The following is a 72,089-nucleotide window of genomic DNA, read 5'->3' on the forward strand; positions in this document are numbered from 1 at the left end:
AGGCCCCGCCAGACACCCTTGTTGCCTAATGATATATTTCCCTCTTTAATTTTAAAATATATAGAATGCGGAAGGGGAAAATAGTGAAGGAAAGTCGCGATTATAAGGCTAGTAAAGCAAGATGGTTTGAACCATTGTCCGGAAAAGCTGCTCTTAAATCCATTCATAGCCATGTATCAATCCCTGATCTGAGAGACGAATCGCCAGATGACGAGGAGGTCGGGGTGATGATGACCTGCGATGCAACGTGTCTGACTGGAGAGACTAGCGCGGATTCTACTTTGGACACCTGTGCATAAGCAATCAACTCGTTCGCTTTGTGACAACAATCAACAATAGACCAGTTCGTGATAAGGACAGTAATAAACACGCTCTGCCTCCCGATCGGGCTTCACGAGAGAGCATGCACAGTGTGAGCAAATAATAATCGACCATGCCAGCCGGTCGTTTGGCGAGCGTTGCCCTGGCAACGACTGAGTGTGTGATTTCCCCCTATTTTCCTCGTTCATCAGTGATCTGTCATTACCCTGTTCTAATGATTTAAAATGATTATAAGGTTGTTGTTCACATAATGTAAGAAATGTTTGATTCACATTTCAATCCTTGCGATCTGAGTTATGATTGAAAAGAAAACCGCGGAACATTAATTGTATTTATATAGCTAAGTATATGTCTATATGCTCCGCCACATGTACATGAAGGCCTATATAAATATATATATATATATACTCCCCACACACACACTTTTCATGACAGAAACAATATTTTTAGTCATCAAATATTCAATGCATGGATTCATATTTAAATGCAGTCAAAGGGGCCTTGTTTTGTTTCTCTCGCGCGGTCGCCCCAGCACCCACGCTCAGTTTATTCTTACAAGAATTTGGTCATGACAAAATTCTTACGTTTAGCATATTGCAAAGGTTATTATATCCGCTGTATTATGAGAGTATGGTTACAAGTCCATTAATGAATTGAATGATTTCATTGACTTTAAAATATGATATACTTTGACTTTGATCGTAAACCAATCAAAACGTTCTTTAAATACACTGGCCGGGGGGGGGGGGTCATATCCTGATCTTTGTGGAAGCGGGGAATAACTTGTACAAAAAAATATTGGCCCCACCGTGTACTTCAAGTTAAGTGTAGGATGAGTTACTGATGACATTGATCAAATAAAACAATACCGTTAATGAAACACTTAGGCATGTTTCCCATAGATCTTTTTATCTTTATTTATTTTTATATAGGATACTTTCAACCGCGACAAATTAATACATATTCCAAATATGAAACTTGTTCAAAATTATGAATGTTGCATCATTTCCCAATATAAAAAGTGATAAAGATTATTCAAAACCTTTCCTTCCTCCAATATTTCCTTTTCATTTACATCATGATTGTGTTATTTCCACTGTTTCTGAAGTTTATATTGTGGTATCTGATGGCCTTATATCGTATCATGATATGATCATCTCATACCCGATGCCAAAAAGAAGAAAAAACATCACGAACCATCAAAAAATTCAAATTAATGCATTTTATGTTACATGGGCAGCTGCTGGTATATGACGTCACAAATCAAAAACTTACAATTTTAATAACTTTCTTAATTTCTAATTGATTTTCCGCAAACCAACACGAATATTTTTTCATCTTTATTGCTGCTTTTTACGACAAAGTTTTCGCCAGGGTGAACTTCCCTTTTAATTGCACGCCCCTTGAAGTTAAAAGACATTTTCGTTTTTATTCTGCCTTCTTTTGAGAGCTTGCTCGCTCGATTCGCTCGCTCGTATTAGGATACGTCTCATTCTTGCTTTATCCTTTTCATTAATATACACCTGCATATTTACAATCATCCTTTATGATCTTGATTGGAATCAAACGTACAACTGGTTTAGATCGAGAGATGGCGCTGTTACTTTCTGAACAAAAATGCATTAATGCACTATTCGGCTTCAGTGATTGATATTCCAATGAAATTAGACGTCATAAAGAAAATTAAAACCCATCAGACAAAATAAAAATATAGAATATTTGTTCTGTAGGATTAAGATTTCAATTTGTCATTGTGAATCGTAGGCGTTCGTTTTGTATATTATTCATGGTGGTACACAGCGGGGGGGGGGGGGCATTTGCTCCCCAGAAATTTGAAAACCAACATTTTTTACGGAAAATTTTACTCAAAATTCACCCAAAGTGTGCACAAAATCAGGCGCGTATCCAAAAGTTTGCACCCGGAGGGGAGCACCTTATTTTGGCGCCCCTGTTAACTTTTCGGAAAATGCCCCCCCCCCGCCGCCAGCCAAACATAGGTGCCTGAAATGCATGCATCTTATTTCATATCACGTGGGAAAAAAAGCGATCGAAGACCACTTTTTTTTAAGTGGGTTTATGAAAAAAATATCCATGAACATGTTGCAATATTACTTTATGAAAAAATAAATGTGATTTAAAAATATAGAATTTTAAGCACTTTGGGGTTTCAATTTAGTTCAACTTCTAATCAGAGTAGGCCCTACTAGAATTATGTGAGCGAAAGATGTGATTTCTTTACTAGGGGTGGATCCAGCTTTCGCCAATGGAGGGGGGGGGCGAAAAAATATTTTCATCTATATTTATCGCGATCGGGAGTTCAATGCTGAATCAAAAATTTGGAAATTTCATAAATTTTATGCGCACTTTTGGGAATCATAAACAGGATGGGTATCTGAGTCAACATGTTATGTGAGTGCGAAGCGCGAGCTGAACATTTTTGATATTCCGACCCAAAACTGGACATTCTAAGCACTTTTGAAAACCATGAACAGGATGGATGTCTAAACAATTGATGCAAGCGCGAAGCGTGAGCAGAAATTTCTGATATTTTGAGGCAATACTGGATAAGCACTTGTCGTAAGCACTTGTCATAAGCACTTGTCGTAATCATAAGATAGATAAGTCGTAAGATAAGCACTTGTCGTAATCATGAACAGGATTTTCATCTAAGGCAATTTATGCGAGCGCGAAGAGCAAGCTGAAAAATGTTGATATTCTGACTAAAAATTTGGACACCCTTAGCACTTTTGATAATCATGAACAGGATGGGCATCTAATTAGTCGATGTGAGCGCGAAGCGCGAGCTGAAAATTTTTGATATTCCGACCAAAAACTGGACATTCTAAGCACTTTTTGGAACCATGAACAAGATCAATTTCTTTTTAAACAATCGATTCGAGCCCGAAGCGCGAGCTGAAAAAGTTGACATTTTGACTTAATATTTGGACATCCTTAACAGGATGGGCATCTAATTCATCGATGTGAGCGCGAAGCGCGACTGAACATATTTGATATTCCGACCCAAAACTGGACATTCTAAGCACTTTTTGGAACCGTAAACAGAATCAGTTTCTATCTAAACAATTGATGCAAGCCCGAAGTGCGAGTTGAAAATTTGTGATATTCTGATCAATAATTTTGACATTCTAAGCACTTTTGGTAATCATGAACAGGATGGATATCTAGCTTAGCATTTGATGCGGGCACCCCCCCCCCTGCCCTATGTGAAACATGAATTTCGCGTCCCCGGTCAAACATCAAATTGGCGCCCCAAAGTCAAACATCATTTTGGTACCCACTCCCCTCCCTCACGAGATTAAGGTCACTTTGGTGCCCTTTCATTTCAGGTCAATTTGGCGCCCCCAGAACAAATATCAATTTTGCACCCACTCCCCTCCCCCACGAGATTAATGTCAATTAGGTGCCCCTTCATTTCAGGTCAATTTGGCATCGACTAGGTCGAACATCAATTTGACGACCAGCTCAAACATCATATTGGCGCCCAGGTCAAATATCATATTGGCGCCCCTAAGTCGGATATGAATTTGGCGCCCCCCAGTTTGAACATCAATTTGGAACCCCCAGGTCAAACATCAAATTGGCGCCCCCAAGTCGAATGTGAATTTGGCTCCCTTCACCCCAGCTTGAACATCAATTCGGCGCCCCCCTCCCCCGTCCGCATGTGAAACATAAATTTGGCGAAGCGCGACTGAACATTTTTGATATTCCGACCCAAAAACTGAACATTCTAAGTACTTTTTGGAACCTTATTAAACAGGATCAGTTTCTATCTAAACAATATTGATGCGAGCCCGAAGCGAGAGTTGAAAATGTGTGATATCCTGATCTAAACTTTGGACATTCTAAGCACTTTTGGTAATCCTGAACAGGATGGGTATCTAATTCAGCATTTGATGCGGGCACCCCCTGCCCAATGTGAAACATGAAGTTGGCGTCCCCGGTCAACACATCGATTGACCCCCCCCCAAAAAAAAAAAAATGTTCAAAAGCAATTAAAATATAGTGAACGAAACTTGACAGTTTGAGGATTTGTTTTTTATTTTTTGCTTGTCAATTTTTTTTCAGAGATTTAAAAGGTTTGACTGATGACTTTTCTTTTTGCTTGTCAAATTTTTCAGCCAAGGAAGAGAACGAAACGAAGAAAGAACCCCCTAATTCAGTGGCGTAGTAGGCGGGGGCAGGGGGGCAAGCTGCCCCCCCCCCCCGGCGGAGTTCTCCGGCCGGGGAAAATAAAAAACGGGAAAAGTAAAAAAGGGAAGAAAGAAAGAAAGGGAAAGGGAAAGGAAGGAAAAAAGAGGAACAGGAGAAAAGGAAATGGAAAGGGAAAAGAAAACTGAGAAAAAACATAAAAAGGGAAAATGGAAAGAAAACGGGAAAAGAAGGAAAGAAGAACATGTGAGAAATAATGATTCTCCCCGATATACAAATACATTAGCATGATTAGTAAGACAGGGAAATAAATCAAAGATGACAAACAAGCAAACAAATGCGGGAAATGGAGGTAGAATGGAATGAGCCAAAATCTAAATTGGAAAATAAAGAAAACTAATGAGGGACAAGGTAAAACTACCGGGCTGCCGAGGATTGGGGATTGACGATATCATCATAAACTTGCTAAATTTCCAAAGCTACCGGGGGCTCTGTCCAAGACCCCGTGCAGTGGGGGCTCTTCATCTGTAACCTTTAACCTGGTACCTGGGGGGGGGTGGTTACACAGCCAAGGGGAAATAAAAGAAAATAAAGGAGGCAGCGAAATGAGATGAATGAAAAAAAATATATATGACATGAAATTTGCTATGATGTAAAAAGCTATCACATAATTAGAATTTCATGTCAAAAGGCCATTTTCGTTTCTGGCTCGCTTCGCTCGCTGGCGACTTTTTACAAATTATCCCATATTTGCTATGGTGTGCCCCCTCAAAATATTTGGATGATTAAGGTACAAATTACTGCATTGAATTTATGTGTTGTGTGAAAGCTATACATGCAATTTGATTAAAATTAGTGGCCATCTGTAAGATTTAAAAATGGCTTTAATATCAAGAAAATCCGAGGCTCCGCCCTGGACCCCACCCACATAGCACTGTTGTATGGATGAGTTTTGACCATGGCCCCCAAAAGTTCTACAATAAAAAAAAAAAAAATAGAGGAAAGACAGAAAAGCAAAGGAAAAGTGTATTATCATTGTTTGAATATCACATCAAAATCTATTTTCATGTTGATTCTCATGAAAAGGAGATTTTTTTTATGTCGCTCGCATCCCTCGCTTGGTACTTTTATTAAGCTACGTACTTCTTGCCACACGCGCCATACTGGGCCCCCTCGAGCATATAGAGCTTCGCCCTGATGCGCATAATCATAACAAAAATCCTATTCACCGTGGAATACAAAAAAAATAGAGAAGGGTGAAATATGATATCATCTTTTTTTAACATTATGTCAAATCTATCACAAAATTGGATTTTTGTAATAAAAATGTCAAAATTTTTGCTCGCTCGCATTTTTATTTTTTGCCCGATACACCATATCGCCCCCTCAAAATTTTTGCCTTTTGACGCCATTGCCTGTTTCATGATATGAACGGGAAATTCTTTGGCTCTTGCCCCCCCCCCCCCCCCTGGCCACCAACCCCTGTTACGCCCCTGCCCTAATTGAAAACCCAGCTACTTGGCTCTTTTCCCCCATATCAGCGTACATGCATCATGTACATATATTTTGCTTGCACACGATATGTGCAAATAAATTCGGGTCTCGATTGAAGACTAATTTCAAAGCGTCTCGGCCGCATGATTAACTGATGTTCGTCGTGAAAGAGCGGCAATTTCGCAGGTAATTTCTTCCTTTTCAACGTTTTTGAAGGAGTTTTGCCTTGTTATCATGGATCCATAACACATTGGAAATTCTGCTCAACAAACTTTCTATTCGATGCTGTTGAAATATAATTGGTTTTTTTTAGTCGCAACAGGTGTGTTGAGAATGAGATGGAGGATGATGCTGCCAAAACGAATCTGCGTGCTGTTTGTGTGTATGGATGTTGTGCGTGAAAAATGAGCCGGTTGAATTCAGTTTAGTCCCACATTGTATTAATTTTGTTTGTAAAAATTTGTCAATCTTTTCAAACTTTCTCACGTTAGAAATAGTATTCTGGCTACATTTTGTTTTTCAAATAGATTTAGCTCACTAAAACTTATCATCTACTTAACATTGGCCTGATTCTGCATGATTGGTGAAGAACGTGAATAAAGTGTCAATTTTTTCAGTTTTCATGACCGATGTCGATGACAATTGACATGCCAATGAATGATTGAATGATGACTTTACTTAGGAAGTTAGGTTCAGGCGTGGATCTAGGGGGGGGGGGGCTAAGGATGCGCACATCCCCAGTAGGATTTCCAAAAAAAGGAAAAGAGAGGAGGAAGACGAGTGAATATTAAAAGAAGGTGAGGGGAAGAATTTCATTTTCAAAACTAGACTGGACAAACACTGGTCCTCCAATCATGCACCAAATTCTTCTAAATGTCTGCCCCTCCACACACGTTAGTTGTTTTAAAGACCAGTTAAGTAATCTCGAAGGAATGATCGGAAGCACTACAGGATCGCTAGACAGCTGGCAGCCGTCTGTTTTGAGGAGTTTTTAACATTTTATTTTTTTAAATTTCTAGTACACAGACGGCTCGCTATCGTGCAGCCGTCATTTTTTTTTAACAATGCAAAATCCCCCCGACGGGGCTCATTGATTTTTGGCTTTATTTCATAAAAATATATAAAAAGAACTTAACCAAAATAAAGATTATTATTCTGTTTTGGCATGAAAAGCACCAAAACGGGAAAAAATAAAGCTTAAAGGGAAAAAAAACAGTGACTTACTTCAGCTGTCGCACAACTCCCACTCTCTGGTGTATCCGAACTTAATACATAAACATATGGCCATTGAGTCCCTGTAAAGATCAAGTTAGATTTTCGGTCTCTGTTGTTAGTCTCTGTAATTAGAGAGTGGAGCCAATGGAGTTTAGCGGAACAACCAATGTAACAGAGACCGAAGCTTTTGGTCTAGAGGATCACCTACTTCTTCCGTACAACGATGATGAAAAAAATCTTTCATGTCGCTACAATAATTTTTTGCTCGCGCTTGCATTGCATGTCTGATGAGATGTCCGATGAGAAGAATATAGCTAAACAGTGACTGTTAAGACTACCCCTTCAAAGGAACTAACATAAATAAACTTTGAATGGCCGATCTGGGAAAATATGGTTGAAATTTTTTGGGCCTCTCTATTGGTGAAAGGTGGATCCGCCCCTGTTTATTAAAAGGTGAAGATCTCAGATCTTCCTCCTTTTCTATAATTCTCATCACTCTTTATTTAAAACTTTGCCTAGTTTCAGTTTTCTTCTAGAGACGGCTTAGCTCAGATTTAAGAAATGGGGTCGTCGAAAAATGCTCTAAAAATTGAGAAATTTAGGATCGTAACTTCAAATTATCTAAATAAAAGAACACGACTGAAAAACTCTAACACATTGATTATGCACAGAAATCAAGTTGACGGCATGCTACAGTAGCTGCAGGCCTCCATTCGACATGGTGTCTAAGCGTAATGCAGGAGCAAATGGCCGCTTCAACTTGCAGGTTGCATATTGCATGCGGTGTAGCGCAATTTAGCGACTCTCCCATGCATTGACTTTTGAATGTGAGATTGCGCTATGTCGAATGTAGGGTGGGGGCTGTCGAATGCCGGGCGCAAAACAATGCTCCCCTGAATGTGACTGGTCACACTTGTTTCCAAGAAAATCACATCTTTCTCTCAAATTTTTATTAACCTATTGACACTTAAAATTATATGAGGAAATTCATCAACTGAAAATTTTGTGGAATTAAAAAAAATTTATGATTAATCTTCAGTTAATTTTCAGCTTTGAAACAAATCAGATCAATTATTTATACCACCTCAAAGCATAATGTTGTAACCTGCAAGTGAAAACCCGAACCGTACCGTCCCGTATAATCCAATAATTTGCAAGCGGGACCCGCTGACCCGTCGGGTTTTAACCCGCAAGTAAATTTATCTTTGAAAAATGAAAATTATTTCTGCAATCCCCACACTATACAGGCTCAAATCACGAAAATATATGCCAACTACTAACCTAGCCTAGAGTGAATTTACTTAAAATTTGCAAATTCGCCTTTTATTCCTGAGAGAAAATGTTTTTTTGGGTTACTTTGTACCCGAAATGGGTCGGCTCTGATCTCGTAATCGAAAGCATTGCGCAATTAACTCCTCGGATCGGAGCCGCAGCTCAGCGCGCGCTAGCTACATGTAGCCCAGGCTGCCCAGCAAATTCGATGTTCAGTTTCCCGTCGCCCGCCCGCGTTATGAAATTTGGACCGCGTTTAAAAATCAAATTCTGAAAATAATTCGTTATTTTACTATTTTGACATAGATCTAGATTCAGAACTGATATAAAACATTAATATAAGCTTTTCAGTCACAATTACTTGTATAAATGTATCATGTAAATACCTGTAATTCTTTTCTTGTTTTTTTCTTGTGAATGGAATGACACTGCATGCTCAACCACACCTCGAGCGATGTTCGTGCAGGCTCCACTCAACTTCACTTCTGCTACACTACGCTCTACCTACCCGATGTAGCGGTAGTGAAGTGGAGTGGAGCCTGCACGAACATCGCTCGAGGTTTGGTCGAGCTACCTCAATAAATCCCATAGTCTAGTAACCTCGCATTGGTGAGTTGTCATACAGCATATCAGACAAAAAAATCATCAAACAAAACTCAATCTGTTTTACAAGGCCGACGGGAGGCTCACGCACGTACGCATTGGCGCTTGTACTAGCTAGCCAGTCTGAGCTCTGTCTCTCTGCCAGAGCTCTGGGGGACAATTCGCTCTGTAAAGGCCTCAATGATGGTGATTTTATGTTTCAGACAGAGTTTATATTTCGGGAATATTATTCAAAACTGCCAATAAAGTTAGATGATTTCTTCATTGTCATGTATATTTAAGTTATTAATGAGTTCATTCTCACCAAATTTAGACTCCCCCATAGAGAAATGCAATTTTCGTGGAGATCTGCGTTTTCAAAGAACATCAGGAAAAGTTAGGGTATGTGACCCTTTATTACATGGCCAAGTACTGGAATTAGATGGAGTAGAAATTAGATATTGAATTCATTTATATCCAAGTTCAACTCATAGTCACACCCACACAAACACACCCACATCCAAGATTCTAAGCATGAAAAAAATAACTTTAAAATCATGCAATATTAAACAATAAGTAATAATTAATTTAATAAGTGAACAGGGATTCCTCAAAATACAAAAACGTAGCATTTGAAAAGAGCCCCCGAAATGAAAAAAGTAGCCTCCAAAACGGTAGAAATGGAGACCATGAAATATTACCAAAAAATGAAAATGGAACCCCCGAAAAAAATTGATTGATTTGCTCCCTGGCTTCAAGACAGTTCCACAGAATAAAAGTGCGTTCAAAGGTTACAAAAGGTCAAACTTTCATCTTCTGGAAAATAATGAATAATGAATTCCTCATTATGAGCTGGAAAAAATGGGACGGGAAACTCGACATCGAGTTTCATTGGCCTATGCGATTGCTTTTGACTAGACTGTGCTGCGCTGCACTGGCGCGCGCTCCTTCTTCGAAAGAGCAACTGATGTATTTATGTCGAACTGTCTCAGTCCTGTTCACTGTTCACAAGACAAAAATACGCCAGCATTTTTTTAAAAGGAAATATCTACGTCTCTAAAAGAATCCGCCACGTAAGAAGCACATGATCCTAACTCAATTTTCATTGTTAATGTTTTTATTATGCGTCGTTACTTCTCCCTTTTTTTTCGCATGACGGTCTGCGGGTTTGAGAATGAACTCGGCCCGGCTTGCAACCCGCGATCGGGGGCATACCGGCAGGTTAACCCGTACCGCAACGGGTGCAGGTTACAACATTATCAAAGCATACAAACTTTTGTTCGCCATTCGAATTTAGTTTTTCAATACTTGAAATGATGCGCAGGTATGCATTTCAGAAACTGTTTATTTTTACTAAAAACGGGGTTAAGGTCCCTTCGTAAAATCATGCATACCATGCGCATTGTTTTTTGCGACACAAACCACGGTTTGAGCCAGTTTGTAAAATCATTCAATGCCATGCAGTCATGATATCTCTGCCACTTCATGGAGCATCCTTGAGCACAACTGCTGGCTAGATTCGTTAAAGTGTGACACAGTCAAATTGATATTCATTCTTTCATTTTCTTATTTTCTTATTCAGCACATGTCCCTATAGATTAAGTATCTTTCTTGGACAGAATGAAGAAGTTTTCAGGAGTCGGTCGGGGGCTGTTCATCCAGTCCAATGCTGCTGATAGTGAAGTTGGCCGTGTTTCACCGTCCACTGTCGAAAACCCATTGTCGTCTCAAAGCCCACCGAAACCTGACTTGTACGAAGGAAGTGATACTATTGGGAAAAGTGAAAGCGCTCCTGAGCCTTCAGTTTTGCCTCAGGGCACAGGAGATGGGACTAAAGATGAAGAAGGCAAAGACATTTCACAGAATTCTGGATGCGACCCTCCGGACCAGGACTCTTCCATTCCAGCTCTTGATGATAATGCTAAGTCCAAGGGACCTGAGGCATCAGCAAAACTGGAAGGTGTCAGAATATCATCTTTGGAAGACCACCCAACAGTTTACATTGATACCTGGAAGAGTGAACCTTCCGCTTTATCTCATCAAGACACATCACCAGAATGTGTCGAGCCAGTCACTTCCGCTGAAGTGCCTCTCAAGGATACTATAGAATCTGTTACAGATCCCACTCCTAGTGCGACTGAAGGGAATATACATGTCGAGAGTGAATTTATCAGTAAGACTGAGGAGGTAAAGGAGTCAAATGAAATTAGCGAAAGTAGTAACACTCGCATTTTGGAAAATGAAAATAGTTCAGTTGAACCCAAGTCAGGAGAAGGTACTAAAGACAATGAGAACGAATCTACTAATGAGAGTGACCCTAGTGTGAATGACAAATCGAGTAAGTGACATCATGTTTGTAATTCTGAGTATTGGCTGTTTGTTAATTGTGGACACCTTGTTTAATTTGTATAAAATGAATGTTGAAATTTGTATGACTTTCCTTTTTTGATTGATTTGGAATGATTATTATTATTGTTTAGAATTTTACGATTTCAATCTCGAAGAACTTTCTTGAGGTGTTGTTATTTTGCAGGGTACCTTGAGATGAGTAATCCTCACAGAGGCTGCTAAAATTAATTTTCTATTTGAAATGAATTGAATATATCAAAATTCATATACAAACTACGTATACACTGTACCTGCTGTTAAACTTGAGTAGGAGCAATGTTATACATGTGTGTGATACAACATGCATGATTCTGGGGAATTCCAAATGACAGGATATTTCGCAATATCCCTTCTCTGATATTTATGTCAAGCCAAAATGATGTAATACATTTTGTGCATAAAAATTGTGCAAGTTTATTTATGTACTGTACATTGTACAGTATATATCTGGGTAAGTCCATCGGGTTAAGTAAAAAACTTACAAGATGTCTATATAACATAGGTATCAACTATCTTCTTTTTTTTTACAGAAAAGATCATAAAGTTATATTTTACTGTGAGGATGTTGTTCAGATTTTATGTGTCAATGTGAGGAAGATTTGATGTCAATGTGGCTCAGATTTGATGTGTCAATGGGAGGAAGGTCTCCTACATTATGTAGACTATCTTAGTAGTTTAAATCAACCTTTTTTTACCAGTTGATGTTATATGGACATTACTGACTGGTCTGAAGTTGCATCACATTATGATGTTTAATTAGTAAATCTTTGTGCAGAAGTACACTGTAATCTAACTAGTCTAAATGAGACACAGGTTTTTAGTTATGGTATGTCACAAAATTCAAACCAACCCGATATACATGTACTTACTCATCTGAGAAATTTCCCCAATGTTATGAATAACTTTGTTGTATTTTCACTTATTTGATGTTCTGTTCTAGAAATCCACATTGCTGCAAACCTAAACTCTTCAGCTCCAACAAGCAAAGGTTCAAAGACTACCCCGGACATCCCCCTTCTGCCCTCTCCAGTGAAGGTACCTGGTGCTGGTATCTTAGGGGCAGCTCCAAATGCCCCTCTTCTGCCGAGGGGGCCTCCTCCCATGTTCCCCAAAGCCCTCCCCATTTCCATCCCACCACCCCCAATGGACCTCCGGCTGCCCCCGCCCAAAAAGGTTCCAAAGACAAAAGAGGAGCTGCTGCAAATTCTGACTGAACAGGTCGGACTCATTCAGCCGTTAGACGAGAAAGGGGCTGTAGATCAAGGACGGGGAAAGACTGCTCCACCAGGTACATGTACGAAAAGGAAATTAATGATTGATATTCTGACAAGCCAGTTTGTAGGTTGTCAATTGCACAAGGGTACTTGAGCAATAATTTCCATAACTTTTTTTCATCGTTTGCATGCCCCTCTTTTACCATTTAATGCTAGGATACCTCTTGGACCTCCATGTTACTGGGGTAGGTTTTATTGTATCTGATGGTAAATGTACTAAAGATCAAGGATGGAGAAATGTGGTCTATCGGGTGGGGGGGGGGGGGTGTTAATGGCATGTTTACGTGGAAGGTTATTAGCATTATCAATATCACCAAATCACCATCATCATCATTGCTATTACCCTTATTATGTCCATCTTCTCCATCATCATTGTCGTCCTCTTCATCATCATCATCGGCTTCACCAACACCATCATCATCATTATTGCCATCATTATTTAAATGCTTTTCTGCATTATTTCTGTACAATATCATCACTGTCATTATCTTTAATCATCTTTACTGTTGCCATCATCATCACCGTCACCATTATTATCACCATTATCATCATTATTGCCATTACCATTGTTTTAGCAATATCATCGTCATTGCATTATTATCTTCACTTTCACCATCATTATCATCGTCAAGGTCTTCATCATCATGATATTCATCATCATCATCGTCATTATTATCACCATCATTATCATAACGACCAGCATTCTTTACAATCACAGCCAAAGTCATTGTCCAATCTATGGCCTTCAACTATCAATATCTCTTAACCATCCAACATTCTCAACTTCCCCAGCAGACGATCAAAAATCCAAGGCACAACCAAAGAAACAACAGTATCCTCAGAGACAACAGCAGCATCAGCAGCACCCGTCTCACCAGCCAGGACAGCCATGGCAGAATCCTGGCAGGGAGAACAACTGGAGACCGAAGACCGATGGCAAAGGTCTACAGAACAACATGAGGATGCCACAACAAGGCATGACTAATATGCAGAACAGGTAAATAATTCTTTTTATTCAGGATAACAATTTATGATTTTGAACTTGATAATACTAATAGCTGTATTTATAAAGATATAGCACAGCTACTACATTGTTTTTTTTTATAAATATTATCCTTGATAAATGGTGCAGCTGTATTATAGTTAAAGGGATGGTCCAGGCTGGAGATTTATATCTCAATAAATAGAGTAAAATTCACTGAGCAAAATGCTGAAAATTTGATCAAAATCGGATAACAAATAACGAAGTTATTGAATTTTAAAGGTTTGCATTATTCCGGTGAAACTGTTCTAGGCATGTCTTTATGAATAATCATTAGATGGGCTGATGATGTCATATATCCACTTTTTCTTTTGTATTTTATTATATGAAATTAGGTTTATTCAATTTTTTTCTACCAAGAACTAAAACAATTGGATTGACAACTGATTAAGTGCATTAGTTATATTGCCGCAACATATTTCATCATAATGGAGACACACCATTTACAGATGTATGAAAAAATGAAACAATTATGATTTCATGTAAAAACAAGAAAAAGGAAAGTGGGGATGTGACATCATCAGCCCACCTAATGAATATTCATGACGATGTGCATATAACTGTTTTCACATAATATTGATACATTTTAAAATTCAATAACTTTGTTATTTGTCATCAAGTTTTGATAAAATTTTCAGCATTTTGCTCTGTGAATTTTACTCTATTCATTTAGATATAAATATTTTCAGCCCGAACCATCCCTTTAAGGTACTATAAAGATGCTAAAACATTCAAGGAGTAAATCCTACAGGATACCCATTCACCTTACCTTGGTTGAGTGCAGCAAATGAAATTTCAACTTTTCAAGTTAATTTAATGGGAATCAATATAATTTGGAATGTGATGAAGTGCCTAAGATATGGTCACCGGTCGAACTTAAAGGCCCGTATTCTGAAGTCAGGTTTAATTTTGACCACGGTCTAACTCTGCTGAAATTATGGGAAGCCAAAAATTAAAAATTCTGTTATATTGTATAATATTGTATATTTCTTGTGTTTACTATTTTGTTTCCTGTTGCTTTCATAGTGAAGAAAAATACTTCAAAGTACTTCAGTTATCATTCCCAGACAATATAAGTGTCATATGAGTTAATAAATTGAATGTGTACTGTTAGGGATTTCTGACCCAATTGGCTCTCCATAGTTAAACCACAACTTTAAACCAGGGTTTAATTTAAACCTGAGTTCAGAATACGGGCCAAAGTCATTTATAACTTACAAACATCTTTATGAAACACAATTCATGCCTATTATTCACCATTCATTACACTTGCCATCTGTGTGTGGTTTTTTTTTGGTGATTACAGGCAACCAAATACATCAGGAAAGAAACCCAGCCCCCAGGGTACCATGAAATCGGGTCTGTCCAGTCTCACCAAAGACGAACTGGAGAAAGAGTACCAGTGGCAAAAGTTCAGTGTGGAGCGGAAAATCAAGAAGGTATAGTAATTTGGGCATCTCACTGTAAAGGAAATGATCAATACTCAGAGCTGGCAATTTTAATGGGCAAAGTGGCACAAGATAGGACTTTTCCCATAGAAATATGATTTTTGAAACTTGTAAGAATTATGAATCATGTTTTTTTCCCAAAATTTTCAAGAAAAACAGGATTTTAGATTTGAAAATAGGATAAAAAGAAAGAAAGGATAGGATTTTTTCACAACTAAGGTTGGCAATACTGTCAAAATGATCATAAATTTTACGCTTCCCGTGTAAAAAATAAAAGCCATGACCATCATTTCCTGTGCATGGACCATAAGAATGGGCATCAGGCACAAATGACTGTTGCCATATTATTCTGTTATTGCATTTGCTGTGTTGGTTCTGGGATTCATCGAGCTGGTTCTCGTTGTCTTTCCTCCCCATCTTTCCTTCATTTTGATAATTTTTACAACTTGTGAAATGAAGTTAATTTTAATGCTACATGTACACCTTTGTTTTCTTGCTCAAGTGGTAGGGTTGTCTGCACAAACCCATGAAGCGTGACTACAGTTGAATTAGTGTCAATTCTTGTGCATGCATTTTTGCTTTGAATAGTCGATTATATGCAAGTTTACTCAGAAAAGGAATCTTTGGCTATTTGTGATGAATGCCGGGTAATCTAGCCTGCGAGCATGTATAGCGGATTTCACAATTTTTTTCTGTTTTGGGCCCTTATTTCCCTCATGATTCAAATAAAATGGCAACATAACTTTCGGAAATGAGAGAATAATCATTTTAGAAAGTGTCTCCTTTGTGACATCAGTACTATAGCATAGGTATTAAGGAAAGGTTGTGCATGCATCATTGAGACTTGTTATAGCCTAGTGTATAGAACCCTGCACATCATCCTACTTTTTATACTGAGTTTGTATGTGTTAAAAACGGTATAACCCACTTTTACAGTGCTTTATATGCTTTTTGATACAAACGTATTCACTCTGCTGCATGCCCACACAAATATACAATACACCCATGATCCATGTCAGTGCATGTAATAAGCCAGTTCACGGTTAGCTCATGATCAACTTTTCTCAAATGACCTTTGTGATTTTTCATTAGGATAAGCACTATCATTTTCAAATGTAGATGTTGCGTAAGCTTTACCGGTAGAGTATTCAAATTCTAAGAACAAAAGGCATTGTATAGACCAGGTGACTAGAATAGTACATCAGGGATAAAGTTTGGAAATCTGTTTTATTGTCTGCCTTTGGCACATTTGACTATTGTTTAGGCTACTGTCAAATACCAGTGATTATGAAGGCTCTATTTATTACTCTTCAGCTTGGATGTGATAAATATTTTGAAAGGAATACATGAATAATCATCAAATCACAAATGCCTATGTCAGTGAATTTGTAAGCCAACTTCATGGTTGTCTCCAATGACCTTTTTCTGCTCGTGCGCAGTTTACAACCGTGAACAGGCTTATTGGCTACAAACAATCATTACCGGTTTTTTAATGTCGCCCCCCCCCCCTTTCTAGATCCTCAAATCATTGAAGACGAGTACCAATGAGGAGGTTATAAAGGAGCTACTGGCTGTTATCAAGTTCAGTAAGTACTTTGGGAATGTTGTAAATATTTGATATTAATATTAAAGATAAATACAGTTTGAGGTTATGATCTAAAAAAAAAAGTTGAGTTTGAACAGAATCTGATGAAATGACCACCCAAATATTTGTATGTGTAATGAAGAAATATGTGACAAATGATTCCAGAAGAAAATTACTACATGTAAGAAGTTAGCAATATAAGCATGGTATTCCAGCCAGGTTTGTCAGGATTTCACACAAAGTTAAGTATATTTCAACGTACCAGATTTAGATCTACGATGATATGGTGACAACCTTGATTTTACAGAATTTCTCATAAAACGGTTGTTTTCAGCAACTACCAGGATTCCCAGCTCATCAGGGAAATCAGGGAAAATTATTTTACTTTTTTCCAGTCGGAAAAATCAGGGAATTCGATTTTTTTAAATACCTCAAATCAGGGAAAAATGCATCAAATGAGAGAAAAAATCTGAGAATTTTGATCGGCCCCAAAGTCAAAAGCACATTACTCAGTCAGACTCTTTTATATTTTGTTGCATATCAAAACAACATTCATTGAATGACTGGTTATGATGGTTTTTTAGTGTTTACTAATTAGTTTTATATTATTTTTTTTATACTGAAAATACATGTAATTCACTGCAACAACTAAGAAAACATGCGAAACTGGCAATGGGTTTAGATAATTATCAGGGAATTTTTAAACTTCATCAGGGAATTTCGTTTTTTTGAAAAGCTGGGAACCCTGAACTACATTCTTTTAGCTTTAACTTGTCAGCACTTGTGTATGACTTTGGTAAGAACACCTGTCAAATGAATTATTGTATCTGAGGAGGGTGGGGGCTGTCCATTACATGCGTTATATTATTTTTGAAGATATGAAGCAGACATTAAGTTGACATTATGCTTTCTTGTTTCAGATCCGTCCAAACTGGCCAACTTTCCATGGCCCAAGGAGCAGTATGTGGTGCTGGAGAAGCTGATAGAACACGCGATCGTCAACACAGACAACGACGATGCGCTCCATAAGAGGATTGCTACAATCATCAACTCATTGCAAGGTAAGGCCCATTCAGAGGTGATACAAAATTCGCTCCCTGCAAATTTCAGTGAAATATTACCGTTCTGATAATGTTACATAACTGGCGTATAGCTGCAATTTTGGTTGAACACGTTCTTGGTGACTTGCAGGCACATGGTTAGAAGAGCAATGAACAGGGTCGGAATTACACGGGGGCGACGGGCGATTTTGCCCCCATGACAGCCCAAATCGCCCCTAAAAATTCTCAAAACCCAATGCTTTGGGGCGACTATTTATTTTAGAATCGCCCCAATAAAATACCATCGACAATGTAAAAAATACTTCACATAATTATGCTCTCCGGCGGCGGAGCAAGCGCATCTTTTATATCGCCCTTGCCAGCTTTTAGTTGAACGGTCGATGTAATATCCGAGCCTTTTGTAACACCGGAAGCTTGGCGATTGTAAATAAACGCGCAATGCAATATGGGATGCGGAGTACGCATAGTCTTTAGCACAGGGTTTTTAGAATTGTTGACGCACTTGCCGCATGGCTTATGTACATGTACGCGTGCACGATTCGACTACACAGCTGGTAACGAGACCACATGCATCGTACGGTATATTATGTGTACTAGGCATGCACAGAATTGTATGCGATCAGCTGGTGATTGTGACAGCGCGGCGCTGATTATCGACATCGTCGAGTCGGAGTGCGAGATGGATAAGTTTCTAATTCTAGTTCAACCTGGCTCTGCCAAATGGCCAGAGCCAGCGCCAGAAGCCTCTCCAAATCGAGATACTGTTGAGAAGGATAAGCCAAAAAAGAAACAGAAAAAGAAACAGACTGAACAGAGACAATCGACAATAAAGTCTTGCCCTGGCCTTGGGGCCTCGATTGGCTCGAATCTGTAGTGTGTGAAGCTGAAGGCGACTCTGGTGGGATCACTGTTGTTTATTGTAAGGCCTGTAGCTGCAGTGCTGCACCCAATTCATAATTCCATCAATGCTGCCAATGGTTATACATTGGCAGCATTGATGGAAATCATCATCATGGAATTATGAATTTGGTGCAGCACTGCAGCTTGATTGGGTGTGCCTTAACCCTAATTCTCCCGGGGGGGGGGGGGGGGGGGGCCATTATGGCCCCCCCTCGACAATTTTTGCGATATATCTGCTGCGCAAAATTATTTGACCTCGCCGCTCACTGACTTTTTACTTTCAAGTCTCGCGCAAATTTTGAGACCAAATTTGTGACGCCCGGGTACGCGGTTACGAAATTACGCAACATTATGTAAGTGCATGTCAGACCCAAAATTGCTCATAAACGTATTTTCATGTACAAATCCAATGCAAATTGTGTATTTGGCCAAAATTCATAAATGTATCATTATTTCTACTTTTAATGATCAAACTTAATTAATTTTGCCTTGTTTATGATTAGAATTAAGTCTGGAACGATTTCCATTGAAAAAACAATAAAAAACAAAAAGTAAAAAAACAAAGAAATACGTAAGAAATTTAAAAAACAATAAAATACATAAGAAATTGGTCTTGGTACCAGAATTTTTTTCATTCACAATTGTTAGGAATGCTATAAAGAATATTTTCACCAAAAAATAGCATTCTAGGAGCTTTATTTAGTGAATCAGAGCAAAAAGTATGATTTCATGAATAAATTAGCATAATTAATTCATATAAAATAAAAATATCTGAATTCAGTGAAATTTACCAATGCAACTGCGTAGATTACGTCATTCTCTACCATCATGCAAATTTTCGTTGTGATCGCGCAATCCACGGCTGAGATCTTAAGGGGGGGGGCCATAATGGCCCCCCCCCCCCCCGGGAATGACAAGAATCAGAATACCCCGGGAGATTGAGGGTTAACAGCATCATTGATCTGCTCAGCTGGATATGTTACTCAATAGCCATTCATTCAACTGCTCATCACTATATCACTCAGGGCTGATATCACTATTCAAAGTTGAGACAAAACTAAAGAATAAACAAGCCTAGACATTCATATATGGTGAACACCTTTGTTTAATATGTGATCTTTGAGTCTATTTGAACAAATCCTCAACCAAAATGCAAACTTACATGTATACAGTAATAGGGACAGTGATTTTCCGTTTAAAAAAATTGCCTTTTCCGTTTCAGAAAATCTCAAATTCCGTTTCAGCGTGTCAGAAAACGGAAATTCCGTTTCCCCATAGACTTTGTACACACGGAAAAGTGACAATTCCGTTTACACATTTACATGCACACTCGCACTGGTCAAAATTTGTATCTGCTACTGTACCAACAACACAATAAAATCCGTTCTAATCGTATCTATGCGGGTGAATAAAATATTTTAACACACCCATTTTGCATGCATACATCCTCACCTTTCATATTATTAACATTATTTCACGGTGAAATGATATTTCATCGATAATTTTGGGGATTTTTGGACATCGTTATCATCAGTCATCGTCTTTTCCCAATCCGCCATCTTACCACGATATCGTGCTGTTACATATTCAAACGTAGAGGGCAGCAACACACAACTGTGTACATGTAGTTGAACGAAACATGTGTGTGCATGTGAAGCCCAACCCGGCCGGCCGGGTACGGGTACGGTGCGGGGTACAATCGAGTGTGCTGATGTCGAGTGTAGTCACGATGTGTGAATTGTCATGATAGTAGCGAAGTGAGATCGTGTTTTCTGTTTTTTTTTTGGCCATTTAATATTCTCATTTTGTTGTGATTTTGGAGTAATTTCTGTTGCTATTCTGTGTATTTTGAGAGAAAATACGTTTTCCGTGATTTTCCGTTGGAAATGCCATTTTCCGTTTCAAAAGGCCCTTTCCGTGAATTCCGTCCGTTTTCCGCGATCGCGGAAAATCACTGTCCCTACAGTAATTACAGTTAAAAATGTTCTGAACTTTTAGGCGTCACAGTGAGTCTCGGAATGTCAAAAGGTAATTGCTGATATGCGATAAAAAAAAGTAGCCCCATGAATTAGAAAATAGCCCCAAGATATTAAGTGGTAGCCCCAATGTAAAAAAAAAAGTAGCCCCTAAAAAAACTAATTAATTCCTACCCTGGCATTGAAAGACATGCAAGTCGACAAGGGAGGTACTGTCGAAACGTTGGTGCAAAAGGTTTGGATGAATAACGGGTTCATCAGGGATTGAAGGTAGGCAGTTGATATATCAATGCCAGTCACCCACAAAAAGTTAGCAGATGGTATAGCATTTCTCTAAATTGAAGGGAAAAAACTGATGAAACCTAGACCTTACAACAAAGTTGGTTTTGTACATTGAAACCCAAAACTTCTTTGTACCCTTTGCCTTTGATGGACCATAACTCTGTGACCCGTGACAATTGTGATGCTTGCAAGGTGTCAAATGAAAGTTAGCTAGTCATGTAATAGAGAAATCACAACAATAAATCATGTAGTCTTGATATAGCTGACTTTCGAACTTTGGTTACCTTTTTTTAGAAACACATTTTATAGTTTGGGTTAGGGTTGCAGTAGGGTTTTATATTAGGTTTAAGGGTTAGGTTAAGGGTAGGGTTATATTGTTAAATCCAGGGTTGAAGTTTGTTATGCGATTAGTGTGTGGAATCTATTTGGGAGCAGTTGTCGCCAAGCTGATGTAATGAAACCCATCATGAATGTATTGTGTCTTGAAATTAAATTGAGAAAAAATAGGAAAGATCCTTGGCAATGATATTCCTAAGCATCCAGGGCCCGTTTCATCGAGCACTTATAATTATAGAAAATTGTTACTATTGAAACTACCATGGTACCAGGGCTTAACGGCCAATCAAATCAAGGTTTCCATGGTACATGTAGGTATCATACACGTATCAGCAAAGCCACAATAATTCTAAGTCTTTATCAAATGGGTCTCTGTGGCATTTTAAAGCGTCATTTTCAATTAAAGAGTTCCAAAGCATATTAAAAGGGGAGCAAACTGATCAACACTTGTGTGATCTCTCTCGTTGACTCTCTGTTATGAATAGCTAGTCTTAAAATATACCTATTGAGATCACTATTAGTAATACAGAGAATTCAAATTTTTATGTTTGTGAAAAAACTAAAATGCTTTTGAGAGGAAAGTACTTGTTTTGCTACTTTGTAACATAATAATGATGGCAATGTGAATGTATTGAGTAGTGTATTAGTGTGTTATCAATCGGGCCTATATACACTGCTCAGAATGTTGAATTATGGCCAATGAACCAGGCCAGATATGATTACTTGGGGACTTGAGGTGAGGCTATTAAGGTTGATGATTCTCATGCCCTTTAATGAAATATGAAAAAGATTATGTTGTGATATTTTCTCCATTGTAGATATGCATCCCCAAGGATTCAAAGAAGATCTAAAGAATGCCATCATGCATGAACAAGGAGAATATATTCAGGTAAGTAATATGCTTTTCACACTACTTTTTTTCCTTAACCCCAGGAAATTGGTGGGGCTAAGGGGGGGCCTTAGCCCCACCAATTTCCCGGGGTTAAGCTTAGCCCACTTCATTTTCACACTATGTTTTAGCAAAGTGGGCTAGCACGGTAAATAGTACGGTACTATCTGGCCCTGCAAAAAAGCAGGGCAAGCCAGCCGATTGTGGTGCTAGCACCACAATTGCGGTGCTAAGAGATGCAGTGTGAAACGAAACTGGGCTAAGGAAAAGTGGGGCTAAGCAATAGCCAATCACAGAAGTCGAAATCGCACGTTAATCACGCTCTGTATGGTAAAATCATCAATATTCATGAGCTGTGGGATAGTCCGAGGTTAAGGATAGTATGGGGTTAAGGAAATGCAATGCGAAAAGCATATAACTATCCCATAACCTGGCTCCGTGACCCAGTGGTAGAGCGCCTGTCTTATCAATGGGATGACATGGGTTCAATCCCCAGCCAGGTCATTCAGGACTAAGGCTTTATAAAATGGGACCTCCCGCCTTCTTGTCATACTCAACATATGAGAATGGAAAAGAGTACGGGTAATAGCATATTGCAGACTTTCATTTTTGAGGAGCGCAATCACGCCGGCACTCATAGAAAAATAAGAACAAAACATCGCACTCCTTCTTTTATTAAAAAAAAAATCTTCACTAAAAGTTGCTGAAATTTCTCATTTTACATCGGTATATTCATGAAATAGGCATCTATTTTCCATAATTCCTTGAAATTATTTTAATTAAGTTGGAAACTAATGGAAAAATGAAGAATATTCACCTCTTTCTTGACTCTGATTTATGATGTTAAACACTGTAAATATTTTAGTCCCATATGTAGATTTTCATGGTGTTGACCAAGTGTAAAACGATCAAACAATCGATGATCGTTTTCAGTTAATGTTGCAACACCATGGAAATCTCCATGTGGGACTACAATATTTACCAATTCTCGCTACCCCAAATAGCGATTTCACCGAGATCCGGGAAAATCCCTGTAACGCGCATTGCATTATGGGATAGCTTTTCGGTATTACAACTTCCTTATCGGAAGTCCAATGCACTGTTTTGCCATTCAGATCAACAGTGCCGTCATGCACACCGTCGCTTTCGCTCGGAAAGTTCGTGATCACAACCCTCTCTTTCACATTTTCTCGTGAAATATATTTTTTATTTTTATTTATAATTCAAATGGAATCAAAACTGACCAAATTAGATAAAAAGTATTATAATCTGTACATATTACGCTGATTGGCATCGATTTCAGCGTGGTGGAAAACTCAGTATTGCGAACCTCGCGCGAGCATGACTCTGAACCGGAAGTGGTGATGACGACCCGACGGAGTGAAAATTATCTCGTCTCGCGCATTATGAGATTTTTGTTCCTATTTGGGGTAGCGAGAATTGTAACATCATCAATCAGAGTAAAAAAAGAGCTGAATATTCTTCATTTTCCTGATAGTTTTAAACTAAATCAAAATGATTATAAGGAATTATGGAAAATAGATGGCCATTTCATGGATTTAAAGATGTGAAATGACCCAGGCCTGGTTTCACCACAGATTGATTAATAGCTACACAGCTATTGCATTTACAATTTTAAGAAAAATCTTCAATTTAGCATACATGTATTAAATTGAGCTCCTCTAGGAAAGCAATTCTGAGGAGCTCAATTGAGCTCCTTGAAAAAATAAGGAGAGTGATTTATTGAGCTCCACAAAGTTATAAACATGAAGGACTGATATTGCCCACTCAAACCACAGTTTTATAAATGAAGTGTCTACCTTCATGAAATAATAGTTATTTTCATTATGTTTCATTTATATTTATTACCATGAAGTTTTATAAAGGGTCTTCCAGTTCGATATCACAGTATCAGTAATCACAATTCTTTCATTTGGAGGTCTGCATGAGAATATTGTGAAGATTTTTATGCAAATCTCTGCCCGGCAATCAGTAGATGACAAGTTCGTATCTTGCTTGTTCCAAGATATGTAATACTTGTTTTTAATATTAAATATGCGATCAAATTTACTTGGTGGAAGCCAAAAATGTATTTACTTCATTAAATGTTTTATATATATATTTTTTTATATTTCAGGGAAGTAGCAGTGATTTCAGGAGAAAGCAAGCAAGGTCTGCCAGTCATTTCCTGGGAGAACTGTACAATCTTTCTAGGGTTTCAAGTACTGAGTTCAAGGCTTCGGTACAGTCGGTAATCGCTCTCGCCCTCAAGGACTGGATCAAGGCACCCAATGTGGTAAGAACTAAAATAGAAATCAATCAAGAATACCTGTTTATCGAACAATTAGTGTTCGAATAAAAATTGTTGTATCGTCTGGAAAACATAGTGCATGCATGCTTTTTGGGGGTTTGATTTTATATGTCTGTTGATAAGTATACACTGCATTGCTGCAAATTATCAAAGATAGTGCATTGTTCAATGCTGTATGATATGTTGTACAAGATAATCATGGTAATAAATCATTCATTTTGAATAGAAGGTATACTACAAAATTTTGTACTTGCTCAGAGAAAGGAAAAGTGTCAGAAATGGCAGAGGATATAGTATAAATGAGGGCATGGAAAGTCAGTTTAAGAGAAAAACACATTGTACTTTGTGATTATGTTACTCTCCAGACGTGTATCAATCAGATATGATTATTTCCGTCTTGGACTGACCTTACACATCATCACAAAGACTTGTGATTGATCCGATCAATCACAACTATGGAAAGCCAGCAACATCAACATCTGAAATGCATGTTTGTTTAAAATATTTCCTGTATGCTTCTCTTTGTTTACTAAGGACATTGTGCAAATTTTCCTTTATTAAAAATTGTGGTGTCGAGGGATTTCCATACAGTCAAGGTTGATCGGATCAATCGTAACTCTTTGTAAGACGGGGCCCAGGGATCGAACCACAAGCCCTCTATTCTCATCTTACCCCATATATGGCCAGTTATTGTTAGACATGTTTTTAATGATATTTGACATACAGACAAGCACCAGTGAAGATAGTAGACTTCTCCTTGAGGTGAATTCCGAATGTCTGGAGGAGTTTCTTATCCTGACCCTGAGGGATAACGATGAGAACATCAAGAAACAGGTCCTAACACTGTTGAAGGAGGAGGTGTTTAGCACTACAAGGCCAAAGTAAGTCAAGATTGGGTGAATTTAAGTTTGGTGTTGGTATTGGAATCCCAATTTATATTACATTCCCTACCTCTGACACCCTTTATGTTCTAACATTGGTCAAGAAAGAGGTGCTTAGCACTACAAGGCCAAAGTAAGTCAAAGAATTGGTGAATTCAAGTTTGGTGTTGATATCACAATTAAGATTACATTCCCTACCTCTGACACCCTTTATGTTCTAACATTGCTCAAGAAAGAGGTGCTTAGCACTACAAGGCCAAAGTAAGACAAGATTGGGTGGATTCAAGTTTGGTGTTGGTGTTGGTGTTGGAATCCCAAGGTATATTACATTCCCTACCTCTGACACCCTTTATGTTCTAACATTGCTCAAGAAAGAGGTGCCTAGCACTATAAGACCAAAGTAAGTCAAAGAATTGGTGAATTCAAGTTTGGTGTTGAAATCACAATTAAGATTATATTCCCTACCTCTGACACCTTTTATGTTCAAACATTGCTCAAGAAGGAGGTGCTTAGCACTACAAGGCCAAAGTAAGTCAAGATTGGGTGAATTCAAGTTTGTTGTTGGTATCACAATTAAGATTCCCTACCTCTGACACCCTTTATGTTCTAACATTGCTCAAGAAGAAAGTGCTTAGCACTACAAGGCCAAAGTAAGACAAGATTGGGTGGATTCAAGTCTGGTGTTGGTGTTGGTGTTGGAATCCCAAGGTATATTACATTTCCTACCTCTGACACCCTTTATGTTCTAACATTGCTCAAGGAGGAGTTTCTTAGCACTACAAGGTCAAATTAAGTCAAAGATAGGGTGAATTCAAGTTTGGTGTTGGTGTTGGAATCCCAATTTATATTACATTCCCTACCTCTGACACCCTTTATGTTCTGACATTGCTCAAGGAGGAGGTGCTTAGCACTACAAGGTCAAAGTAAGTCAAAGAATTGGTGAATTCAAGTTTGGTGTTGGTTTCTAAATTAAGATTACATTCCCTACCTCTGACACCATTTATGTTCTAACATTGCTCAAGAAGAAAGTGCTTAGCACTACAAGGCCAGAGTAAGACAAGATTGGGTGGATTCAAGTTTGGTGTTGGTGTTGGAATCCCAATCGATATTACATTCCCTACCGCTGTCACCCTTTATGTTCCAATATAGCTGAAGGAGGAGGTGCTTGGCACGAAGAGGCCAAAGTAAATCAACAATTTAGTGAGTTTAAGTTCAGTGTTGGTGTTGGTGTTGGAAGCACAACTCAGATTACCTTACCTAGCTCCAGCACCTAATTGGAGGTCTGATATGATTCAAATCTCATTGTTAATAGCTCAACACCTGGGTCCCGTAACACAAAGGTTAGCAATTGATCGTACTCTTGATTTTCACGATTGATTGTACATTGTTGTCAATGCAATCAATCATAGAAAAATGTTCTACGATCATTGCTAAGCTTTGTGTTACGGGCCCCCGGTGAGATTCATCCTAGAACCAACTTCACTTCAAATCTGGTGCTATGGACATTCATATGATAAAGTAATGATTGGGAATAGTGATATTCACATTTTAGGAAATAAAAGCCCCCTTTACAATTGGTGTGACTGCTTACAACCATTGTGATTGTGTGCAACATATATAGTGACCAAATGATCGCAAGAGTGATTGTGAAAGCCCCTTAACCCAAGCTAAAGACAAGCTCTAAAAACTCTTACCTTCTTGACCATGACAGAGAAGCGAGGACTCTTTTGCTGGATACCCTGTTTAATCTTGCCTGTCAGAGGTGTACTGCCGGGATACCGACCACTGCACATGTGAATCAAGACAAGAGAGATGCCAAGACAGGTTGGTATTAACCCTCTGACTCTCACAATAATGGGTTGAAAGATAAACAAAAGTAGTTGGTGTAAACACTGATTTTATGAGAAAGTCTGTAAAAACCAAGGTCAGTTTTCCCTATATCATCCTACATCTAGATCTGGGGCCCGTTTCATTATTGTAACTACCATGGTAATATGGCTCAGCAACCAATAGCAATCAGGAATTCCATGGTAGTTGCAATAATGGCAAAGTTACAACAGTTGTAACTCTTAATGAAACGGGGGCCCCTGGTACACTTACACAATCTGAATTTTGTGAAATCACGAAATCTAAGCTGAAAAACAATCACAATGAAGACTGCAGATAACACAGATAAGCGCATGTGGGACAGTGTGTGTACGATTATTGCTTTGAAAAATACCAGTGAAATGTCATTCTTATTTCTTGTTTCGCTTATTTCTCAGCAATTATACAAGTCTTCCAGAATCCTTAAGGCACATATTTTTCATTCATACATACAATCATTTGGGTGGTCATTTTATTGTATTCTGCACAAACTCATTTTGAAATTGTTACTGTATCCAACAGGCATTTATCTTAAGCAATGTTGATTGCGTATCATATAAAGCAATTCAAGCCCCAGCATGGGCCATTAAAACCTTGCACATGAGGGGAAAATTACCTGGGGCGTGGGGCAAATGAGTCCCTAAAATGCCCCAAAATGAGATGGTGACACTGAAATTCCTGTTTTTATTATATCAATGCTGGTAACTACATGGCCATATGGTCCATGTATGAAATCGACCCACTGAGAAAATATCAAAAACGTCAAATGTTTGCAAACATTCCGTTCATTTCGCACATAGATTTTGTTGTCATGAACAAACATTAATAAGCATTTGCAACTCTCATCAGCAAAGGTGGTGAATCTAAACATGGCTACATTCACAAGCACTTGTTCCACAGTGAGATGCACCCTTTTTTATTTCTCCGGAGTGAATTCTTTAATCAATCTTTTGTATTGTGTCTTCTTTCAGATTCTGGTTTATTCGACACCTCTCCTGCAAAAGTGACATCTTCTAGTCCTCAACTGCCGATAAGCCCACAGAAGCCTAATAATCAGCAAGATGGAAAATGGGCTACACAGCAGCAGCAGCAACAAAGGCAACAGCAGCAGAACCCACCATTTCCAGGTCCTAGGTACACATCTCCGCCACCATCAGGGTTGGCGCAAGTTCCAAGGAGGTTACCACCCGGGCAGCACCCAATGAGCTTCCCTCAGGGTCATCCAGTGAACACGAGTGTCCCTCCTCCTAGCATTAATCAGCCAGGACACAATATACCTCGGTTCCCTCCTCCTCAAGGCCCTCCTCCGGTGCCAGTCCCAATGTCGGCTGCAGCTACATGTTCTGGAATGGTGATGACTCAGTTGCCGCAACAAACACAGCATCACCAGCAGCAACAGCACCAGCAACATGGGTATGCCAATCAGAGTACACCTGCATCAATACAGGCATCCCAAGGATCACATCCTCCCCCTCAATCTCAGATTTCTCAAGGAGGGAGCCAAAGACATTCACATGGCCTTGCTGCTACCTTAGCAATGGTTCAACAAGGTGCTATATCAGACCCACAAGCTGTTGCTGCTCAACAAATTCTAGGAAATGCAGTTCATCAAGCAGCTAACATCCCTCCGTCACAAGCTTCCAGTATGCCCTCCATGATGTATGCTAACAGCCAGGTAAACCCTCATTCAGTTTCAGGTGTGCCTGGTCAGCAAATGATGCCGGATGGGAATATCCAAGCAGGAACCGCTCATGGACACACTGTTCAAAGTTCTCAGTTCCTTCGCAACATCCAAGTGTCATTAGCACAGCAGATGAGTACATCTCTGAATTTTCAGCAGCAGGAAGAACTTGTTAATCAATTGGGACACATAGGTCTGTCAGGTTCTAGTCCATGGCAGCGTTCAGGGATATGTGTAACCCAGGCTGTGACTACACCTCTTTCCTCAACTGCTCAAGGGATGAACCCTTCATTGAATAGGCAAGATATGCTGACTGCTTCACCAGGCATTCAAGGGGTACCATCATCTCAAGGAGGAATGTCAAGTCAGCCTCCATTTACCCAATCTGCAGGGAGTGGAACATTTGTTGATTATATCTCTGCAGTAACACCTAACCAAGATTTTAAACAGAACAGTAATGATGCAAGGCAAGGTATCGGCCAATGGGGTATGCCAGCTCAGGACAGTCCCTGGTCTGAAAAACTTCTAGATTCCAATCAGTTACCGACCTCACCTCCTCCATCATTTACCTCTCCGCTCCAGACACCTAACCAGTGGTCAGGTGATGGTCAAAGTGTGACGTCGCAGGAGGCAGGTAATGATACGCCTCAAGAGCCCTCTGGATGGGGAGATGGTAGCCCAGGACCTCAAGAATCATCCCAGCAAAGGCTGGGAACAGATGGCTGGGGAACGTCTATTCCAAGTCAAGGTATCGCTAGTTGGGGTGCAAATCCCCTGCCAGGAAACCCCAAGACAACTGATGGCTGGAATGGCCATATCAAATCCGTTCCTGGGCATCAATCAGGCCCAGCACAGCAGATTTTTGCAGAGCGTCCAGAAGCAGGTTCCAGTGGGTTTCCAAGTCAGGCACCACAGAATGTTTCTCAAACTCCCTCAAAAAACATGTATAACTTTGAAGAGAGTGCAAGTTCTGGTGGTTCCGAGTACCTGAGGTCAGGTGCATATACTCTTCCTTCAAGGCACAAAGAAGGGTCTCCAGCAGCAGAGGGTGTGTCCTACAGTGCCATGTCAGAACTGGGAAGCTATGGCATTGACCCTGGCAACAGCTATGAAAGCGCCTCATATGGAGGTGCATACACTCCGATAAGGGATGGAGGAGGCTATGGAGATCATCTTCCCCCTGGAGCTCAGAAAGTGGACGGATATGTCTTGTTACCTGAGAGCAATTCTGTGCAGGAATCCACCTCCCCAGAGCCAGTCGACTTCAAGGCCATCAGAAATTGCGTCGTCGAAGAAGATGATGATTTGTCAATTTATGAACGTACTGCTCATGAGAATCAGTTGAGGAATCGGGAACAGTATGGCCAGCCCGACTGGGCAATGTTTGGAGCGCCCAAAGATAAGCATGTCCCCAGTCCTTACGCTGGAAGGAATCGGAGGGAGAACATCCACAGAGGTCAAGGCAGGGGGAGTCTACGTGTAACCAATCCGTGTACCGCCATGCCTCCGTTCCCCGCCGCCCATCCACCAGGGAGTAATCTACCACCCTTCAAGCAAAATTTCTCACCAAGAAATTAACTCACCGTGTATATTTCAAGTAAAATTCTTTCTTCTGTATTTTTTTTTGTCCTGCAGCTGCTTGATTCTTCATTCCCGGGTTTTTTCTTTCTTTTGTGATTTGCAAATGTTGTGCTCTGTTTGAAAAAGTATTTCCAATAGAAAGCACTGCAATGTTTATTCTCTTACCATAATTTTCAGGAAGGAATTGTGTGCCTTCAACGAAAAGAAGGAGCTGCAAGAGCCAAATGTATCTTTTCCTATACAATGTTTCTAATTTGAAGGAGAATCGTTAAAAATAAAAAGATGTGTAAAAATGATTGAATGAATGTAGTATGTAGTTCCATTTTTCAAGATGAATAAGATGTTTTTAGTGTTAAGTATTATTCAAACAAATTCCATCGAATATATAGTGAACTTATATTCTTATTCCAGTCAAGGTGGCAGAATGCACACAGTGCTTAAGTCATTTCTCTATGATTTAATTGTTTTTATTGTATCCTTTAATATTTGTTTGGTGTGGTTTGCTATAGATTGTTGGGATGTATAAGCAGCAGTAGAATCAGTTGCATATCAAAGTAAATCTTGATAATGTAGAAATGGAGATTTATAACATTGAATAATGAAATATGCCTGTTCAAGTTTCTTCAAGCTTACCAATTACTTCAAACATTTACTGGTGCCCTGCATGTTACCTTCTCAATCTAACAGGCTATTGAGGTTGAGATTCAAAGACAGCGGTGACACACAACACTTGCAATGCCAATTTGATGCACTTCGTTTGGTAACTATTTTAGTAGTGTGGTTTCCACACTGATGAATATTAATAATGAATATTTATAGAGTGTCATAACTGCCAAAGATTACACTCTTGATGCAGAATCTATGGTTCCATAGCCATGTTCAGTGGGTCACCTTTCACACTCCAAAGAACAGTAGTCCTTTTTATTAGTCACCGGCCTTCCACTTGTCAGTTTACCTTCCTACATTTACAACAGATGATTGGAGCTTCCATAATAGGCAATTTAAAGTCTGGTGCTGGTTTTAGTGTTAAAAATACAACTTAGATTGCATTCCCTGGCTTCAAAACATGATTTTAGTGTACAAACATGATCCAAATCATATTACTGACAGTTAAACACCAAGTGAGATATGTTCAGGGCTAGGCTTATTTGAAGTGTGTGGCTACGTTGATGTAAAATTTGACCTTGTACCAACACCAAAAGGTCAACACTAAGTGTCGTCATGGACATAGGTCAGGAGTTATAAAATTGAGTCTGATTTGAGCATTCATATTCTTCAGGACTCTCTGCCCTAAAAGTCTGTATTCAAAGGCATATTGTCTACTGGATTCTCCTCTGAAACCAGGAATTGTTCAGAAAGGAATATCCAAGTTGTTTAGAATAGTGAAATCATCATCAAGTGTTGTGAATGCTTTCATTGTTTCCTATTCACCCTGCCGAACAGGAGGAAAAGGGATAAGCTTGAGAGAAAGTCACATTTTCTTGCATGGTATTGTTCAGGGTCTCTGAGCTATCACAAGATATCTACCAATGTTGAGATGAAAAGGAAAATGTTGGGAGAGAGGTGGCTTCCATTTTGAGGCATACTTCAAAGTTTCTTGGATATTCTTTGACTGTCATTCAAATGTGTTACAAGCAGAAAGCTGAGGAGGAGGAGATGTTTCCATCTCAGGTCTGGTTCAGTAGTTGCTTTTGATATTAAGAAATAGCAAATAGGGGTGATATATTTGTTTTGGTGTCCTCAAAGAAATATCCACCAACGGCTCAAAAGAAAGTGTGAATCCTGGTCAGATGTCCTTCAAAAGTTCCTTGGCACTCATGGATCTACAAAACAAGGTTTAGTGTAGAGGAAGATTTTTTTGGGTCTCTTTTAGATTTGTTTGATAGATATCAAGAAATATTGATATTGGTCACAGTTGTTTTTAGGAAGGAAAGTTCTTTGGAGAGAGGGTATCCTTATATATTCTTATCATTTTATGTTGAGATATCTTCAGTGAGGTTTACTTGGGAGATGATCAGGATGTTCTTGTAAGTAACTGTTATCAAGGTTTTCAGAAAGAAAAACCTGGCTGGAATCTTTTCCAGTGTTTAGTAAAGATACAGGAATATGAATGAGTATCGTCCTCTTGTAAACAACATGTAAGCACTGCTGTTGCCTTGAAAGTTTTTTTAAGTCTTTTATCTTCATTTATCTTTTATCTTGATTTGAGTTTTCATCCACAATCCAAGTGCATATTTTGTAAGGTGCAGAGTTTGGGAAATTTGTTGCAGGGAATTAATGCTAATGGACAGTCTAGCTAAACTGCAAGAAGCAACAATTCTCCTACAAGCAGGATTGTTGGAGGTGAATGAAAGTGAAGGCAATATGCTCTTGGTGGAAAATGACATTCTCGTATAGCTTGTGCAAGTCTCTGAAGATTTCCCAGAGGTGGGTTTAGAGGCGGTTTGCATCGTTTGTGTATGCCCAACTCATCTCATGATGCATTGAATTACCTTGACTCCCTGTCAGTTCCAACAGTGATGAAATTGGGATTCTTGGTGAAAGGTTTCCAGCATAATTATGTCAAAGGTTACCTATCCTCCAGATTCCATATAGCATATAGTGCTTCCACCAAACATCTCCATTCTGACTGACTCAGCAATGGCCAATCAACATAATGATACACCACATATTGAGCCATACACTTGTAAATCTTGGGTTCCATGCCAGCTAGCATAATTATGAATGATGCTGCGTCTGCATTTATCATAGATTAGGGTCAGATTCGTCAATCACCCCACCTTTATTATCTTGTGGATTGAAATATCAATTTGAAAGAAGTGGTTGATGATCATTGAGTGTTGTACTCTTTAAAATTGCAAAAACATTTGAGCGGAATGTGTTTATCATGGTGGTAAAGCTAAGCCCTGAAGTGTTCACTTCGATTTCGAGAATCACAAACATATTGGAGCATTTTAGCACAAGACAAATAAGTGATAGCATCAGCATGATCATGTCTTGCTTGGTTTGAACTTCTTGAGAACATCATATATATTCCCTCAGTTGTGTTCCCAAAGCCATGAAATTGTGGAATGGACATTGACTTCTTGTGGTTGGTGAAGGGTATGTTCTTCCTTGTTCTTGATACTTGAAGAACTACTGTAGGAATTGCCATCTCCAGATGAAAGCCATCCGTGTCTATGAATTTGCTTTCCTTCATTTGTAAGTCTGTAACTTGTGTAGTATTGGTGCAAACCCCAAGATATCATAGGAATGGAAGTTACCAATATGAAGGGTAAATTTGATTGCCACTCAGTCAACTTGCCTGAATTGTTTTATCAGAAAGAAGCAACCAATTTGTCAGTAGAGATCAGGATTTTCTTGAAATGCTTGGAGGATGGGTTATTCTCTGATCCTCCACAGCTTTGCCTTTGCCTGACATTAAAGGACCTTTTGTCCAAAGTTTAGTCTAGAATCTCCAAAATGGGGCCCAGATTGACCATTGTCCAAATCAGTGACCTGTTCCTTAGTGACATTTTCTTTCTCCAGTTCAACAATCGTTTTAAATTACCATCTCTGCCTCCTTCCTTGTGTTGCACAAGCAAGGGCCTCCTTTTGGAACCCAAGTAGTGATTATCCATTACTCTGCTCAGGTCTTGGAATAGTCGTTACTGTATAAATCAAGATCCAAAAACCATTTCTCCAATAGAACAGTCCTATTTAGAGTGAACATTTCTGGGGTACCAATATTGATAACAACAAGAGTTTCAAGTCAATAAATGGTCCCTGGAATGTTTGAAAGAAGGGTAGTCCTCTGTTCCTGTGCACTTTTGCCTGTGCCTGATGAGGAGGTTTTGTATCCTTTGCCCTGTTGGGGTGACCTCTATAATGGTAGAAGGAAATTGATTCAGTACCCATGAAGTCTGTTGACTAGTACATGATCGTCAAAGATTATTGCTGCAGTGTCCGTGAACTAATCTCTTAGGCCATAATGGTAGAGCATTTTAAGGCTGAATATTATCAATGCCGTGACGTCAAGTGTCTTAGCCAGATATGTCGAGTGTTTCACAGTGGAAGATTATCGCTTATGTGACGTCGAGCCGCTTGCTCTTGAGCCAAAATGGTACGAGTGATGTAGCCTGTGCAGTAAGTGTCTGATAGAGCAATCTTGGAGTATTCTCTCGCAAAAGGTCATGTTGGTGAAGGCACACTGATGGTGGATGTCCCTGAATGGAGACATGAGATAGCAGAAGTCTGATCTGCTCAACCCTGAAGCATTGACTTAACAGGAATGGCAGTTCTGGTGCAGGCATGGTGGAGGCTTTGGTTTGAATCCTATGTAATGGACGTGGAAGAATGTACAGACTTCCAGGAAAGTTTAGTTAGAAAAGTAAAATTTACATAAAACCATCCCTGATTTTTATAGAGTCCAACAGATGAGAGTTTTGAAGCATGTGGCATCATTGTACATCAAGGATAGGGATGTCTGTCGGAACTGGAGAAAGCGGTTCTAAGTTTAATTTGGAATCTCCAAGTCAGGGCGCGGATTCACAATTAATTTTCACAAGTCATTGACCTGTTCCCTTGGCCTTATTTTCTTTCGCCAGTTAAATGTTTATTTTCCCTTTTAATCTCTGCCTCCTACCTCCTGTTGCACAATCAAAGGTTTTCCTTGGCAAGTCTTTGAACATTTCACACCAGTAATGACCATCATTTTAATGGTCAGCAAGATTAATAAACCATCACTCCCACGAAGTAGTCATATTTAGAAGGAACCTTGCTGGTGACCAATTTTTGTCAGTGGCATTAGTTAACATTCCAGTTTTTCAAAAGTGCAAGGGCTCCCTCATTGGTTCAAGCTTATGCAAGAATGATATTTGTCAGTGTGAAGAGGTTTGTTGTATTGTGGACCCTGGCAAGATGTAATCTCTCTATATCCCTTGCTTCATATCGTTTTGATAATGACCGACTTCAGGTAGGCACATAGCAATGTTAATTGTGTCGTTGCAATGGATATTGATCTATTCTAATGTGAATGTAAAAGTCAAGGGCAAGTATTATCCATTGGTATTTGGTTCGGAAAAGGACAAAATTCAAGAAAGCACATGGGACAATGTCCTTTGATGAATAAAAGCATTACATACACATAAAAGAAAATTATTTCAGTGGTATTTCATTCATGACAGCTCTAGAGAGACGTACAAATTAACCTTGGTTTGTCTTAAGTAATATCAATAGCAAATAGCATATCCTATGTTCCTATTTCAATTAGCAATTTGAGCATTTGAGATTTCTACTTCATGTCCAAAGAGTTACCTGCATGTCTCCTGTAGGTCGTTAACCAACTCGCCCTTGGTGAAAAAACCTTGACCTTGGTTTAATAGGTTGGTTTATCAGCGATCACACCGATCTTCAACTTCCACCTTGTCACTGGTTTTCACTGACAAATTTTGTAAAGCAGCTGGAAACCCTTTTGCATCTGATTGGCTGAGAGAAAAACAGTCAGGTTTAGATTATCACTCTGCTACTTCAAGACTCTGAAGTGAACTATTTGTGTGACCTCTGCAGTGTGTCTAGGGTCATTTTCCAATTGAATAATATTTGTGATCAAGTTTGAGTTTCTAGAGTTATTCTTTCAGGTTTTAATTCAAGATTCTGGTGCAGTCCTCCTTTTGCATGATTCCTTAGAACTTGATCAACTAAGGCACTATTCTGTAGGAAGAGATGCATCCCCATAAAACAATCAGTTTTATTCTGCCTGATGGATGGTACAAGGGCACAGTTGTGCAGTTCATAAGCCTCTGACTTTCTCCAGGTATGTTCAGCGTCCCTAACTCATTTTGCATCATTACCTCATCAGACCTGAGGTAGATGGTTGACCAATTGCTTTCGTCTTACGTTTAATGAATTCTAGCAGAGATTAGAGCATAAAGATTTCTGATGAATCTACATCCATAAAGACATTCTCTGTCTTTGATTATCTTGGTGGAAGACCTTCACATATTCTTCTTGTTAGCTCCATGGTCATGAATAACCCTCGTTATTGTCGCAATAAATGAGTGGCAGATTGACTTGACGGATCTTGCTTCATCTGACATCTTGTGAAGGCCAGCCTTAAGGAGATTCTTCTGTCTGAGCTGAGTTGTCTCTGAAGCATCATCAAGAGAGTCAACAATCCTGGATGTTGACACCTCTGCTCATGTTTGGTGTGATATTTCAGTTCAGGCTTTGGTTTTGAATACATGTAATTGCTACCATTATCTCATTAGATAAACAAAGAGTTGATCAAAAGTGTTGATACCTGCTGGTAAAGGCCTAGTGAGCAATGAGATATTTATTCCAGAGCATCCTTGGAGACCTTCCCTTGTGATAGACACTCTTGATGGATGATCTTAAACACCTTCATCAATGCTTGGTCAAGTGTTACAGTCAGGTCCATGGTTGTAATTGGGATGATTTGTCGAGCATCTTGACGGATTTGAGTAGAGATGTCTTTGAGGTGTCTTCGAGGGTATCCTTGGGGACCTTTTTCTGCGCTAGCCACTCTTGGTGGACGATCTTCAACATCTTCATGATGAAGTGTTTCAGTCAGGTTCATGGTTTTGATGACAATTGATGATGTGATTTTCTCAAATAATTTTTATGACAAGTCGCCTTAACACTTCCGATCACACTCTTGAGGTTATCAACATTTTTGAGCTATTTGAAATAGCATTGTCCCCCTTTCTTACACAACACTCTGGCTTGGGCCCTCACATTTCCTACTTTTAGCCATGTCCATTGTGAAATGACAATGACAAGGACAGTTGCCTGTATTTATGTAACTCTTCTTGTAGTTTATCTTCTATAATTATCCAGCCTTTGGTCAATAAATTTAGAAGTATTTCTTCATTAGGACTTCCTTGAATGATTATTTGATAAAGACTTACAAATGAAAATGATAGCCAATTCTGATAACAATGGGTAATCTTATGGGTATGAAGGAGCTGGGAACTGATTAAATTTGAACTTTTTGCTACATTATGGAAAAAGATGGTAGGCAAGTGAGTGTAGCCAACCGTATATGGATCTGTGCATTTAGATTATATATACTATACCGTTGAAGTAGGACAGATACCAGTATATAATCACTTATGCTAATGAAAATCAACAAATAATGTATAATTTTCTGTGAGAAATTTATTATTTATGAGGACGGCTATCTGGGTTAGTGCTTGCCACAAACCCACCAAAATTGGTGAATATAGGCCGTGACTATTAAGTGTCTTACATGTATATCTATACTTAAACATATAAGTGCAGTGTTCCAATTAGGTACATGTAGGTCTCCAGTGCCTGTGAGCGCATTGAATAATGGATGCACAGAGCACTATGTGCTTTGACTTGTCTGGCGTATACGTGTCCACTTTGAGTAATTGCATTATAATATTGATGGTAATTGATTCATATATCATTAAGTTAGGAGCTTTCGTCATCTATAACCATCATGTGTTGTGAATGTAGTCCGTGAAGGATGAAAAGGACATAATTTTTTATATTCCCTGCTTTAATGACCTTGCTTCCAACTGATGATTTATCAATAATACATTGGTTTAGATATAAAATTATTGATTTTATTGTTATTATTAATATTTTTATTGTAATCATCATCATCACCATAATTTTCATTATTAATTACTGATATCATGAACATTCTTTGCCAAAGGACTTGCAGCTGAATTAGTTTTCTATTGGTGAGTTGATGCATCATTCACGATTCACGATTGTTAGTCTTACATTGATCTTTCTTGTTAGTGTTACATAGTCCTTTTATAGTCTGAACACAATGAATCACATTAGTGAGCTTGGTTGCTCTATATGTGAACAAGCCTTACCTGGGATGCAAGATAAAGCCAAGAATTCCCATAATCATCACAAGGGGTGTTAAAACCTTGTACCTCAAACTTTTCAAATTTTGAGGGCTGCTCAGAAAAACCAGTGTTTTAGAAATATAGCAATGGTAGCAACCTCATACTGGCTGAAAACCATCTGATAATTTCAGTAAAGAACCTTTTTTAGGCAAAAAAATGTTCCTACTTATGCCATGAATCTAAAATCTTGCTTCTCATGAGCTGTCCTCAAAATTTGCACATTTTGAGATCTGGGGTATTAACAGTACACCCCTTTGTCAATATATGTAACTATTGTAGAAATTTGTGATATTGTTATTCCTTCAGATACACACTAAAAGGACATAGTTTTGAATGCAGAAATGCTACAAAGACCCACTGTGATTTAGAATTCCCTTTTCTCGATACACCTGTTAACAGCTGCATTCATTTCCCAATAGACACTACATGTACTTGCGTACTTTAAAGGTCAACACTTCAAGTTCAAAGGTTACCCATAAAAATCAAATACCTCAACTCAACACCAAGGGCACTTCATAATCAATGTTAGTACTTCATCAGTGACCCCCAGTCATAGAGATTATTACCCCCCCCCCTTCCTTTCCCAGGCAACTTTTGCTAGTCTGTAACTCTGTATACATGTAATTGCATCGTCATGTATGTTTGCTCCTGTGTTAACTGTCAAAATTTGTATCTAAATTTGCAATCATGCTCACTGAATGCAGATTTAAATTCCATCTAAATCTTCAGATTTTGATAAGTTTATGATTTCTTTTATGTATTTTATACCATTGTAGTTCATGTATCTACATGTAGGTAAATAGACATAATCAGAATGCTGTCTATGAATTGATGTAAAATATTCTTAAACGATATGAAAGTTATTTATATCAGTTTATGTGGGGAAAATAAAAGGGTGTCTGAAAATGTATTGACAAATGTTCCCCTCAATCTATTCCACATTTGTAGTGACTAAAACTCAAAATGCATATGATGAATATGAATAAAACTTTGTAACTGTAGTTGTTTGATATATTTGAGGTAGGTTTGAGGTATGATTGGTGTCTTCAAGAATGTTTTTTGTTTTGTTTTGTTTGTTTTATCAGGCTTTTGTTTATAACTGTTTCAAGGTCACCTTGTATGAAGTAAGTGTAGGATGTACCTATCATCATAAAAGAAAAGAAACAATTTGACAAAGAGATCCTGACAGTCACTATGTACTTTTGCATTTATCATAAAATAGTACATTCAGTGACACATTCATTGTGTGTGACGTGTTCATATTGTTTTAGTTTTGTGTGCTTTCAAACAGAAAACAATGAATTTGACACACTATGAAAGGGAAAGGTCCTCCCATCAGATGTAGGGAAAAATTGGAATAGAAGTCTGGAAATTGTTATTTTTTCTAATCAAGAGTTGAATATATAAACCAAGTGATTAAATTTTTAAAATTAGATGAATTTGTAACAAGTAATCTCTCTTTAGTACCTTACACTGTTTGGGGGTACTGGGTAAAGTTTTTATTCAATTGTAAATCTTAAAAGTGCATAATTTCAGTAAGCATTCAATGAAATGCCTCAGGAATTGATATTGTTTGCAGAACTGTAACTACATGTATATATGCTTGTACACATGATGTATGGCTTCGATGTCAGTTTAGAGCTATTAAGTTATGAATGCATTAAGTTCTTGCAAAATATTTTTGAAAATGCAAGCATTGCACAAAAGGACTTGTAGGATGTTCTTTCTGACAGTTACTACAGCAACAAGTGCGTAAAATTTTTACCTCTCAGCCAATCAAAACGAAGGAATGTCTGACGAATGTAGATCAATTGCTCTAATAAGGATTATGTTGCCTATCATCTTAATCTGGGGAGTGTTTCACAAATTAAAATAGTCAGTGATTTTCAATGATGATTATGATCTGAGCCAATCTGATGCAAGGATTTTGGTAGATTATAACAGTAGTCAGCGAAAAGCTCTGCATATTCATTTCATGAAATGCCCCCCTGGTATCAGGTTTCAACAACTGTGATCAACTATGTAGAACTTTCAGTCTATAGTTTCAAGTTGTGAGAGTTTATGAGCATTCAAGGCCTACCCAAGAATCCAAAGTGTGAGGGGGCTAAATATTGGTTTGTTTTGTTTTTTTGTAGGCCTGTATACTTGTTTGTAGAAGATGTTTGATAGTGATTCCATGTTTTGTTTGATCTAGTATTTCAACATCTGCATTGGTGCCACTTTTTCTCTCTCTGAGTTAGTTTGTCTCTGGGTTATGTTTCGTTTTTATTTTGCATTTCTTTTTGTATTGAAAATGTACATATTTATGATGTGATTCCTATTTATATTATTCATGAACGATATTTTTTTTGGGTATGTTTTTTCACTTTTTTGTTTCCTCTCCATTTTCATTTCTCTTTTCATCTATCACTCCTTTTCCAATTTTCAAACTATTCCTTTCTTGTTCTCTGCAAATAGCTCACCTCTTCTTCCTTGTTCACTCCTCTCAGTCTCTCCCTTTCTGCGTGTCTTTCTTCCTCTTTCTCTCACTTTTTGTATCTCTTTCAGTTTGTCTCTCTCTATCTTTCTCTACTTTCCCCCTTCTCTCTTTGTCTATTCTCTGTCTCTCTCCCTCTTCATTTCCTCTGTCTAACTGTATCTATCCCTCTCTTCCTCTTCTGCTTCCTTCTCCTTCTCTCTCTCCTGCGATTAGTTTCTATTTATTGTTTCCTCTGTCCATGTACCTTCGTTTCCCCTTAATAGTCCCCCTCTTTAAGCCTCTTTACAGAAAACCACAACAACAACAACACAAAACAGTTGCACATGACTGACTATTCCTGTCAAAATTTACCAAAAGCTTGACAAATTAACAAAAATCTATTCAGATGTATTCAAGTTGAAAACGACCAGAATTCTAATAAAACTTGTCTACTGTGGAGTTTTGGGTATTTTAGGTAAATTAAGTCTGTGCCAATGTATTTATTAAATGTAATGTTTGTGCTAATGACACCCAGTAATCTATATTTGGTACGATTATTATTCTGTTTTCGGAGGGTTTATGTCTCCCTCTCTCACACACACACTCTCTATCTGCTCTTGTCTTGGACTGTCTGTCTGTATCTGTCTTTTTTTCCCCTCTACATGTTCCTATGTATATCTCTCATTGTCTCTCCCTGTCAACTTTTTCCATAGTTTTCTATAATTCCATATTCTATTCACTGTCCTCTGCCCCCCCCCTTCATTTTCTTTCTATACCCAACGAAGCATACATGTATCTCACAATTTTTATATTCATGTATATCCTATTATACATGTGTTATTTATACCCTTTTCACATTATTGACATTTGTTGCCAGTGTAAGTATGTATTTTATGATGCATCCATTACTGTCAAAGCAAGAGTTCAAGCATCATGCATCACAAATGTTAGATGAACATGTACTTTTGCTTTTGTAACGACCATTTGTATATTTACTACTTGTATATACATATTAAAAAAAATCAGTGATTTATTTGTTTTGCTGTAGTCTACATTTTCACTGCTGTGAGGAGCAGTGTGTTTTTTCTTGATTTCATACAGTGTATGCATTTTGTATGTCTTTTATTATTAAAAAAATATTCAGGAACCGAGTTTGTTCATCTGACTCTGATTATGTTGCTGGCTGTGGGCTGTTGGGTGGGATAGGGGTGGGGTCATAAAGCTATGCACAACCGACTGTTCTCTACAGATCAGTGGCACAACCTGATTATGCTAGTCTCACCAACGAGACCAAGTCAAGCCAACTAATGATATGCAATTTCCGATGTAATAATAAAAGTAAATATCATTTTTTTACCTAGGGTATAAAGCTACTTCTGTTTTGAAAATAATAATAATAATCCGCTTTTATATAGCGCTTAATACATCGGAACGACGTCACGTGTCTAAGCGCTCAATCAGTCATTCCCGCACACAATGTGTGCACATCCTCCACTCCCTGGGGAGTATTCCAGTCAGTCGCCTGTGAGGCGCACACAGTACTGGACAAGCTACAATGACTTTCACATCCTACCGGGTACCCATTTAGCACCTGGGTCGAAAGTGGCAAAGTGTGGATTAACGCCTTGCCAAAGGACGCCAGACCGCGGTGGGATTCAAACACATGACCCTCTTAGTCCAGGATAGGCCCCATAGAAAATTGACCAAACCTTGTTTTTTCATATATACAATATTTTTTCATGGTTTCTTGTCAATTCGAGGGTGCTGATTACGAATCTGAATGATGCCACTCGTGTAGCCTTGAGCATTTTCCGCAAATTGGCAAAATCTAATATGGCCGCCAAGATATGCAAATTACCCATGAAAATTATAAAACTGCCAGCAGATTGGCTATAAAATGTATGTAATTGTGTTGCAGGAGTGAAATACTCTCTGAAAATTTTTTTTTGGAAAAAGTATTTATTTTCTCGATATTTAAAATGGCCGCCATAGACCGCTGTATTCAACATTATGTACAAATGAATGGGGAAAAATAATTTTCACAAAAGTGAGCACTAAATGCAAGTACTTGTGATTTTTTTGTGAACTAATGGATGAAAACATGATTTCTAACGAATTGTATCATTTTTTATGTCATGTATGTAACAAATGAAGCATTTTAGTATTCAAAAATCCACCAAACGCCCTGACAGTATTATGTATAATGTTAATGGGGACAAAAGAAAATCACAAGAGTGAGTACTAAAATGCATATTATTAAGATAAGCGAGTGGAATACTGGGTAAAAATTCAATTTTAACGGAATATAATATTTAAGATGCAATTTATGTGATAAATGCTGTATTTTGAAATTCAAAATGGCTGCCATAGGCCCATTATACATTATGTACAATGCGAATGGAGAAACTAATTTTCACAAGAATAAGTAACTAAAATACATGTAATTGTGATATACGAGTAAAATATTGTCTGAAAACATGTTTTCTAGCTAAACATATCATTTCTTTTGTCATGCATGAGATAAATGCTTTATTGTTAAATTCAAAATGGCCCCTATAGGCCCTAACAGTATTATCTACAATGGAAATGGGGACATGAAATTTTGCAAGAATTTGGATTTGCTTGACAATGAAATCCATATAATCCTTTGGTATGAGTAAAATATTATTTGAAAGCATGATTTTTATGATATATAGCATCTCTTCTGCCATGTAAGTGATAAATACTGTATTTTGTCATTGAAAATAGCCGCTACAAGCCCTAACTAAATTATGTTACATGCCTTTAGGGAAACTTATTTTCAGTGGGAATCATAAAATATGCATGTTGCTGTGATGTACGAGTAAAAATATTGTCTTAAATATGATTTCTAAATAAATACGTCACATGTTGGTCATGGAGGTAATAAATGCTGTACTTTGAAATTCAAAATGGCTGCCATAGGCCCTTAAAGTATTATGTACATTGTAATTTGGTACATATAATTTTGACAGAATGTGGCTTTGCTTGACTATAAGTATTGCGTAATTGTGATGTAAGAGTGAAATATTGTCTAAAACCATGGTTTCTAACGAGATATATCATATCTGATGTAATTAAGATAACAAATGCTGCATTCTGAAAATGGCCGCCATAGGCCCTTACTGTATTATGTAAAATTTGAATGAGGACTAACCGATAATTTGTCACAAAAGGGCATATGGCGGCCATTTTGAACTTTGAAATATAACATTAATTACCTAAATTTTATATAATATGATATATTTCGTTAGTAATCATGTTTTCAGACAATATTTTACTCATACGCCACCATTTAGTCAAGCAAAGCGAAAATCTGTTAAAATCATTTGTCCCCATTCACATTGTACATAATAATGTTAGGGCCTGTAGCGGTCATTTTGACTTTCAAAATACAGTATTTTCACCTACCGGGCAGGAGAACTGATATATCTTGTTAGAAATTATGCTTTCAGACAATATTTTACTCATAGATCAGAATTACGTGCATTTATGGTGCTCAATCCTGTGAAAAATGATTTCCCAGTTTGCATTGTACATAATACAATATATGTTTATGGCTGCCATTTTTGAAAGTCAAAATACAGTAGTAAACTAAAACTTTAAACCTGAATGATAAATTTCGTTAAAAATTATGTTTTTAGACAGTATTTCATTTATTTAACACAAATAAGTGCATTTCAGTGCTCACTCTTGTGATTTCTTTGGTCCTCTTTCTCATTGTACATAATATTTTTAGGGCCTTTGGCCGCTATTTTGAATATCAAAATACAAGATTAAACACATACATGGCATATTAAATAATATATTTTGTGAAAAAAATATGTTTTAAGTCAATATTCCACTCGTTTATCTTAATAATATGCATTTTAATGCTCACTCTTGTGATTTGTTTCTGCCCCCTTTGCTATGTAGTACATAATACTTTTTGGGCCATTGGCGGCTATTTTTAATATAAAATACAACAATTTTCCCATACATGACATAATAAATGATATATCTTGTTAGCATTCACGATTTTCATACATTACTTCGTCCATAGATCACAATTACTTGCATTTGTAGGGATCATTTTTGTGAAAAATAGTTTTCCCTATTCATATTGTACATAATATGGTATATGGCGGCCATTTTGAATATCAAGAAAATAAATATTTTTTTCAAAAAACATTATTTCAGAGAGTATTTCACTCCTGCAACACAATTACATACATTTTGTAGCCAGTCTGCTGGCAATTTTATGATTTTTCATGGGCAATTTGCATATTTTGGCGGCCATATTGGATTTTGCCAATTTGCGGAAAATGCTCAAGGTTACACGAGTGGCATCATTCAGATTCGTAATCAGCACCCTCGAATTGACAAGAAACCATGAAAAAATATTGTATATATAAGAAAACAAGGTTATGCCTCTTCTATCCTGGACTATCTGTTTACAAGGCGAGAGTCAGAACCACTACACCACGCCTCCTCCAAAACTATTCTCCCAGTGGGATAGGGATGGGGTCGTAAAGCTATGCACAACCGACTGTTCTCTACAGATCAGTGGCACAACCTGATTATGCTAGTCTCACCAACGAGACCAAGTCAAGCCAACTAATGATATGCAATTTCCAATGTAATGATAATAAAAGTAAATATCATTTTTTTACCTAGGGTATAAAGCTACTTCTGTTTTGAAAACTATTCTCCCAGTGGACGTTCCTTTTATGATAATGTCTTTTCCCTGGCTTTAGCTGGGCTTCCTAGGCATTGAAGGAATTTATTTCTACGGAGTACCCATTTTACAACCCCTGGTTGGAGAACAAGTTGAAGAACAAAGGCGAGAGTGCTGCGGTGAGAACCCTGGGCCTTGTGGTTTAGAGACTCATCTACTCGGCCACAACACCAAATATCAGAGGGTTTGATCGGACTAGAGTTGTGACTTTGGTATGATTGTACTAGTACACTCAGTTGAAATATGATAGCCAAATGTATGTTTTATCGTGATATTACTTTATAACGAGAGTGAACTCACCAACATTTCGTGTCGTAGGTTTCACGGCACACCTTGTATCTTTCTTGGGCAAATATTGGCCCTTTCCGGGTGTCAATGGGCATACAGGTGGGGGGGGGGGGGCTATAAAAAAGAGAGAAAAGGAAAGGGATAAGGGTGAAAAATTATTTTCCGAATATTATGTGAAAATCTATCACAAACTTGGATTTTTGTAATAAAAATGTCAAAATTATTAAATTTACGCGATACGCCATTTTTTTTTTTTTTTTTTTGGGGGGGGCTCATTACGCCACTGCAGTTGTCCTTTTCAGGACCAACATTTGCCCAAGAAAGATACATGGTGTAACGTGAAACCTACTACTCTATACTTCTTCGCCATGGAAACATTCAGAAGTTATTAGTTTTAGAATATACCTTTTCAGATAGGTGTAATACTGATGATTGATAAGCCTGTAATTGTATTTGTATTAGAAAGCTAAAATGTTTTGAGTGTAAAAATACTTGTTTGGCCACTTGGTAAAATAATGATTTGGTTTGAATGTATTAAGTAGTGAATTGGTGTGTTGTTCACAAATTGGTCTATCTCGGAAAACTACACAGCTTATGACATTGCATTATGGATGAGGAACGTGGCCAAATATTAGCAGTTATAAGGTGGTTAATATAGAAGACTCACCATTAAAGATAAATTATTTCGGGAACAGTTTGTTACATGATGCACCTAAATGGACTAGTAGTCCATGATTGCATCGAAATAATAAGGGATATAGAGTTATAATAATTGTAGCTGGGTTTATATAGCGCTTTTTTGCCTGAGGATACAAAGCGCTGTTATTATACCCCGGTTTTTTCTCGAGCTACCAGTTTTTCAACGGCGCTTAGTGAATTCTAGGAATTAATCCTGCCAGGTACCCATTCATCTCACCTGGATCGAAGTGCAGTACGATGTGGATCATGTTGAGGAAAACACGCCATGGCTAGGATTCGAACCCGTGACCGCGAAAGGCTAGCCTAGTCAGAACCACTAGCACGACTAGATTAAAACATAGGAACAAGGCTTAAAAAAAACGAGGCGTAGGACAAAGGCATAGAATGGTTAAAGGGTAGAGTCCATTTACTAACATTAAATGATTAATCCATTATTAGAGTAAAACATGCCATAAAAGAATTTATTTCTTATTTATTTATTTATTCATCTACTTATTTTATCTATCTATTATTTATTTATTTATTCTTCTGATAGGGTGACCTTTCAGCAATATGCTGGTACCAATAGGGATCCTACGCATAAATCAAAACAAGTATAAACAAGTATAAAAATAATATACAAAAATACGTTTTAATACAATAAGCATGCGTACAAATATCTGAGTAAGTAATTTAAAGACAAGCAACATTGAAATATAACATTGGCCAGAAATTATAAATGATTTGAGATCTCAAAAAAAAAAACCCAAATAGATTAAGGTTTTTAGATGAAGTGGTAATTAGTAAGATGGATGTTGAGAATATAAGAAAAACAGCATTCCTTGATTTCGTTTTGAAAAATCACGTCATGTTTTCATTGGGGCCCTTTAAAATACGAGAAAAAAAATATCATAGTGAAATATAAAGTGAATTTACTCATCTCAAATAACAACCAGCAACAAATGAGGGTCAGTAACAAATGAATGTGGATTTCGAGATATATACACTTAAGTAAATATTTATTATGATATTTGTTTTTACGTTGTAGGAGACGGATTAAATAGTGAATAATGGGCGATGACTAGTTGCCTATAATAGAAACCAAGGGGGGCATTTAATGCCTCGCTGCGTGTATGTCATGGCAGAGTAACATTCAAATGAATGCAATAAGAGAAAAGAAGGGGCATGCCAACTTTGCAATAAAATTATACATGTATGCATTCATTATAGTTAGCTCTTTCAAATTGTATTCTTTACTTACAGTATATACTGATTAATATGAAAGATTTACAAAATGTATCGGATAAGAGTTCCATAATTGAACCCCTGGGGGCAGTCAACTATATTGCTGTACACATGCGTGACCAAATTATTTCCAAACACCCCCTAAACAAGTTTTTCGCGGGCTTCATTTACACATTATGGCCCCTAAACGAGTTGTCGCCAGAATATGACCCCTAAACAAGTTTTGTCTACTTGCTAACAATAACCGTTTTCCCCATTCCCAGGCTCGTTCCCAGGGTCGTTGCTTAAATCGGGAAGAACCCGAACACTTTTCAGAAATGAGGAGGAAAAAGCCACGGGGAAAAAGCTTGGGGGAAAAACATACCCTAAACACGTTCATGACGTTCGGCTAGTCTTTAAAAAAGTTTTGAAACATACCCTAAATACGTTTGACCCGCGATTGACCATTGACCAGTCTTTCAATACCACCCCTTTTTTTAAAATCGGTGTTTTGATACCCTTAACGAGTGCACGCACGGCCAGCGTCCAAAATTGAAAAAAAGATACCACTTTAAACGCGTTTTTTGGTCACGCATGTGTACAGCAATATATTTGACTGCCTCCCCCGGGCATGAACCTTTAAGGACAAGTCCACCCCAACAAAAAGATGATTTGAATAGAAAGAGAAAAATCAAACAAGGATAACACTGAAAATTTCATCAAAATCGGATCTGAAATAAGAAAGTTATGACTTTTTAAAGTATTGCTAAATTTCATAAAAACAGTTATATACACATCCTGGTCAGTATGCAAATGAGGGAACCGATGACACCACACACTCACTATTTCTTTTGTATTTTATTATATGAAATATAAAATATTTGAATTTTCTCCTCATTGTCATGCAGAAATGTTTTCATTCCTCCCTGAACATGTGGAATTCTATTGTTTTAACATTTTGTGGTTCAAACAAGATGGTCACAATTTTCAAATCCGTAAAAAATGAAATATTGTATAATACAAACAATAAAAAACAAAAGTAATAATGAGTGAGAGACATCATCGACTCTCTCATTTGCATATCACTGAGTTGAGCATAGAACTGTTTTGTGGAAAATAAGCGACACTTTAAAATGTCATAACTTTCTTATTTTCCATCCGATTTTGATGAAGTTTTTAGCATTATTCTTGTTTGATTTTTCTCTATGCATTCAAATCAACTTTTTTCTGGGATGGACTTGACCTTTAACAAAAGTCTGTTTCGCTCCGTCGCTGACCAGGGGGTCCCTTTGTACTTTGAAATGGTTGTGGTAAAATGAAAGAAGCAAGCGCATGGGCCCGTTTCATAAAGACTTACAACTGTTGTAACTTTCCCATTATGGCAACTACCATGGTAACCGGGCTCAACAGCCAATCAAAATCAAGGTTACCATGGTGGTTGGCAAAGTTACAACAGCTGTAACTCTTCTTGAAACGGGCCCCAGGTCTAACATAATCGCTTCTGATTGGTTGAGAACCAAAATGCGATTGATTTCTTGAGTTTTGTTTGATTGCAACTCAGTGATAGCGGTGATACAGGACCCTCAGATATTGCATTTTTCAACAAAAAGGACAAGGATCTAACGCATAAAGCTGGAAATAACTACACGAATATCTGAAAAGAGGCCTATAACGGTACAAAATAATAAAGTATAGGGCCTAGGTTGCATTAGTTTCTCGTGGAAATTTTTATTTTCTCTCTTTATTCTGAATAATCTGAATACTTTTTTTATAAAGCGCTTATTCTTTTTATATATCTAAGCGCTTACAGAATTATTATTACGCACCCCGGTCATTGGATTCAATCAGTCATTCCCTCACACATTGTTTGCACATCCTCCACTTCCTGAGGAGTATTCCAGCCAGTCGCCTTATGAGGCGCACACAACACTGGACAAACAGTGGCGTTCAATCAATGTACCCTGGGTGGAGAGTGGCACAAAGTATGGATTGACGCTTTGGCAAAGGACACTAGACCGCGGTGAGATTCGAACACACGACCCCCTGATTTAAGGCGAGAGTCAGAACTACTTCACCACATTCTATTACTCCGCGATCAAGATACTCTCAACAGCGGTTCCTTTACGCTTACGCTTCGAAAATTTTGATTATTTACTAGGAAATAATTCTGTTAAACAATAGCTTTAATATAAACGGAAAAACAATATTTACCATAAAAGAATTATCTTGTCCATAAATCTATCTACTATGTAAAACCAAACATAAGTTTTAATTCCAGAACAAGGAAAAGGCAAAGGCAGAAAAACCGAACACTACGTATTGCCAAAAATTAAACAGTTTCTTTACGAGAACGAGAGGGTTGTACGACTTTCAGAATAATAAAAATTAATTGTTTTTATATGATAAAATTAAAACGGGAAACTGATTCTAGTCCTATATATTACGACAATTTCTGTGATGTAAAACTTTTAAACTTTATATTTATTTAAAATAATATTTTGACATCGGTTTCTGTCAGGGAGTGCGTAATTATACAGGGTGTTTCTAGAAAAAAGGTAACCGTAGTTCAAAGGTCAGCTATATAGAAAAATACATAATTTATTCTGGTTATTTCTATTTTACATAACTGGGTAACTCATCAACTTTAATTTGACACCTTCCTTGCGTCACAATTGTCACGGGTCACAGAGTTATGGTCCATTTAAGTTGAAGGGTACAAAACCCACTTTTTCCACGTTTTGGGTTTGAATGTACAAGCATAAAACATACTTTGTTGTAAGGTTTTTTGTTTCATTAGAGTTTCCCTTCAAAATTTCAGTGAAATCGTATCCCCTCTAATAACTTTTTATAAGTTACTGGCATATTTACACATTAATTGCCTAGTTTCATTCTCTGTTGAACACGTCATTCACCCCTAACTTTTGCACCAACACCTTCAACGTTTTCACGGTACCTCACAGCTGACGCTGCATGTCTTGCATTGCTCTTCTAACAATTGCGGAGTTGTGACAAAGAACATTTATCTTAAATGTGCCTGCAAGTCACCGAGGATGTGCTGAGCCATAATTGCAGCTAGACACCAGCTAAAAAAGTTATAAGAAGTGTAACATTTCACTGAAATTAGCCGGGAAAATCTCTGATGAAACAAAAACCTTACAAGTGTGTTTTGTGCTAATACATTAAAACCCAAAACAAGTTATTGGTTAACTATACGAAGACTGTCAGTATGCTCTTTGGTACGAGATATATGTTGTCCAAGTGTAATGCACTAGATGTAAAAATAAACAATACCAACATCCAAAAAGTTAATACTACGAAATATCTCGGAATTCACATTGACGCTGAATTGAAATGGGATATTCATATACATAACATGTGTCATAAAATCAGTAAACTGGTGGAATGAAGGTCCTCTCGCTCAGAAACTAAAGCGACAAGTTTAAGATTTGCTAGTCTTACACAGCAAAAACTGCGGTGTTAACCGGTGTACATAGAGGACCACAGTGATTTTACACCAGTGTTAAATTGACAGTGTTAGTTTAGCACCTATAGGTGTTATTGCAACACCTTTGGTTGTTACATGTACACTCTTTGGTGTTATATTCAATCTCTAGGGTGTAATTTTAACACCAGAGGGTGTGGTCCTCTATTAACACCCACTGGTGTCAGTTTTAACACCACAGTCTTTACAGTGTATGTGAAGACCACTTGTTAATCAAAGGTTCAGTCAGTGTCTGCGCCTGCACACTCACGTCGAACTATGTCATGTCATCTATAGCCTATGGGTGTTAGATTAAAAGGATGGTCCGGGCTGAAAATATTTTTATCTAAATAAATAGAGTAAAATTCACAAAGCAAAATGCTGAAAATTTCATCAAAATCGGGTAACAAAAAACGAAGTTATTAGATTTTAAAGTTTATCAATATTTTGTGAAAACAGTTATATACACATCGTCATGAATATTCATTAGGTGGGCTGATGATGTCACATCCCCACTTTCCTTTATCTTATGTTATTACATGAAATCATAAATGTTTCATTAATTCATACATGTGTAAATGATGTGTCTCCATTATGATGAAATAAGTTGCGGCAATAAATAACTAATGTACTTAATCAGTTGTCAATCCATTTGTTTTAGTTCTTGGTAGAAATATTTTGAATAAACCTAATTTCATAAAATAAAATACAAAAGAACAAGTGGGGATGTGACATTATCAGCCCATCTAATGAATGTTCATAAAGACATGCCGAGAACTGTTTCACCGGAATAATGCAAATCTGTAAAATTCAATAACTACTTTATTTGTTATCCGATTTTGATCAAATTTTCAGCATTTTGCTTTGTGAATTTTACTCCATTTATTGAGATATAAATATCTCCAACCTGGACCATCCCTTTAAGTTGAGTAATCGTGCTATCATCGACGTCGTCGGCATCCTTTCGTCTCGAGAGACGATGCTGCAGCGTCATTTTTTCTTTTAAAGCGTCGTAAGTGGTGTAGCGGTACTGACTTTCGTCTTGTATATAGTCAGAGAGTCGTGTGTTCGAATCCCACAGTAGCCGAGCGTCCTTTGCCAATTAAGGCGTATTAATATCCGCACGGCCCTCTCCAACCAGGTGCTAAATGTGTACCCGGTAGCTAGGATGCGAAAGCCTATTGTAGTATGCTTATTGAGTTTTAAATCTCTCGTTCGAATGGTCCGCAGGGAGTGAAAATGTGTATAATTTTCGTGTGCTGATTAGCCAGAATCCGATGACCGGGGTAATAACATATCTGTATAGGGCCTAAAGACTTTGTTCCGATACATTAAGCGCTTAACCATATCTAGGCCGGGGTATTTTGGGAGTTCATATGGCCGGGGGGGGGGGGCGGGGGGCTAACAGGCCCCTCTTGAGATCTCGGCCGTCGACATCGCGATCACGCAGATAATTGGCACGCAGGTTGTCTGGGACATTATCTACAAAGTTGTATAGTAATTTATTTCATGCTATTAAGTGATTATGCTAATTTATGCGTGATTAATATACTTTTTCCTCTTACTCCCTAAATAAAGGTTAAAATGTTTTGATTTTTGGTATAGACCCCCCCCCCCCCCGGCCTTGATAGGGTTAAGTTATAAAAGCGGATTATTCATTTCTGAGGTGGGCGGGCGTAATCAAGGGAGCGATTTTGAAAGTAGTGGTTGACTGAACAGGCATGAAATCACAATTTTAGGTATTTTTTCTTTTTACTGCCAAAAGTCGATGGAAGCTCTGTTGCACCCCTGCACAATTTGTGGTGTCAAACTTTGCACTAATTGTCGCGGGGCGACAATTTATGGTGCAACAAGCTCCCCCCCCCCCCCCCGGGGTTCCGCCGCCCCTGCGCTGACTGTATATGTAGTTCTCTATGGTGACACCCCCACCTTCCTGTCAGCTCGGCAACATCATAATAATTAATTAAAGAGAATCAAAAGAAATATCTTCAAATTAAGTTAGCCCTTATTTTTCAATTAAAATACTCCCCAAAACAGTGCGTGATTTCTTTATTGCCCCAAAAGAAAAGGGACATTTTTTTTAGGGAGAGTGACGGGGGCATGCACAATTCTCATTGGGCGAAAGGGGCAGTGCACCGTCCTTTTGATCCACGCATAATTTCAATTGCTCCTCACGTAATATTCTCGTCAACCTGCTAATCCTCTCCCTCAATTCTTTCTTTCTTCTCATCTCCATTCTTTAGATTTGGAAATAATGCACGTGCCACTTGTAACCTGGGGTGCGTGTCAAACTCTGAGGACATTGTGGGTTATTACGCATGCATGGCTTGTAACGCACCGCCATCCCCTATCGCCGAAACAGCGGCAACGGTGCGGTGGCGCATGCCACTCCAGCTAACAAGACTTTGCATCTGCCTATACGCCAGAGTGATCATTCGGATCACAGAAATGGAAAAAAAAGAAGATTTATATCCATAAACGTGTGCATTCTACCCATTCACTTCACTTCGTTGTATTATCTATTCACATAATGGACTCACTATTCCATTAAAGGAATATTAATATTTTCGATACAAAACCCGCGCGACAGCTGCCGCTGGGATGGGGATGAACAGACAAGCACAACTAAATCGAGAATACCACCTCCGAGATCAAATACTCGTCTTAGCTCAGTTACCGTAATGATGCAAAATGGACCTTAACGACTCTTCACATAATGGACATAATCTGTCATTTGCTCCGCGACATGTTTTTTTTTTTTTCAAATGATATGAATGCTATCAATAACTCTTTGCAATATATCATATTCCTTTGCTATTCAAGTCTAATAAAGAGATCCTGTGGGGAATGAAAATGCGTTCAACCTTGGAAACTCATTTTGTTCCCATCGACAGAATAAGAATGAATAAGGTATATACATAATTATTGATAACGTTTTGGTTTCCAACCTAGCAACATCATTCGCCATTCGCTTTCTAACATGTATCACTATAGTAAGGGAGATAACCTCCACTTCAATTATATTTGAATTAAAACAATATTTTCCACGAAAATTGTCTTTTTCATTTAGATCGGAAAAAAATATTGAGCGGGTACCCAAACAAAATTATGTCGAAAATTTGAAATAAGAAGATGGAGACAAATATTATTTCGAGTGGTTCTGAAATTGAAAAGAATTTGTTTGAGACTTGAGAAAATGCCACCCCGCGTTCCTTCAAAATTTATATCAGTCATTATCAATTATGCCAAACGTTAATGAATTAGCGAAATGTGATTACGCCTACGCTGCGATGTAGCGATCGAGTGTTTTTTTTCGCACCAAACTGGTCATAATTTAAAAGTCCAATATCTTTTGTTGATACATTAGAGCGAGTGTGAGAGAGAGAGAGAGGGAGGAAGAGTGAGAAAGTTAGTAATTGAACCGATTTATGATTGAATTGGTAAAATCAACAGAACGTGTAAAAACAAGGTCTTATTGCAATTAGATAAATTGAAAACAGAGAGAGAGAAACTGCCGATGGAGTTTTGTTTTCAATTCTTTTTTTTTCTACCATGATCACGTTTGTGAAGGATAGGCCTATAGCATGCCTAATGGAGCTTATCGTCCGTTGAAATATTAATCATATAATGGCGTGCGAGGGATGGATGGGTGACAATGGCTCCAAAAGGACACACGCACTTCCATCCTTTCAAAATATTTTGTCTCCTAAAGATAGAGACCATATACCGTGTTTTGTCCCTCTGTTTAATAAGTGTTTGTTTAAGATGTTATCGAAAAGTTATCCCCCTTGTTGAGTCTAGGACTGAGGTGATGCTTGATCTGGTTAATTTTTTTTCTTCAAAATTTTTTTTTTCTCTTTCTCTCTTTACTTATTCATTTATCAATCTATTTGTAATCTACCGTAAACCACATCAGCGATTATTTGTTTTTTGTTTTAATATCTTTTGTTCTCATTTTTGTTTCCCCTTTTCCTGTTTCCTGTCACTTTGATAGTTTTTGTGTCGCCTGTATAGCAGAAATGAGACGTTGGCGCATGCCGCTTTTCCAACGGTTGCGGCGGCGCGGCAGCGTTCTCAACATTGAAATCTTAACCAAGATTAAGTTTTCGAAATGACATCATAACTTTGAAAGTGTATGAATCTATTTCTTGAAAATAAGGGTAATCAAGTATCATTGATGATCTTATCTAAGTTTCAGGTCATGTGATAAAGGAGAAAGGTCATTCAGAGTCAATGAACTGAGACGATGTTTTGGTATCAGTATTGCAAGGCTATATTATTTTAAATTTTCAGGATAAATGGAAGTGTAGGTCCCTATCGCATTACACTTGCGTATAATGATATCAACTATTGGCAAATAGATTAGTGATGTCACCAGGCGAAGGTCAAAATTATATGAGGTCAAGAAACTTAGTATTTTATATGATGAAATTGATGGGTTCTTTGTAAAAAAAAATATTCATCTTACTAATAGTTATTTTCAAAGTCAGAGTGTTGCTGTATTGAATCGCACAATGCAGGCGAGACTGCCTGGGGTGTTTCACTCTTTTTCTGAATTTCTTTTTATTTTCCTTTTCGAGGTTATTAACCATATTGTGCTATAAAAGTTTCTAACCCGCAATGCAGCATTGTAATGGCTTGTAATATGTATAGACCCGCTCGAATTTAAATGATAAGACACTGATTCAATACTCGGTATAAAATCATACCGCAATTATCATGTTACCAAGTAGCCAAACATGTACTTTTCTTCTCAAGACGTTTGAGTTCCTCTTTACAAATTAAATCATGTGCTAATTTATTCTATGGTTGATTTTGATATCAGTCGATGAGAAATCACAGTGTTGATCAATTCGCTACCCCTTTAAAGGGTAAAGTTTACCCTGACAATAAGTTGGTTTAATAAAAGCAGAAAAAATGGAGAAAATATTGGTGAAGATTCGATTGAAACCCATTAAAGAGATTTATGACTTTTTCACGTTTTTAATTCATTTGTGACGTCATATGCGAGCAGCTCGTCCATATATCGGAGCGTTGTGGCCCAGTGGATTAGTCTTCGGACTTTGAAACAGAGGGTCGTGGGTTCGAATCCCAGCCATGGCGTAATTTCCTTCGGCAAGAAATTTATCCACATTGTGCTGCACTCGACCCAGGTGAGGTGAATGGGTACCCGGTAGGATTTATTCCTTGAATGCTTTAGCGCCTATATGGCCGCTCAGCTACAGCCGTGGTAATGATAATATACCAAGTATATTTCAGCGCCTTGAGCACATAATCAATGTGGATTTGGCGCTTTATAAATACTCTATATTATTTTTATTATTATTATATCATATAATATAAATTTCATAAATTCTAATGGATAGGATGGCTAGGGCCTATAAAGATTTCTTTTATAGAAAGGAGTCTCAAATGGTGTGATAATCCACCGCACGAAAAAAAAACAAGTTTTTGCAAGTTTTGAGAAAATCGCATTTTGGGGAATTTATATCACACAATATATTATAGAGCTTCTCGTCTGTAACGTCACAAATTAAAAACTCCGTTATTATTTGACGATTTTCATCAAACCTTCGTCAATATTTTTCTAGCGTTTTCTGCTTTTGTAAAAACCAACTTGTCATTAGGGTGAACTTTTCCTACAACTACAACCATGTTAATTGGCACATTGATACGCGCTATACAAGAACTGATTACTGCAGTATTATCATTATTTATATTATTATTGTTGTTTTTATTATTATTATTATTATTATTATAAAATAATAATTATTATAAAATAATAATACACACTAAGATGTATAATCTTTATTATTATCATTATTGTTATTATTATCATTATTTCAATTGTTTTTATTATAATTATTATTGTTTAAAAGTTGTTATTGTTGTTGTTGCTGTTGTTGTTGTTGTTGTTAGTAGTAGTAGTAGTAGTAGTAGAAGTAGTAGTAGTAGTAGTAGTAGTAGTAGTAGTAGTAGTAGTAGTAGTAGTAGTAGTAGTAGTAGTAGTGGTATTAGTTGTTGTTGTTGTTGTTGTTGCTGTTGTTGTTATTGTTGTTGTTTTAGTAGTAGTTGTTTTAGTAGTAGTAGTAGTAGTAGTAGTAGTAGTAGTAGTAGTAGTAGTAGTAGTAGTAGTAGTAGAAGTAGTAGAAGTAGTAGTAGTAGTAGTAGGCTAGTAGCAGTAGTAGCAGTAGTAGTAGTAGTATAGTAGTAGTAGTAGTAGTAGTAGTAGTAGTAGTAGTAGTAGTAGTAGTAGTAGTAGTAGTAGTAGTAGTAGTAGTAGGAGTAGTAGTAGTATCATAATGATTCGTTTTCTTTTTGTCAGAATCATCGATAAAAGCGAGAATTAATAGGCGATGTATATAGAGATCATTCCCATAACCCTGATGCCTTCAAAGGGCATACCTATGATCTTGATGATCTATGATATTAATGTGCATCGTGGGATAGGTATAATGTAATTGGATCCTTGATAGGATGCGTATAAATCATTCATTATGGAAATAGGTTCATCGATAATTGAACATTATAAAAATGAAATTAAATTTAGGCTTTCATGCATGCACGTTCTGGAGAAGACGGGAACAGTAATTGATCAGAATGATAACAGGTGTAGTGGACATGATTCATGTCCCACTTTAAAGGGATCGAAGGACCAGGGGGAGGGGGGGGGCCTAGTTGTCTCTTGATGTTCCATGGGTCGTTCGTAAATAATAATTATAATAATGATAATAATATTAATAATCATCATCATCATCATGATAATAATGATAACAATAATAATAATAATGATAATAACAATAATAATAATAATACTATAACGTCACATTTACCCACTCACTAAGAAATCCCAGTGCAAATGGGGTGTACGATGCGTGCGTACACCTCGCAAATATCATCGAGGTGCAAGTTAGCTCTTATGCGAGAGTACGTGTCTGTTGTACACCCTTGTACTATTTGCGTGCACCCCACCAGTCTCGCTGATAGACGTATATGGTATAGAGATAAAGTTGATTTGTGATCGAAGATTACCCTAAATAACAATGCATTAGGCTGGGTTCACATAGAAGTATACGGTATACGATATACGGTATTCTCTATTCGCTATTCGCTATACGCTATACGCTATACGCTATACGGGCATGGCGGGTCACATAAAGGTAGCACGCGTGTCCTACTTTAATATTCAAAATGGATACTTCAGACGAAGAAGATTTGGCTCTTCTCCTACTGGCCGAGGCTGAGGAGGTACATATGAAGAAAAGAAGAACGGTTTTTTCCTAGCTGAAGTTAATTTCTGAAGAAAAAAAAAAAAGAAATCATATTTTTTCTACATAACTTACTAAGATTCGAAAATAAGCTTGTTTTGGACTAACTTCAAGCAGAGAAGTCACCTCTGCAGATTATTAAACTTCTATTTAATACAACTTTTAATGATTTTTTTTAATGGGGTTAGTTCAGCCAGTCCGTCGAGATGGGCTTATTTGAGCCATATGATTTTACACACTAAAAACTAAAATTTTATTTTTGGGGGAGGGGGGGGGGGGGGTTGAGGAATGCTATTGGAAATACTGTAGTTATGTTTCCAAATTTATATTTTAAGATTTCCAACCTGTATCAGCCTAATTGATTTTATCAATCATTCCTATTATTGATTTGATGACGTTATTTTTAGGGGGGGGGCTTGATTCTACTCCCCCATCCCAGCTCTGTGAAATCATAGCAAAAGTGAAATAATAAATAAATCATTAGTAAACAATATTTTCTTGAATGAAATATATTTCCACATTATTATCGACTTATTATAAGAATAATTAAGTAATTAATCAAACATGACTCAGCGATACACAACAACACAGCTCAAGTAGCCTTCGCTGCGGACCTTTTTGACCTTGTATCTTCAGTCATTTCAAGGTAAAAAAAAGACAGAACGAAAAATGCAGAGCCCACATAAATCATACAGCATGCATGTGCATGAGATAAACTCGGAAGTGCTGGATAACTTAAATATGACGGCATGTGCTAAGAAATTCCAATAAAATGAGTACCAAGAAATCATTTCATTTGAACTTACCTCATTTAACCAACGCACACAGTAAATATTATAGGGAAATTCAAAACACCACCTGTCACGTCTGTATACGCTGCACGAGAATCGAACAAGTACGATTCCTACTATACTATACTATACGCAGCTATACGGCATTTTCGTATAGTGCCTTCTCATGTGACCCGGTATTAGGAAATCGTATTGTTCGATTCAAGCTATTCGCGTGCCCTCGAAAACGTGCACCGTATACTTCTATGTGAACCCAGCCTTAACGCCACACGTTACCTCAGTGAAATGATTTGTTATGTAATATTTATGTGATGATAAATGTTTCAAAACATATTTGATTACGTAAATTAAGTAAATAGAGCTACTTGAATCACAACCATCAGCACAGATAAAAAAAGAATCGGATCATGTCGCTAGAGACCTAATCTGGTCTCAGCGCGTCTCGCTGGCATAGCGGGAAGAATCTTGACTACAGATAAAACGAGGTGAATTCGAGTCCCAACTAAGGTAACTAAAAAAAATCGATACAGAAAGTGAATGGACCTGACGTCTCGACAATCTTTTTGTTATTTTAGGTGGGGGTACATTATGCACCCTAAGGGGTAGACGTGTACACCCTCTAAGGTTCAGATGGTCACCCCGAATAGGGGTGTACGTGTGCACCGCAAGGGGTACTCGTATAGGGACAAGCCTGTGCACCCGTATATAGGGTGTAAAATTGAACCCGAATTTCTTAGTGTGCAGGGTAACCATTAATTGCTAAAGCTTTTGACTTTAACATGATAACATGCCGCTTTTATAATCAATGCGCCCCTATATATCGATAAGGGCCCCCTTCGCGCTCCTTCGAGTGATCTTTCTGATCTCGTCGCCCGTTCAAATATCTGAAAATTATATCAGTTTTGAACCTTTCTCGAAATACCGTAAATGGTCGTGCAATCAGGGAGATTATGATTCTCAGACTTTAGACAGGTCATTTTTCGAAGAGGAAATGGCAAATACAGATGCTGGGATGAATGGGGTATAGGGGTTTGAGGAAGAACTTTTATCGCCGGCCGAGGGTTCTTTTTTTATTAATATCATTCTCCGTCCGGCACGGCACCAGCTGAATGTGGGGCAAGGCGAAATACTTTTTTGGGAGATGTTTACAGAGTAAAAAAATAAATGAATGAATGAATGAATGATAAAATAAATAAATAAATAAGTAAATAAATAAATAATAAATAAATAAATAAATGAATAAATGAATGAATGAATGAATGATAAAATAAATAAATAAATAAATAAATAAATAAATAAATAAATAAATAAATAAATAAATAAATAAATAAATAAATAAATAAATAAATAAATAAATAAATAAATAAATAAATAAATAAATAAATAAATGAATAAATAAATACATAAATAAATAAATAAAGATCGGCCTAGATAAATATATAAAAGATCGCTCTTTATTTTCAGGTAGCATGTGGTACCTCACGCGTCACCCAATTGGTCAGATCGTGCCAACAGGTCGCGTGCTACCGCTCCTTCACCAAAGAGAAAATGCATTAAATAACATGTGCGTGCGGGCACGAGTTTAGTACTTAACTCTTTCTGACACCCCCCCCCCCTATTAGCTGAAAATAATCTATGAACCAACTTTTTAAACGCCTCTACTCTTCAGAATACTTTACTCTGCAGTGTTGCGAAGTATGACTTCGATTTTTATCAAATGGGATAGTGGTGTGTAGATTTTTTCTTTATGCATCGATTACAAGCCTTTTTACACGTTTTTGTAGTTTTAAACGCATACTTGCTCTAACAAAAGTGCTGATAGCTTGAAAACAAGCACATGAACCCCCAATTCTTAATGTTCACACCTCTTTAGTATACCTTTCTCTACAACACTACAAAGCAAAATTTGGTGAAACTGGCATGGGTTTTGAATAAAGTGCGACTTTTATTGTACTTCTTAAAGGACAAGTCCACCCCGACAAAAAGTTTATTTGAAAAAAAGGAAAAAAATCCAACAAACAAAACACTGAAAATTTCATCAAAATCGGATGTAAAATAAGAAAGTTATGACATTTTAAAGTTTCGCTTAATTTCACAAAACAGTTATATGCACATCCTGGTCGGTATGCAAATTGGCAGACTGATGACGTCACCCACTCACTATTTCTTTTGTATTTGATTGTATGAAATATGAAATATTGTAATTTTCTCCTCCTTGTCAAGTGAAACAAAGTTCTATTCCTCCCTGAACATGTGGAATTACCATTATTTCAACATTTTATGGTTTAGTTAAGTTGATCCTTATTGTCAAATCTGTAAAAATTGAAATATTGTATTATTCAAACAATAAAAAACAAAAGAAATAGTGAGTGATGGACATCATCGACTCTTTCATTTGCATATCGCTTAGTTGTGCATTGAACTGTTTTGTGAAAAATAAGCGAAACTTTAAAATGTCATAACTTTCTTATTTTACATCTGATTTCGATGAAATTTGCAGCGTTATTTTTGTTTGATTTTTCTCTATCGATTCAAATCAACTATTTTCTGGTGTGGACTTGACCTTTAAATTTGTTACATAAATTTCATTTTTTTTTGGTCGTCTTTCACACCTTCCTTTCAAAATTGAGGGTTTTAATACTCTTTAAGGGCAAACAAATAGCAATATGAGTGGATTCTCAACTATAATGTTAAATTTTGTGAATTTTAGATGGATTTTGACTGAGTAATAGAGGTTTAAACTCAACGTTGTGATCTCATGGAGTTAAAAATGCAAAATTGTTTTTATTGCATATTTCTCGAGACCTTGCAAATGGGTAAACTTCAAAACTCGATGCCATGTTAATTTTTGCATATTTTGAATATTTATAAATAGGTGCTAAAGTAATAACTCTGTGCAAAATTTGGTGAAAATGGATTTCATTTTAACTGTGGAATGCCCTTGATTGTATTTCCATACCCAACAAACAAATATAATTCAAGTGACATAATATGCATTGTACAAAAACTAATGCCAATTATTGATTGTATCCCTATGCAATTATGAATACAAGACGACCTTGGATAACAATATGAAATAGATCTCGTAAATCAAATGTATTGACATTGATCTTTTAAAATCATAAACACACAAAGATAAAACAAAATGAGGCAAGATCATAACAAAAAATGACAAGACATTATAGGACAGCATAATACGAAACAAAATGATATAAGAAATAAAATATATAGCAAAACAAAACAAAAGAAAGCAGGACAGAAACAGACCAACAGACACACTGCTTCCGATATCGCGAAAGACAGGAAAGGGGCATATACAACTACAAGGAATGGTTGAAGGCCACCGGGATACCGAAAGTTGACCATGAACATGGGGTAAAACAAAAGGTGTATTGGCATACAGAATAAGTGTGGGTCGATTGCCAACAGGGTATCAGGACAACTACCCCCTGGACAATCACCCCCCGGACAACTACCCCCCGGACAACTACCCCCCGAGGACAATTACCCCCGGACAATTACCCCCCGGACAATTACCCCCTGAGGACAACTACCCCCGAGGACAATTACCCCCCGGACAATTACCCCCCGGACAACTACCCCCCGGACAACTACCCCCCGGACAATTACCCCCCGGACAATTACCCCCCGGACAACTACCCCCCGGACAATTACCCCCGGACAATTACCCCCCGGACAACTACCCCCCGGACAATTACCCCCCGGACAACTACCCCCCGGACAATTACCCCCCGGACAACTACCCCCGGACAACTACCCCCCCGGAAAATTACCTCCTAGACAAAGGGAGTGCACAGAGTCATATACGTCGGCCGTACGTTTGACGTAAGAAGTACTCAAGGCATTCTCGAGTATCTTGGAATCAAACGTACGCCGTAAAGCTGTAAAATTGAGCTCCATCCATAGGCGGATCCAGGGGGGGCGAGGGGCCCGCCCCCCCCCCCTATCGGCAGAGCAAAAAATTGAGAAAAAAAAGGGGGAAAGAAAGAAAAAAAGAAAAAGAAGGGGAAAGAAAGGAGGAAAAATAAGAGTTGAAATAAGAGGGAGACGAGTAAAAAAAAAAGGTCAGGGGATGACTTGGAAAATGATTAAAAAATATATTTCATGTCACTATATTAATTTTTTCGCTCGCGCTTCGGGCTCGCATAGCCTGTTCGATGAGATACACATCTTGCTAAATAGGCTGATATGTAGCTTAAAATGTCAAGTTTTGAAGTCGATATTACAAAGCATATTTCAGCTCGGACATTATTCATAATTTTGTTTGATTTACAAACTGATTTTTAAGTGCTCTGTTTAATGTCCGTTTTATGGTGTGAATATAACTTGCAGCTTGCGCTATGCGCTCGCATTATTTGATTTGCCAAATTATATAACAAACTACTTAAACCCCCCCCTTTTATGACAGTTTACCAAAAATTTCGTCTCACGTTTTGCGCTCGCATTTTTGTTAAAAATATATCAACTCACAAATCCTATTCATGATTACATAAGTACTTCAAATATCTGAGTTTTCAGGCCTCAGTGTCAATACATTTTACTCACTCATTTAGGCTTATTACATTAATAAATATGATAATAAAATTTTCATGAATTCTTAATGACTAAATTGTCCCTTTTCAGAAAAGAATATCGACAATATCACAGTTTCATATGTTTCATATCGCGCTCAGGAAGAGGAATAAGAAAGTTGTCATCATTTTCATATGATGACAAAATGTCCTTATAGACCTAGAATGTCCAGGTCCTAGGTCAAAATAATAATGAAGATATCAGCTCGCGCTTCACACTCGCATCATTTATTAAGTGCTTTCCACGTCCACTTCACAATTTCCACACACAATGCTTTAGATAGTGCTCAAATTCACCATTTTCATACCGGAATATCAAGTATTTTCAGCTCGCGCTTCGCGCTCGCATTGCTTTTTCGATGAGATTAATATCTTGCTCAATATAGGCTGATATGGAGCTTAAAATATCAAGTTTCGAAGTCAATATACAAAACATATTTCATCTCGGATATCGAGCTTCCATTATTTTTAAATTTACAAATTGATTTTTCAAGTGCTCTGTAAAATGTCCGTTTTATGGTCTAAATATTAATATTTTCAGCTCACGGTGCTCGGTCGCATTATTTGATTTGCATAGGCCTACTTCTTTATAAATTCTTACACACCGTCCTTAAAATGCACCTTAAACGAATTGTATACTATCATGATTGCCAATTTGTATAGAAAAAAAAACACTGTATTTGATTATGTCATATTGTTTACAATTTAGTAAATTTGGTACTTAATTTCCTTCTTTAATGTTTAATTGCTTTCACCCAAGAATAATACACACAAAAACACCTTGTAATTTACAAGGTGTTCTTGTGTGTATTATCTTTGCATAAAGTTTTTTAGCTTACTGTATTAAGTTATAAAGCCACATCTTAATCTGGAATGTGCACCCATTGTTTCATAATTCTTAGCTTCTTGTTAGTTGAACTGTTAAAAAAAAACAGATTTATAGGTCTACTTGACAGTGTTAGTGTTCATAGTTGCGTTATCGACTTTCAATATTTCTACCTATAAAGGTGTTTTTTTTTACGTTTTATCTATTTGCCTGATTTCTTACCTGAAATTAAACCCAAAATAAATATTAAAAAAAATCAGATTAGTTGGAATCAGAGATATTCAGCATTTGTGATTATTATGACTAATCGTGTTCAATTGTTCTACGAAAACTTAGAATGAGGGCCAGTTTACAAATTTTCTGATGTATATATGCATAGCCAAACGGGAGGTTTCGGGTGCAAGCCCCCCCCCCCATTTTTCATGATGCAGAAGGCGCCGCTAAATAAAAACAAAAAAGGAAAAAAGAAGAAAGTGAGAGAACAGGAGAAAGAGCAATATAAAAGAGAAAGAAAAAGTTATTAACGTAAGATAAAGTAGAAAATATTTCGGAAACCTGTGCCACCGACCAAAACTTACAATGGGTCCCGCCTAATTCTAACATTGATGCTGGAGAGAAGGGGGGATTTTCTGAAGGTAATTGTCTGGGGGGGTAATTGTCCGGGGGGTAGTTGTCCGGGGGGTAATTGTCCGGGGGGGGTAATTGTCCGGAGGGTAATTGTCCTCGGGGGTAGTTGTCCTCGGGGGGTAATTGTCCTCGGGGGGTAATTGTCCGGGGGGTAATTGTCCGGGGGGTAATTGTCCTCGGGGGGTAATTGTCCGGGGGGTAATTGTCCGGGGGGTAATTGTCCTCGGGGAGTAAATGTCCTAGAACCTGCCAACAGCGTCAATATCAATTAATTACAAAGTGACACGATATTGTTCAAAGATTGTCATCAAAAGGAGTACATGTATCACTCAAGTTCCAAGATGATGCTCTGGGGAACAACAATGAAAATTATATTAATAAAAATATGTTTGATAGCCTCAATATTCCACAACTAACTGATGGTCAAAAGCAATTATTGGATGCTGGACTATCAAAACATGAAGTTTTTTAATGTCATTAAGTCCATGGAATCAAACAAAACACTTGGTTTTTATGGGATACCTGCAGAATTCTATGTTGTTTTTTGGTCAGACATAAATGAAATTTTGATTAATTCTTTGAATTTCTCGTTACAAAATGGTATTTTGTCTCCCTCACAAAGAAATGGCATAATCACACTTCTCCCAAAGAAAGACACAGATCCTCTCCTTATAAAAGAAAAAGTTATTGTCCTATTACATTAATGATAGTTGATTATAAAATCATTGCTAAATGCATAGCCAATAGTCTCAAACGATGTTTTCATGATCTTATTCATTCTGATCAATCAGGTATTATGAAAGGTAGGACTATTGGTCACAATATTTGCTTGATTTTAGACATAATTGAATACACTGAAATGAAAGACATTCCTGGGTCTATAGTATTGCTGGATATTGAGAAAGCATTTGGCAGTGTATCCCATAATTTGTTTTATTCCTTACACTGGAAAAATTCAATTTCAGTAATTTTTTTATTGAGGCAGTTAAGACTTCATATGCATCTCGTCGTGCATGTTCTGAACAATGGTTTTCTTAATGAGCGTGTCTATATGGAAAGAGGTATTTTTTCAAGGTTGTCCGATTTCTCCGTATTTGTTTTTACGTCTGATAGAGATAATGGTAATATCAGTCCGACAAAATAATACTATTACTTTAGAGGTATCCCTCTTGAAAATGAAGAGGTTAAAATATCTCTATTTGCTGATGATTTTTTTTTTAATGGTTCTGATGATTCTTTTTTGAGCTTTTTGAAACATTGAAAATTTTGGGTCGTTTTTCTGGTTGCAAAATCAATTTCAGTAAAACTGAAGCAATTTGGATAGGGTCTAAGAAGGGTAACCAACACTTCCCCTACATAAATCGTGGCGTTTCTTGGAAATATTCAAATCTTAAATGTTAAGGTTTTTTCTCTCTGAACGTTTCTCAAATTTATGATTTGAATTATAAAGATAAATTAAAAAGAATGGAGCAAACTTAAAACTGCTGGTGAACTAGAAATGTTTATTCAATTGGTGGAGTCTATGTTGTCAAAACTCTTATTTTACCGCAGTTAATCTATCTTATTTCTGTTCTTTCGGTTAAATTATTCAAAGCCTTTTTAAAGAATTAAATAAATTATTTTTTTGAATTCATTTGGAGGCAAAGATAGAGTTTAACGAAAGATAATATGTACCGATTATACACAGGCAGGGCTAGAACGATTGACCCTTTATCTGCATGTGCTCAAAAAATGGTATGGGTAAAACACTTATTGGATGATAATTTTGGTGCTCCAGGGAAAAAGGAAATAGCCTTTCTCGAAAAATGTAATCATGATATTCAAATTCTGTGGAAATCTCATGCTCCTGAGAGCATTTTAAATAGTCTTGGTAAAGCCCCTTTCACAATTGTTGCCAAACAGACTACAACGGCTTGCGACTCGAAATTTTTCCCGTTGTACGACTCGTTGTAGCCGTTGTACCACTTATTGTACGATCCAGATGCGACAAAATGGTCGCATCTCGGTCGGGAAAAAAACCCGTGCTGCTCCGATATTTTGAGCGACTGACGCGATGAAAAATAATTGCACGACAAGCAGTACGAGTGTTGTGCGACTTTGCACGCACTCGTAAGACCCCGAACGAGTATTGCACGAGTATTTTCATGTCGTACGATGATGCATCCTGTCGTACGAGTCCGTTGTACCACCCTAAGACTATTGGAAGACCTGTCTTGCCCCCTTTGCAACGTTGTACGATTTTTTTTCACCCCCAATATAAGCTCGAGAACTCCTGAGCTTTCATCCCAAATGTCTGGACCATCCATAATGTAAACATGGCTGCTGCTCGACCAATAGCTCCTGGGAGGCTCTTGCATTTGCTAAGTCTGAGAAGGCAAATCCAAAACGTTCAAGACAGACATGTCATATTGATGGCCTTACTCATCCGTAGACGTCAAAGACATGCAAGGCAAAAAAGAAGGTGGTGGGTCAAACCCTGGATTGAGAGACGTGTGCTGTTTGGACAGTATGATAATCTGATGACGGAGTTGCAGAGAGAATGTCAGGGTGACTTCCTGAACTACATGAGGATGCCACCAGAAACGTTCCTTGAACTGTTGCAGCGCATCACTCCGAGGATAGAGAAGTCCTATCGCTACCGGCAGCCACTGGATCCTGGGCTCAAACTGGCCATCACCTTGAGATATCTTGCGACCGGCAACAGCTACAAAACCCTGCAGTATGCCTTCCGTGTTGCCCATAATACCATCTCTCTGTTTATACCAGAGGTGTGCCAGGCCATCATCAGTGAATACCAAGATGAAGTATTTTCCTGTCCAACTACCCCAGATGAATGGAGAGAAGTGGCACGGACTTACGCTGACAGATGGAACTTTCATCATGTCTGCGGAACCTTGGACGGAAAACACGTGGCCATCAGAAATCCACCAGGCTCTGGTATGATCTACTATAACTACAAGGGTTTCTACAGCCTCATCCTCTTGGCCCTAGTTGATGGCAATTACAAGTTCCTCTGGGCTGACGTTGGTAATCCCGGTTCATCATCGGATGCCCAGGTCTTCAACCACAGCCCGCTGAGACGTGGACTGGAGAATGGTACTCTTGGCCTGCCAGATCCAGAGCCCCTGCCAGATGATGACCGAGACACCCCTTACTTCTTAATTGGGGACGACGCCTTCCCTCTCAGGACATGGATGCAGAAGCCGTACTCCAACCGTGAGCAGACCGACGAGGAGAGAATCTTCAACTACCGTCTCTCGAGGGCTCGCCGTGTGGTGGAGAACAGCTTTGGCATCCTTGCCCATCGCTGGAGATGCTTGTCGAGTACCCTACAGCTTGATCCAGAAAAAGCCAGGACAGTCATTATGGCCTGCATGTGCCTCCACAACCTAATGAGAGATCGTTTTCCTGGGCTTCAGAACATTGACGTTGACCATGAAGATGAGTTGGGCAACCACATCCCTGGGGCATGGAGAAACGCAGCAGTTCTGCAGGATGTTGAACGAGTTGGCGGAGGCTACCAGGCAAACAAAGAGGGCAAGAAGCTGAGAACTTACCTGAAGCACTACTACAACAGTCCAGTTGGAAGCCTGCCCTGGCAACAACACATGATATAGACTGCCACTTGGCGCACTACTTGGGATACAGCACAGACTCTGCCATAAAAATGGCATGTAAACTTCGATCATGATTTTGTGGAATGAATCATTTCAAAGTAGAAATGAATGACCATGTCAACAGTTATTTTAAACATACATTATTTTTACATCGAAAGGTAGTTTGAAATTTAAAAAGTTAACTCTCCTTAATAACATGTGTTTAAAATAAAATAATGAAGGAGAACATGTTTAAAAAATGTGATTTATGAGATTAAAAAAGATGTACAGATATAACATATTTTCTTTTGTCATTAATCATGTTGTTTTAAACATGATATATATTTTTCAAAGACATTTTATTAACGATAATTAATTTTATTGACCATGTTAATGTTTAAAATAAAGTTTGAAATAAATGTTCCAAAATGGGTCGGTTGTAAATTAAATTGAGAGAGTTCGTCAAGTAACAATAAAAACAATCCTAACAAAAGTTAACTGTTCATCTTCTTCATCTGACAAGTTCAACTGGGTGATGATTGATGTGTTGGCGCTGTTGCTGCCTCCTTGCTGCTGCTGCTGAAAGGGGGCCTGCTGTTTTTGCTGGAAGTGGGGGTGCTGCTGCTGGAAGGGGGCACGCTGCTGCTGGAAGGGGGCCTGCTGCTGGAAGGGGGCCTGTAAATTGGGCTGCTGAAATCCTCCCTGAGGGTTCTGAGGGGTCCAGGTGCTGCTTGGCCCGAGCATCCTAAGGAAGGAAGCAGGTGGAGCGTCCTGGGTGAAGCCGATCGGCGCTGACTGAGGCCTGAGTGGCTGGATCATCTGGGGAGTGCTGGGGTGAGATACTGGGGTGGTGGAAAGGTGGTCCGCCCGATCCTGGTAGCGGCTAACCAAGTTGAAAGTGTCCCTGGTGAACTCTCGCCAGAGGGGTCTTGGGAGTGGGTCTTGGGAATGGATGCCTGCAGCATCCATTCTAGTCAGGCCTGCCTCTCGTCAGCGCCTTGGGTGAGTGCCGCATCCACCTGGCTCCGGATGGCCGTCTGCTCGGTGGATGTTCTGATGAATTCCAGGAGGGCCTTGTCCACATCGGTGGGCGACCCCCTTTTCTGCCTCTTCTTGGGAGGTGCAGCCCCCTGGCTGGAGACTTGGTTGGAGCTGGGTGCTTGGCTGGCATCTGGACCCTCCTCATCTAAACCCTTTTCGTCGGAGGCGGCTTCAGTAATTCGGCCACTGAGGTGGCCCAGTTGGCAGCCCTGTGACCGATGGACTATGTGCTTCGTCAGAAAACCAAGGTTGTTATTGACCCATCTCTGCCTGGGGGTAAGGACGATGGCCTTCTGACCACTCTTCTTTCCAGCGGTCTTCATCTTCCCCAGGATGGTCCTCTGGCTTTTATACCATAGTCTGATGTCGGCCACTGAAAATATACAAAATGTAGAAGCAAGAAATTAGTCAACATCCAAAAAATTGGCATGTTTAACTAATAAACATCATCAATAAATCGGAATGTGCATATTTTTCAGCTACTACTTACCTTGACTCCCAGCTTTTCCGCCATCTCCATGTACTTGCGATCCTTCTTCTTAGAGTTTTTGAAGTCCACTTTGCTCTTCTCGTAGATGAACTCATTGTCAGCGAAAAACTCGGCCAGCTCCTGCTCCATGGCTTTGGTGATACCGCAGGTATCATGGCTATCTGTCACGTTGTTCTCATCACTGGCGTCGGCTGGTGGATCTTGGCCCCCTTCCTGCAGCATTTCATCATCCTCGGTCTGGGCTTCACCAAATTCATCACCCTCATCACCAGCTATGACAGAAGCAATAGCTTTCTCCTCGGCCACGGGTATAGGCTGGGGCCCTTCTTCCTCATCAGGCTGATTTTTCCTCTTTTTCCTTGACTTCTTTGGGGCCATGCCGATGCTTGTATTTTGGTTGTGTCTTGTTCACTGTAGCAGCGTCTCGTCAGGCATCGGCGGTTGTAATGAAGAAAGTCGCATCGCGTGTCGTATTTATAGGCCAACACCTCGCGCGACAGGTGGTGCGGTGTGTCGCACAATGGGTCGTAGCATTGTACGATCGGTTGTAGTAGTCGTACAACGGGTCGCTAGGTCGCGCGACATATGGCGCTACAAAACGCATATGTCTTGCGACTTGGTCGCATCATCGTTCAACCGTTGCAGCCGTTGTACGACTGTTGCACACGGAAACATGAAAATAATCGCACGATTACGTCTCAAGACTGTTGTATCCTGGTGCAGTGGTCGTTCACCTCTCGTACGATTTTATATATTGCTTGCGACTCAAAGACAACACTTCTACAACAGGACGGAAAAAATATTTTCGAAAAAAAAATTATCGCACGAGTGAGGCGCCAATTGTGAAAGGGGCTTAATATACAATTATCTGAAGCACTAAGAATGTGGCATTCTCTGGTAATAAATTTTCATACTTGAGTGGTTCTCAATTCCTGTGGTATAACATATTCATCCGTTTGAATCATAAACAGTATTTGTATTATTCAGAGTGGTATGATATAAATGTATTAATGTTGTAAGATTTATTAATCCGCCTCTATAGGTCACAGACTCTTTGAAGAGCTTGTGTTAGATTTTGGAATCCCTAAAACAGACAGTAGGAAATACATTTTTTTTTAGTTAAAAGCATTCCGGAGGAGTGGATAGTGAATTCTGACCCTGATATTATCGGTGTCCATGAAACAATAGTACACAAATTGTTGATTTAAAAAAGTCAATTCTTACAATTTATTTAGGGGATCGCTCACACCTGACAAAAGATATACTTATTGGGAAGAGCGTTTATCAATACCAGTGACCTTTAATCGGGAAAAAGTACATAATACTTTTTTGTACCATTGATACTAATTTGAGATCTTTTTATTTTAAGATTTTTCATAAAGCTATTGCATTAAAAGATTTCTTGAATAAGATTAAATCTAGGGATTCACCAAATTGTGTTTTCTGTGATAAAAGTGAAGAAACAATAATCCACCTATTTTGTGAATGTGGAAAGTTTATTACTATTTGGCAAGCCCTCTTGTCGAAAACTTCCCAAAATAATGTTCAAA

At 38.1% G+C, this 72,089-nt stretch overlaps 3 protein-coding genes across 5 annotated transcripts in view; 2 read left to right on the forward strand and 1 right to left on the reverse strand.

Moving 5' to 3' along the window:
• The window catches only part of LOC129273637 (uncharacterized), a 3,552-nt gene extending 3,112 nt beyond the window's left edge, over nt 1–440 (reverse strand). Inside the window, exon 1 of the mRNA XM_054910704.2 lies at nt 1–440. This exon is cut by the window's left edge and continues 3,112 nt beyond it. The gene's annotated coding sequence lies outside the window, so the exon portion shown is untranslated.
• Nucleotides 441–6,091: 5,651 nt separating this feature from the next.
• On the forward strand, nt 6,092–32,609 carry LOC129273638 (uncharacterized). 3 transcript variants are annotated; one of them, XM_064107262.1, is made up of 12 exons: nt 6,092–6,171; nt 10,637–11,392; nt 12,383–12,730; nt 13,509–13,713; nt 15,065–15,197; nt 16,723–16,792; nt 17,712–17,852; nt 22,165–22,235; nt 24,373–24,531; nt 25,273–25,427; nt 27,139–27,251; nt 28,265–32,609. In XM_064107262.1, exons 2-12 carry the CDS (start codon nt 10,675–10,677, stop codon nt 30,550–30,552), a joined length of 4,401 nt encoding a protein of 1,466 aa, XP_063963332.1. In that variant the 5' UTR covers nt 6,092–6,171; nt 10,637–10,674; the 3' UTR covers nt 30,553–32,609. The 3 variants fall into 3 exon arrangements, with proteins under 3 accessions (XP_063963332.1, XP_063963334.1, XP_063963333.1); XM_064107264.1 differs by having other exon boundaries at nt 13,512–13,713; XM_064107263.1 differs by lacking the exon at nt 6,092–6,171 and adding an exon at nt 6,760–6,782.
• A 35,322-nt stretch (nt 32,610–67,931) lies between these two features.
• LOC129276099 (putative nuclease HARBI1) lies at nt 67,932–69,029 on the forward strand. The gene has a single exon (XM_054912537.2). The coding sequence runs from the start codon at nt 67,932–67,934 to the stop codon at nt 69,027–69,029; it is 1,098 nt and encodes a 365-aa protein (XP_054768512.2).
• The last annotated feature ends 3,060 nt before the right edge of the window (nt 69,030–72,089 follow it).

This window comes from Lytechinus pictus, chromosome 12 (genome assembly GCF_037042905.1).
Source record: "Lytechinus pictus isolate F3 Inbred chromosome 12, Lp3.0, whole genome shotgun sequence".
NCBI lineage: Eukaryota > Metazoa > Echinodermata > Echinoidea > Temnopleuroida > Toxopneustidae > Lytechinus > Lytechinus pictus.

Excerpts from the sequence above, each read along its gene's own strand:
- LOC129273638 (XM_064107262.1), top strand. The coding sequence starts at position 10,675 with ATGAAGAAGTTTTCAGGAGTCGGTCGGGGGCTGTTCATCCAGTCCAAT. Across the intron at positions 22,236-24,372 it reads AACAAGGAGAATATATTCAG|GGAAGTAGCAGTGATTTCAG; the intron begins GTAAGTAATATG and ends TTTATATTTCAG. Across the intron at positions 25,428-27,138 it reads TTTAGCACTACAAGGCCAAA|AGAAGCGAGGACTCTTTTGC; the intron begins GTAAGTCAAGAT and ends TGACCATGACAG.
- LOC129276099 (XM_054912537.2), top strand. The coding sequence starts at position 67,932 with ATGACGGAGTTGCAGAGAGAATGTCAGGGTGACTTCCTGAACTACATG.